General features: G+C 31.5%; 2 protein-coding genes across 8 annotated transcripts; one reads left to right on the forward strand and one right to left on the reverse strand.

Moving 5' to 3' along the window:
- The first annotated feature begins 6,893 nt into the window (after positions 1-6,893).
- LOC134725954 (cytosolic endo-beta-N-acetylglucosaminidase-like) lies at positions 6,894-20,740 on the forward strand. 3 transcript variants are annotated; one of them, XM_063590276.1, is made up of 13 exons: positions 6,894-6,957; positions 8,095-8,210; positions 9,743-9,927; positions 10,446-10,594; positions 10,902-11,056; positions 11,967-12,115; positions 12,648-12,819; positions 13,099-13,202; positions 13,767-13,875; positions 17,046-17,236; positions 17,852-18,163; positions 19,102-19,213; positions 19,921-20,740. In XM_063590276.1, exons 2-13 carry the CDS (start codon positions 8,133-8,135, stop codon positions 20,215-20,217), a joined length of 2,013 nt encoding a protein of 670 aa, XP_063446346.1. In that variant the 5' UTR covers positions 6,894-6,957; positions 8,095-8,132; the 3' UTR covers positions 20,218-20,740. The 3 variants fall into 3 exon arrangements, with proteins under 3 accessions (XP_063446346.1, XP_063446344.1, XP_063446347.1); XM_063590274.1 differs by having other exon boundaries at positions 6,942-6,992; XM_063590277.1 differs by lacking the exon at positions 6,894-6,957 and adding an exon at positions 6,980-7,071.
- Positions 20,741-23,033: 2,293 nt separating this feature from the next.
- LOC134725955 (arf-GAP with dual PH domain-containing protein 1-like) lies at positions 23,034-59,787 on the reverse strand. Of its 5 annotated transcripts, none has more exons than XM_063590280.1 (11): positions 59,686-59,787; positions 45,466-45,599; positions 43,019-43,110; positions 42,244-42,288; positions 37,184-37,388; positions 34,109-34,255; positions 32,876-32,959; positions 32,126-32,260; positions 31,326-31,548; positions 30,874-30,917; positions 23,034-28,602 (listed from the first exon to the last, which is right to left on the reverse strand). In XM_063590280.1, exons 1-10 carry the CDS (start codon positions 59,765-59,767, stop codon positions 30,877-30,879), a joined length of 1,188 nt encoding a protein of 395 aa, XP_063446350.1. In that variant the 5' UTR covers positions 59,768-59,787; the 3' UTR covers positions 23,034-28,602; positions 30,874-30,876. The 5 variants fall into 5 exon arrangements, with proteins under 5 accessions (XP_063446350.1, XP_063446348.1, XP_063446354.1 ...); XM_063590278.1 differs by having other exon boundaries at positions 34,088-34,255; XM_063590284.1 differs by lacking the exon at positions 42,244-42,288.
- Between the last annotated feature and the right edge of the window lie 12,302 nt (positions 59,788-72,089).

Raw genomic sequence — 72,089 nt, forward strand, 5'->3', positions numbered from 1 at the left:
TATATTTATTATGAATTTAGCTACCTATTTCCCAACTGGATCTTCACATATACAGACATGATGCACGCAAACTGCGACCTGTCCGCTTCTACAACCACAATCGTAACTGGTGTTACAAAATCCTCTTCTCTGCTTCACACTGCGAAAAGAATCAAAAGTAAGGGTTAACGACATACTCATTATGAAAAGGCTTTGTTGTTGGTTTTGATAGGTGTAAAGCCAAACCGTGCTGAAAAGATAAGCTTCAATTACTAGTAAGTATATGCTTAGTAAGGGAATAACATGATAATATATTTAAATTTAAGTTTATTTCTGGGATGCATGTACATATAATACCTCTTACAAGCAAATCAGTCGTGTGGTTGGCTAGTGTGGTAATTTGGCCTGCAAATTTAGTTGCAATAAATTGTTTCCTTTGAACGGGACTTTTTTACAATGCAAATTAATATTGTGAAGATTTACCGCAAACTTTTAATAGTCTTATAAATATTGATGCAAAATGTCTGTCATATGTTTACAACGAACTTACTACGACAGAAAAATATTGGGTACAGCATGATTTTGTAGCTAGCTAAACTTCGTTCTAGTATCGCAGTTGTTTATAGCTCCGTTACATTTGGGTAAGAAACACTAATAAACATAATGAGTTCATGTGACAATAATGAGGATCCAGCAGTCAAAACTGTATATATATATATACAACTCGTCTAAACATCAACCCAACAATGTTAGATCTGTAAATTTGCTTTCGCAAATTTTTGGTTCTTCCCTCGCCGGGATTCGAACCCATGCTACTGTGATATCGTGACACCAAATCGCCTGCACTGCAGCCGTCCCGCTAGACCACACGACCACCTGGGCTATATATATATATGTTCCGGACCATATGAGTATTTGGACCATACGCGTATGGTCATGACCATATGCGTATACTCATATGGTCCGACCATACGCGTATGGTCCGACCGTACGCGTATGGTCGGACCATATGAGTATATACTCGTTTGGTTATAAACGGGCCGGACCATATGAGTATTTGGACCATATAGGTTTTTTTTCAAAAATATGCGTGAGAAAACTGTACAAAATAACAATGATTGCTACATGCAATTGTATTATTTACAATTCAAATAACATTTAATATTGGTGGCAAAGCTAGTTTTCTCGCATTATTATGCGTAGGCTGACACTAACGTCAACATGGTAAAGCTTTTCTTGGTCCCGGGTCATTCCGATGTGTCTACGGTGAAAACCATCTAGATCTCCAATATCGCTCCAATATCGTAAAATGACTGAAGTACGTCATATCACTAGACAACAGCTTTAAATAATAAACTAGTGTTCTTGCCGGTGACGTCATTCATTTTTTTAAAAACAAAACACGTATAAGTATAAAAAATTATGAATATTGCACTGCTGATGCTAGTTATATTAGTTTCAAAAGTAAGCAATTTATTAGACTCTCCATCCTGTTGACTTTTACGTCAGGTTATAGTAAAACAGCTCATTAAAATATTTTTGGAAGTTATCTTCCAAGGTCGACATTTTCCCTTTCACTCGCAATAACATATCGGTAATGAAAAAAAATGTGTTTACTATAATTTTGACTAGTGATGAAATTTACTGTGTGAAACTGCTTATTTTATTTTGTTATTCTTGTTATTACTAATTTTTAATGAAAAAATTACCTTTGGTAGTGTCTTTTTAATGACGTAACAACTAAAAGGGTTATATAAAGAGGTAAGCATTTATGTACATGTTAATTACCCCGACCATACGCGTATGGTCCGACCATACGCGTATGGTCGGACCATATAAGTATATACCCATATGGTCATGACCATACGCGTATGGTCCAAATACTCATATGGTCCGGAACATATATATATACAACATAGACGTATACAACACTTCCGACTAAAAAGAATCAATTAAACATACAAATAAATCTAAGAAAAACTCCAACAAAAAGTTTTGAAATGATAGAAAATTTGACAAAGACGCCTACCAAAGATTATTTGTAGAAAGTAAAATACCAAAGATACCGAACTCAGACGCATTTTCGGAAAGACCGTAATCAAATGGCAAAAATCAAAAGTTTAAAAACATCAAACGAATGGATTGTAATTGTCATATTCCTGACTTGTTACGGGCATTTTCCCATGAAGAAATGTTGAAGTAAATCTGTTTTATAGCTAGCTTAATCTCTCACTTGTATGACAGCCGCATGAAGTTCCACTATATTTACAACGATGTGTGAAAAAAAACACAAGACATAATAACAAATAATGTCAAAAATAGGGTGAAATTCTGGTATAATCACTATAAAACCAAACAGATATGTAACATAGAACCACAAAAAAGCATATAGACAAAAGCCGTTTCTATCATAATTAGTTTTAAACCCTCTTACATATTGGCTAAGTAATGATAAAAATTGTACATTAACCATACTGTTTCTTATTAAAGTTGTCACCTTGCTTCTGCGTCTGTGTCTAGTATCTTGTCTTGTATCTTATCTAAATAAAATAATGAAATTATGATGCATTGAAGAATTTTGAATACTTCTTGCAATGTTTTCAATGAAACTGAGTGAAGAATCACTTCACACACTAAACGGTCGCAGTTCTGCAGTAGTTAATTGGCAGATTCGTAACGATATCTTAATTTTTTTTTATTAAATGACAATTCAACGCTACCAAAGATCAACATTAATGCCATGAACAATGTCAGGAATATGACATTTGTTTTTCATTCGTTTGATGAGTTTGAGCTTTTGATTTTGCCATTTGATAAAGAACTTCCCGTTTTGAATACACCTTAAAGTTTGGTATTTTTGCTATTTTACTTTTTAATTATTAGTGTATGTACATTTTTTTGTAAATTCACTGTTTATCAAACGTTGAGGAATTGAAACATTATGGGTTTCTACCTTTAGTTGCAGATTGCATAGTCCGTTTTTTGCACAACTTTTCGGAATTTTCGGTTGTATTTGATTTAACTTTCCAACTCTTTTGATTAGAGCATCAACGATTATGTCGACGAAACGAGCGTTTGGCATACCAGTTTTATCTGATATCTGGTATCGTTGGTGAGATTTTACAACCACTTAGTCGATGACATTGCTGGTGGACGTTTCGTCCCGAGGGTATCACCAGCTCAGAAGTCAACTCCTTTGTGCTGATGTGCTGATTGCAGAAGTCTGTTTACCATCACATGTTATTGTTTATTAGCTAACCAATCGAAAACAGGTAGTCGGCAATTTTTGGTGTTCTGTAAAGGTCCTTTTCGGGTTTAAATGCTCTCATTTTTTGGGGGGGCTTTCAAACATGGTCGTGAGTATACCTGATGAAGGTATTTCCAGATCTACTCGTTCTGTGCACGATTTTTGTATCATTCTTCGCGCGTAGAATTTTAGTTGGTAGTGTGCTGTGACCTCGATAGCGGGGCTACCGCCTGCGATGGGAAAAAAAAATTTTTTTTTTTTCATCGGGCTTACCCGCGGCTGAGAAGGGACGTGGTCGACCTCGATAGCGGGTTACATTAAGCTTCAATATTTGAGTCTCGCACCTGTGCATCTGATCGTGATACGTTGTCTTTTTTTTAATCTACTACACTTCATTTGGGAGTGTAATGGAGACATGGCCGTATGAAAACTTATCAAACAAACTTACTTGGACAGCCGCAGAGTTTCTGACATCCATCTCTGTAGGATTTTATGATGCACCGACTCTTGTCAGAACAATCTTCAGACAAATCAACACAAGCAACTGTTAAGCCTATTACAATAAAAAAAAAAAAAGTAAAAAAAGTAAAATAACAACTATTCATATTTTTGATTTCTACATGTATATGACGAAAAGGTAAATAGCACTTATCAAAATTACTTACTAATACAACAAATTAGAACAAGAGTCGACTGCATTATTCTTTGGTGTTGTCCTTATTTGAGTCGTTCACTTATCAAAGTTTTCATGTCATTTTCGTTATTTCTTATCTTCGAACTTCGGTACAGATATAATTTATAACAAACTTTTCCAAAATTCCCTTCACTAAACTATGAAAATAATTAGAAGCTATAAAGTTTCAACATCCTCAGGCAAATTTGACTTTAGAGAATTAAAAAAAAAAAATTGATCAAGATTGTCATAAAACTCCTAACAAAAGCTTTAAGAAAAAGCATAGCAGTGTCCTAAATTGTGTTATATAAAAAAAGAATGTGATAAGATGGTTAATAAGAAAACTATTTGCCACAGTCCAAAGAAAGTAAACTAGCATGTTTAACCCCGCCACAGTATGTATGTTTGTGCCTGTCCCAAGTCAGGAGCCTGCAATTCGGTGGTTGTCGTTTGTTTATGTGTTACATATTTGTTTTTCATTCTTTTTTAAAATAAATAAGACTGTTAGTTTTCTCGTTTGAATTGTTTTTTATTGTCATTTCGGGGCCTTTTATGGCTGACTCTGCGGTATGGGCTTTGCTCATTGTTGAAGGCCGTACGGTGACCTAAAGTTGTTAACTTTTGTGCTATTTTGGTTTCTTGTGGAGAGTTGTCTCATTGGCAATCTTCTTTTTATATTCAGCAGATATATAGCGTCACCTGCCAGGTGGCATGATGTTGTACCATTTACAATAAGACAACTACCCGCCAAAGTTCAAATGATGTAGATGAAAGCAATTGTATGCAACCGTACAGGCTTCAACAAAAATACCATATAGTTGGCTCAAATACACCATGATGTGAAAAATATGAAACAATGCAATTGAGGAAACTAACAGCCTAATTCATAACAAAACATTTCACTAAAAACAAAGATGAAAGCCATGAACCAACGGCAACAGCTGAACTACAGAATCCTGACAGTCGGTTGTACGGGCTTTCATAAGCTGGTGTTTATTGTTTCATAGGTGTATGTTCCAGACCGTATGAGTATTTGGACCGTACGCGTACGGTCTGGACCGTATGCGTACTTTTCCAAAATACGCATACGGTCGAACCTACGCGTACGGTTTGATTTATATTAAGAAGTTGGTCAAGTTTATTAGATACAAATGTCACATAAGTAACAGATCAACATATTTTATATCTCAAATTAATGTAAAAAGTTCAATAGTTATTGAAATAAAAACGTAATATTTTAACTATTTGAAAACAAAATCACACTGATTTAATCTGTTAATCTCCTGTATTAGCATGTCAGTATATTTCAATAATTGCTGCACATCATGCTCCTTGTAATTGAAGTTATCAGAAGAAAACATAATGTGGGAGGACAATTGTTTTAGAATATTTAGGAACTTTACAAAAAAATGCATATGCATATGAACATGCATGAACAAAACTTGTTAATGTAAAACAAATATGACGTTCGTTGTGGAAGCAAGTCTCACCTTGGGCCAGAGTAACAAAATAGGATTCACGGATATAAAATTAAACAAATATTTAATTTCAACTGTTTGCTTATTTACTGAATCCATCTAATTGTAATAATAAGAATTTGTGTAACTAAAAATACAGATTATGATAATTATTTGTTTAAATTTAACCCATATGCATATGACCCCAAAACATGTATGATCCGCAGGACCGTACACGTATCGATATACTCATACGGTCCGACCATACGCGTATCGTCGGACCGTACTAGTATACGTATACGGTCCGGACCGTACGCGTACGGTCCAAATACTCATATGGTCTGGAACATGTACATATGAATGTGGTAAAAACAAATAAAAGTTACTTAATTGTTACAAGGATTTCTTGTCCATATAAATCATAGTTACTTATAATCTATTAAACTTACCTTTTTATAGATCACAAATTTCTTGATGTACAGTTACCAGACTTTAAAGAAATAATAAAACGTGGTATAATGCCAATGAGACAACTATTCATCCAAGTCACAATTTGTACTTTGACGTGTACAGTACTAGTTGTTAACTTCTTTGGCAATCATACCACAATTTCCTTTGTATATAAAGAAACATTTCTCTGTTCTTACTTAGGCTGTTTGTTTTCCCAATTGAATTGTTTCATAATTACAATGTCAGGGCCTTTCATAGCCCTGTGCGGCAGGTTTTTTTTTTCTTTGTTGAACTGAGGCCACGGTTGCATTTAATTGATCACATATGCTTCATTTGAAATTTGGTGGATAAGTTTGTGGGGACAAATAAGGCGACATCTTTTGTAGGGACGAAATAGGACGACATTTTTACAAATTAGTCGATGCATAAACTTTTGTATTTTTAATCACCACTCAGTAAACAGTTATTTTTCTCAAAATCAATATCCGTAATAAACAGACAAACGATTGCAAAAACGGATATTTTAATTGTGACATTGGCTATATTGAATTGGCACTGTTGTTCCTGCTTCCCACAGTCAGTCACACAGTCGTATAAAAAACAACATATCAACCAGTTCATTATAATTAGGCTAATCTAAAAAGGCACAAGTTATGAAATGAGAAAGTGAGATTTTTTTTAACAAACTGAATTTATGTATAAATTTGATCTATGTTGTGAGGGAGCTACAGTTTGATTATTTAAGGGTAGGGTAGAATGAATAATTTAGTCATTTTTTTTAGTTGTAACCTTTTTAATTTTTCACTCTATTCGGTCCTGTCATTTTTTTAAGTTTATCCACACTTTTACATGCATTGTCATCTTGGTTTTCTTTTTAATTTATTTATTTACTCAAATCTCATGTCCTGCCTTTTTCTTTAATCCTAGCCAGTCCATCATTGAACAACAGTTTTATTCATCCGTGTCAGTTTTTGTCCTTCTCGTTTAAACAATGAGGTAAAATCAGACATCCTTATATAACAATTATCTGACAATAAATATTACCTTTAATCTTATACCAAACAGGTATAAGTTCAAGATTGCATTTCTTTTTTTTTTAGATTTGCCAATTAACTGTAAAATGGGAGATAACTGAAATACGTCAACAACAGGTAAACAAGTTTTTCAGTTTGTCTAGTGTAATCAGGTAATAGGGTTTGTGTCACAGTGATATGACATTGTTGCTATTGTCATTTTTTCAGTGATAGTATTTTCACCATATTTAGGTTCAGTTAATTATATTTTGTTATTATTGTACACTTATGGCAACAAGTGTGTCAACAGAATAGTGAAAGTTGTACAATTTTAGATGCACCCCCTTTTTCGTCTAACACACATATAAGATATTTTGCAAATACTAAATATGATTTACTTATATGGTATTTTACCTATGGAAGTGCTTGGCATTGCAATGGATCACCTTGGCAATCACAATACTGGCTAGTGTGTCTTCATTGTTTTATATAAACATTTCTGATAATAGATTAGTCCAAATAATTATGACCTCTTGAAAGGCTAATATATTTTTTTTCTTTGAAGCCTTACTGGCGAAGTAAGGCATCAAAGAAAAAAATTATAATAGCCTTTCAAGACGTCATAATTATTTGGACAAATGATAGATATAAAATGGTTAATCTAGCATTACATATTTTTGTCTCGCCAAAATAAACACTAATAATGAGAAAGATCATCACTATCATTCTTATATATGCCATGTCCTTACTCCCTTCCTGGTATTATAGAGTCGGTTTTCACAAAAAAAAACTTCCTAGTACTGGTAGGTATAATAAGATTAAAATAAATCATCTTTGTCTAAGAATTTGATCATAATTAAGTCATGAACAATTCAGTATACTTATGATAAATTTTAGTTGTAAGTTTTTTGGTAGATCCAACTCATGGTCTCTGGTCCTTTGAAATCATAACAGTTCATAACACATACATCCTTATTTTTATTAGTTAGAAGAGCAAAAAGTATACATCGACCAGTAAATGATATGTTTATATAAAAAAGAAGATGTGGTATGATTGCCAATGAGACAACTCTCCACAAGAGACCAGAATGACAGAGAAATTAACAACTATAGGTCACTGTACAGTCTTCAACCATGAGCAAAGCCCATACCACATAGTCAGCTATAAAAGGCCCTGAAATGGCAATGTAAAATAATTCAAACAAGAACATGAAGAAAACAAACAGCCTTATTTACACTGTATGTATTTACATTTTTTTAAATTTCTGATTATAGGATAAATGTAGAGGATACCCTACCTAGTTTCCTAGTATATGTATGGTGTATGTATGCTGTATGTTTACAGATTGATAAGCTCCTTGTCTAAGATATTTAAAATGGCAAAACAGCAGGTAAGAACATGTAGAAATATACCATTGAACATGGTACCCAACACCTTCACTAAAATTAATTTGGCTGGTTTAATGTTCATAAAAAGTTTGACAAATATTGACTTTGACCCTTTGACAAAAATATAAAAATTTCTTGACAAAAATATAAAAATTTCTTGACAAAAATATAAAAATTTCTAAAAATTTGAACCAACCAATTTATCAGAAAAAATACTCTGGTTATGTATGTCTGATTGGCAATCTTACCACTTTTCCTTTTATAACGGTAAGTTTAAAAAAAAATTACTACCCTTGACAAAAAGATGAAAAGATGAAAATATAAACTTCTTCATATATGAGCAACACATAAAACTTGAGATGAATAACAAAACAGGAACAAAACCCCACAAATTCAACAAAGAACATGCAATTTTAATCTTCTGAATTAATATGAGGCAGGCATTACCTGTAAATGGGGACGAAGTCTGTATGAATTATTTTTTTGTAATTTAGATATTTGTAAAAAAAAAAGAAACGCAAATACCGTAACGTTTCATATTTTGGTTCTGTTGTTAGGGATTTTAGTTGTGACGTTATTTAAGTTGTGACGTCATATGCAATGTAAACAAAGAAACAACTTCATCAGGTAACGTTTTTTCATATGAAGGAATAAAAAAAATGAAATCGGTATTGCGTTTCTTCCTATTTATACTAGACTGATAAATATATATATTTTACTCAAAGATTTATACAAACAAGACCGGAAAAAGGAAGTACATTGAAGATTTCTGCGCAGGTCCGGGATTTCAAAACATGACATAAAAAAAATTGAACGATTTTGAGTTCATTAGTACAATGAAAAATTCGGGAAATTTTCCCGATTTTTTTTTTTTATTGAATTTTCTACTGTTATTGGGGACTTCGTCCCCATATCAAAATAAGATTTTGTCATACTGCTATATATCCAATGTTTTTTTCCAGATAAAGTTTGTGGTTCAAGTTTTTTCATACTTATGATAACTTTAAAGACTTATGTCATAGGGTCAAATTAAAAAATTTTTAACAATAGAATGTAATTAAAACATTCAGCTAATTTAACAAGGGTTATCACCCTGTACTGTTATATGTACCACCTTAAATTTATTTTGAACAACTGAGGGTGGTTAACAAATTTTGGGAGACAGCAGAAGTTTGAATACAGAAAAGTTATTGTATTTTCACATTTAAAGTCGTTTTATTTTTATTAAAGGATCAAATGCATTCATCGTTTTTATTGTAAGCAGTAATGGAGGTTAAATGAAAATAACAATGAATATGAAAGAATAACAAACCAAAAATTGTATGCTTTAGGGGATGTAATCATTTGCTATTGGGCCCAACAAAATGCAAGATATTGTGGGAAATAGTTGTGTACAAAACATGATTTTGAAAAAGCCATACTTGCAATAAGAAGGAATGAATATTTCTTTTGCAAAGTTCAACTGCCCCACTATTTCCTTCCGAAAATCAATTTGTCTCAATTTAAACGTTAATGATTTTAATATTTTGATTAGGCAATATCTGATATGGAATGTCATCCTCTGAAGACTTTGGAGGAAGTCAGAAAGTGGTCAGATGAGGGTATTCCAAACAAGATGAAGCAGGGAACAGAATGTTTGAGAGAGAGACCCCACACGGATGAAACAGTACCAAAAACACTTGTTTGTCATGATATGAGGGGAGGCTATCTTGAAGACAGGTATATATATTTGTATTTCAAGGTGTACATATCACTGTAGGAAAAAATATAAAAATTTAATCTTTTTCGCCATTCATAAGTAAGTTATTCATACAGGGTTTGTTGTGTACAATACTGATCAGTTTGTATTTGTTAAGAAATAAAACCGTCAGAAAATATTTTATAAGAGAATCTACTAGTTGATGTAATGTTTGCATTCAAGCAGTTAGTTGATCAGAATAACTTAAAGACATGAAATGTTAATGTTGTGTAGACAGTACTTCAAAAAACAAGCCTAATAAGAAAAGTGAACATTTGCAAATGTTATAAAATTTAAAAGTTCAATAAGGGACTTGTTTTGGAAAATTGAAATTGAAAAAAAAATCCTTTAAAATGGTCAATAGCTATGAATATAACTTGAGGTTTTATACAGAAAACTGAAAAAAATATTATTTTAGTGATATTGGATTTTTATTTAAACTAATTAGTCAGGTTTTCATATTTAGTTATTTTTAATAAATAATTGCTATATTTAACAGATTTATCCAGGGTGACAAGAACGAGAAAAGCTATAACTTTTACCACTGGCAGCTGATTGATTCATTTGTTTACTTCAGTCATCATTTCATCACCATCCCACCAGTCACATGGATAAATGTAGCGCATAGAAATGGCGTGAAAATGTTAGGTAATATCTCAGAAATAACAGTTGACAGTACTTTCAATATAAATCTTCAGTTTAAAAGACAAACTATTTTGGACAGTTCATAAGGTTTGAAAATTATAAGCAGTTTTCTGCCTATGACTTTCTGCAAGCATTTCCACAGTGCATACATGATTTTTTTATCAGTAAAAAGTTGTAGACACTACTCAAAAGTATGAAGGTTCCATTCATTGATTAATAGGAAAAAAACTTCGCATTTGAAATTTTATTCACCAGATATTGTGAAATTTCCAATTTTGTTTTCATTTATATACCATATCTTTTCTTACAGGCACTTTGATAACAGAATGGAAGGATGGGTACAAAATATGTGAAGAATTCTTAGAATCAGAATCATCATACAAAGCACTTGCAGATCAAATGGTTAAAATTACACAGTTTTACAGATTTGATGGATGGCTGATCAATATAGAAAATAAAATTGTGGTAATTATCTTTTCCAAAAAAAAGAATATTTTTGTATAGTTATTACAATCTACACAAGTGCAGATGCATTGTTGTAAGTTTATGAAATGTTATGTTTGCAATTTTGTACTGTAGTGTTCATGAATTGAAGATTGCTCTTCAAAATAGTTATGTACTTCGGTACTGGCATGAAAATACAGATTTTTTGTGTTATTTAAATTTGCTGTTACAAAGTATTAGAAATGATTATAAATTAAGGAATGTATCTCCCTCATGCAAAGCTCTGATTCCTTTCACGGATTTGGCTATACTTTTTGGACCTTTTGGATTATAGCTCTTCATTATTTATATAAGCTTTGGATTTCAAATATTTTGGCCACGAGCATCACTGAAGAGACATGTATTGTCGAAATGTGTATCTGGTGCAAGAAAATTGGTACCGTTAATTTTATTATGTCTTAGTTTCATGGAGCCTGTCTCAAATATTTAAGTTCACAGTTAATTTTTGTAAAACTGAGTGTCTTCAATTTTTAAATCACAACTGCACTATTGATTACTTATAAACTAAACAACATCAATTAAGAAAACACTGAAGATAGCAATTTTGCAGAATAGCTTTACTTAAAGTGAGAACTTGATGCAAATGATGTGTTATAAATCAAGGAGAAATAGTAAGCTTAAGCTTTCAATAACTTTCATTGTTATTCAAAATAAACTTCCAAGTAGAGGAAGATGGGGGTCCTGACAACTTTAAATATTCAACTGTATTTTAAGCTGTAAATTAAGACTGTTATTCTACCACAAAGAAACCCTGCTAAAATGAAATTATAATAATTATGAAAGGATTTAATTTCTGGCTTTACAATTTGAAGAGAGTTCCCTCTGGGTATAAGCCTCAATTCTGAGTTGCACATTATTGTTGTATTTCAAGGAAGAAAAAGTTCCCTGTTTATGTAAGTTTGTGGAATACCTAACAGCTAAGCTACATGAGACTGTGCCAGGATCTGAAGTGATATGGTATGATAGTGTCATTAATACGGGAGAACTCACATGGCAGGATGCACTCAATGATAAAAACTGGCAAGTAAAACATTGTCACAGAAAATTAGTCTGTATATAGTCATAAATGTTTAAGCATGGCACATTAGTGGATTGTTTATTTACTCTTATCTAACCCTAAGACATTAAAAAAGATATATAAACCATCTGTCATGTACATTGAGGGGTGATAGGTTCTCTGGAAGGATAAGCAGTAATCTGCTGCACATGAATAAAAGGCAAAATTAAAAATCAGTTGATTTTTTTTTTAGCTCAATATATTAATTTAGTATTTCAGATGATGAAACTCAGGTGAATACAGATGATGCTTTATAGTGTAAAAATCATGTCACAACTTGACTATTAACTGTTAAAATAATCCCAGCAAAAACACCAACTTACACAATTTAATTTTTTTTTTATTTATAATGCATGCAAAATCTTCTTGTATTTTTATTTTGAAATTTAAGGTAATATAAGAATCAACCCTCACATATCAAAATAATTGTAATCATTATTGGGAGTTTGGACCTACTTTGAAGTCCTTAACTGTAAATGGTGTTTGTAATTTTAGTATGTTCTTTGATGTTTGTGATGGTATTTTCCTGAATTACAACTGGAACCCAGAAAAGCTCCTCAGTTCTATGGCTCTAGCTATGTCTAAAGACAGACCAAGGGATGTATATGTTGGATTAGATGTGTTTGGTCGTGGTTGTTTGGGCGGTGGTGGATTTAACTCTATTGAGGTACTGATATCATTACTATTAAGAGGAGAGCAAACATAAATATTAATTTTATTTTCAGTAGAAAGGTATAATATGTAAATTGTAAAGAAGTCTACCATTGATTATTGGACTAGATATAGAAAGAAAAAAAATTAATAATTTGGAGATCTTTAGTATACGGTTTACATTTAACATTACAATCTAAAAGTTGCTTCTGTTTTACTTTAATTATTTCTGAAAAAGTTATGACACAACAAATGTTATCCATGTGATTTAATGCTGCAACTCTTTTTATAATAGGCATTGACAGCAATACGGCAGTATAATATGTCAGTAGCTATATTTGCCTTTGGATGGGTGTATGAGTGTTGCGACGTTGACAACTATATTGATAATGAAAACAGGTATTAGATAAGAAATACTGTGGATTCATTATAATTAGTTGGATACCAAATTTTCCTGGATTTCCTTGGAACAGGTGAACAACAAAATTAAATGTCCAACTCCGACAAAATTTTCCATAGGCTTGTATGTAAAATCACTAAATTAAATATCCACGAACCTGTAAGTTCTTGTCAATCCACGAAAATTGTTACCCATGAAAATAAAAAAATTCACAGTAGTCTTTTTAGAAATTTTGTTTTGACAGGCAAATTTTTAATGTTCTCTGACAGATATGATTTATGGGATATTAGGACTTTATTGTCCAAGACACAAATTGCTATTCAGAAATGTTTATGATTTTAATAGACAACAAATATGATAGAATTTTGAATGTTTTGGTGTTCAGACAAAAGGATACATTGAAATATATTTTGTGAATTCTGTATACATAGAAAATGTTTAGTTTATGACTCAATTCCTAGATCAGCACACTATTTTTATTAAGGAGAGAAGGATGATAAATATGTATGTGTTGTAGATTGAAGTTAATTTATATTTTAATGACTGGATAAATATTTTTTTAGATTTTGGGACTTATTGAGTGATTTGTGTCCAACATCAGTCTGGCCTAATGGTTTTCTGTCGTCATCATTTTGCATTGGAGCAGGGCGCAAGTTTTACCTCCAAGGAAATGTAAGAAATGTTCAATACTTTTCACATTTTATTATTGCAGCTAAAACTCTATTTTATACAGATCGTAATAATGCCTATTGTTCACATGACAAATATACTCCTCCGCACCAGGCACGAGGATGACAGTTATGTGCAACTTCTAATAATATCTTACCATATCATTTATGTCCCGATACACATTTTGATATGCACCCACCATGCCATATAGCACTGTTCCTTGGTGCCTCCTGAAGTTCAGCTAGATATATTTAGCCTACTCACATAATTCTTTTTTGTTACTTTCTAGAAGTGTGCCTGAGACGAAGGTTTTATGTATACTCCTATATATATATATACGAAAACTGTTGTTTCTTATTTGTGTTTGCAACTATGTTTACTGTATTGTTTATTATATTTGTAAAAAAATGATATTATATTATGCTCCTTGTGAGCCCACTTTATGGAAATAAAGAATCTTCTACTTCTTATTCTATACCTACAAAGTTGGCTTTTCTGTAGCGGACTATTTGAGAAATTACGGTGCACTATGTGAACATCATTGTTTAGGTCATTACTGATTGATTGAGCTGTTATTAACAAGAACACTTATATTGTACAAAATTATTCAATGAAGTATTTTTTTTCTTAATTGCTGTATAAATTATAGTTTAACAAAATCTCCATTGAAATATCAGTTTATCATCAAAACATTTTTTAGTGAGACATTGGATTGATATTTTTGATATGCTACATGTATAAATGATCTCAATGAATATTATTTCTTACTTAGTTGACTGATTATATTGTAGGTCTGTAATGAGAGTCCTTGGTATAATTTGAGTGGACTGATTTTATTGTAGGTCTGTAATGAGAGTCCTTGGTATAATTTGAGTTGACTGATTTTATTGTAGGTCTGTAATGAGAGTCCTTGGTATAATTTGAGTTGACTGATTTTATTGTAGGTCTGTAATGAGAGTCCATGGTATAATTTGAGTTGACTGATTTTATTGTAGGTCTGTAATGAGAGTCCTTGGTATAATTTGAGTGGACTGATTTTATTGTAGGTCTGTAATGAGAGTCCTTGGTATAATTTGAGTTGACTGATTTTATTGTAGGTCTGTAATGAGAGTCCATGGTATAATTTGAGTCGACTGATTTTATTGTAGGTCTGTAATGAGAGTCCTTGGTATAATTTGAGTGGACTGATTTTATTGTAGGTCTGTAATGAGAGTCCATGGTATAATTTGAGTTGACTGTTTTTATTGTAGGTCTGTAATGAGAGTCCTTGGTATAATTTGAGTTGACTGTTTTTATTGTAGGTCTGTAATGAGAGTCCTTGGTATAATTTGAGTGGACTGATTTTATTGTAGGTCTGTAGTGAGAGTCCTTGGTATAATTTGAGTCGACTGATTTTATTGTAGGTCTGTAATGAGAGTCCTTGGTATAATTTGAGTCGACTGATTATATTGTAGGTCTGTAATGAGAGTCCTTGGTATAATTTGAGTCGACTGATTTTATTGTAGGTCTGTAATGAGAGTCCTTGGTATATTTTATTGTAGGTCTGTAATGAGAGTCCTTGGTATAATTTGAGTCGACTGATTTTATTGTAGGTCTGTAATGAGAGTCCTTGGTATAATTTGAGTTGACTGATTTTATTGTAGGTCGTTAATGAGAGTCCTTGGTATAATTTGAGTTGACTGATTTTATTGTAGGTCTGTAATGAGAGTCCTTGGTATAATTTGAGTTGACTGATTTTATTGTAGGTCTGTAATGAGAGTCCTTGGTATAATTTGAGTTGACTGATTTTATTGTAGGTCTGTAATGAGAGTCCTTGGTATAATTTGAGTCGACTGATTTTATTGTAGGTCTGTAATGAGAGTCCTTGGTATAATTTGAGTCGACTGATTTTATTGTAGGTCTGTAATGAGAGTCCTTGGTATAATTTGAGTGGACTGGTTTTATTGTAGGTCTGTAATGAGAGTCCTTGGTATAATTTGAGTCGACTGATTTTATTGTAGGTCTGTAATGAGAGTCCTTGGTATAATTTGAGTCGACTGATTTTATTGTAGGTCTGTAATGAGAGTCCTTGGTATAATTTGAGTCGACTGATTTTATTGTAGGTCTGTAATGAGAGTCCTTGGTATAATTTGAGTTGACTGATTTTATTGTAGGTCGTTAATGAGAGTCCTTGGTATAATTTGAGTTGACTGATTTTATTGTAGGTCTGTAATGAGAGTCCTTGGTATAATTTGAGTTGACTGATTTTATTGTAGGTCTGTAATGAGAGTCCTTGGTATAATTTGAGTTGACTGATTTTATTGTAGGTCTGTAATGAGAGTCCATGGTATAATTTGAGTCGACTGATTTTATTGTAGGTCGTTAATGAGAGTCCTTGGTATAATTTGAGTTGACTGATTTTATTGTAGGTCTGTAATGAGAGTCCTTGGTATAATTTGAGTTGACTGATTTTATTGTAGGTCGTTAATGAGAGTCCTTGGTATAATTTGAGTCGACTGATTTTATTGTAGGTCGTTAATGAGAGTCCTTGGTATAATTTGAGTTGACTGATTTTATTGTAGGTCTGTAATGAGAGTCCTTGGTATAATTTGAGTTGACTGATTTTATTGTAGGTCTGTAATGAGAGTCCTTGGTATAATTTGAGTCGACTGATTTTATTGTAGGTCGTTAATGAGAGTCCTTGGTATAATTTGAGTCGACTGATTTTATTGTAGGTCTGTAATGAGAGTCCTTGGTATAATTTGAGTTGACTGATTTTATTGTAGGTCTGTAATGAGAGTCCATGGTATAATTTGAGTCGACTGATTTTATTGTAGGTCTGTAATGAGAGTCCTTGGTATAATTTGAGTCGACTGATTTTATTGTAGGTCTGTAATGAGAGTCCTTGGTATAATTTGAGTCGACTGATTTTATTGTAGGTCTGTAATGAGAGTCCTTGGTATAATTTGAGTTGACTGATTTTATTGTAGGTCGTTAATGAGAGTCCTTGGTATAATTTGAGTTGACTGATTTTATTGTAGGTCTGTAATGAGAGTCCTTGGTATAATTTGAGTTGACTGATTTTATTGTAGGTCTGTAATGAGAGTCCTTGGTATAATTTGAGTTGACTGTTTTTATTGTAGGTCTGTAATGAGAGTCCTTGGTATAATTTGAGTCGACTGATTTTATTGTAGGTCTGTAATGAGAGTCCTTGGTATAATTTGAGTTTACAAGAGGTTCAGGCATATTATAGGAGGAAACAGATTGTGATAGCTCCTCAGGAACTCCCTGCTCTGGAGCCCTGTTTTGAATGTGCATATTTAGGAGGAAGTTGTTTAAGTTACAATGGAGAGTTACCATCTACTGGAATTCCACAGTTATTCAGGTATAACTTGTTTTCATTCCTAGTTTGGGTCCTTCATTTATGGATAATGGTCATTGAATGTAAAATGACCTTTAATAAGACCAGATTGGTCAGTTTCAGATCTAAAATATTTTAATCATTATTTCAGGATACTTACTGATATTAGATCCTTCAAAAATTTAAAATATCTAGTATTATATTAAAATAATGAGTTTTATTTAACAATTAATCAATCTCATGTTAACTTTCAAGCAAGATTAATCAGTATTAATTGTTTCTTATAATGATTTTTTATGCCCCACCTGATAGTAGAGGGGCATTATGTTTTCTGGTCTGTGCGTCCGTTCGCCCATTCGTTTGTCCGTTCGTTCGTTCGTCTGTCTGTTCCGCTTCAGGTTAAAGTTTTTGGTCAAGGTAGTTTTTGATGAAGTTGAAGTCCAATCAACTTGAAACTTAGTATACATGTTCCCTTTGATAAGATCATTCTAATTTTAATGCCAAATTAGAGAATTTATTCCAATTTCACTGTCCACTTAACATAGAAAATGATAGTGCGAGTGGGGCATCCGTGTACTGTGGACACATTCTTGTTTTTTCTTAAATGATATAAATGCATTAAAAAAAATTCTGTTGTAGGTTATTTGACCTTGACTGTAAACCTAAGGAGTCATACATTGTGAGTTATGCTTACAAAACTAAGGGAGACAATCAAGTATTTCTAGAAATAGAAAGTCAAAGACAAAATGACAAGAAAAGTTTTGTATTTTTGTCCGAAACTGAACAGCCACCTAAAAATAGTGACAGTGATGCAACTAATGATTCTATGGAGAAGAAGAAACCAGTACAAAGTAGTAAAGTGATTATAAACTCCAAGCCTGTTGAAACTGTCCTGAAAGAATGTCTTGGTCAGATTTGTCTTCCAGCAAAGGATTCTGATTGGACTACTAGGTATATATGTATACACAGTTTTAGTTGGTTAATTTGGTCGGTTGTATGGTTACTATCGATATTACTAGATAAAATCTCAAGGATTTTTTGCTCTCTGAATAAAAATCTCAGTAAGATGTTGTGACTTCCAATCATCCAAACAATATTTTCTTTGTCCCTTTCCAACTAATATTTGTCATCCTTAAAATCATAGACTGATCATACATGACACTCATTTCTTTCTCTCCTTTAATTAATGATAGGAGCATCTGTTAGCAGTTATAACTTTTTACTTGTTACTTTGTTATATTATACAATTACTGTCTTTTGATGAGGTAAATGTGTGGTTTTATTGACTTTTCATAAAACCATATATTTACTGAAACAAAAGATAGTAATTGTTTTATTCCATATTTCGTGAAAAATGTATGTAATGGAATTTGTTTAACAAAATCAATTGTACATCAAATGATTTTTACCAAAATTATACACGTAAAACACGCGACTTTTTGAGTGGTGAATAATCTTTTTCACAGTTGAATATGCTTATTTGTTCAAAATCTCATTCATATAGAAAAACATGCTAAAGTTTGAGCAATATGGAATAAACTTAGTTATTTTAATTTAAACAAGTATACATGAATCGCTTAAAAACTTGACAGTACATCAAAATATCATGATTGTCAAACTTTACTGGGGGAGGAAGCCAGAGAAACCCTCTCACCATTGACAGGAAAACTCACAATCCTGGCCATAGTCAAACGCACCAATCACATGAGAAGTTTTAGTTTACCTCAATGTTGACAGGCTAGTGATGTACTTCTTAAACAACTTGGCCATCAATGCTAAAGTATCTTCAAAAACATGTCAATTAGTCTAAGCTAATTTAATCAAACATAAATATATATATATATATATATAAAAGTGTATTTTATATAACTTGCTGTTAACCATTACAGGTGGTATATACTGGATAAAGAACAGATAGAAGACTTTGCATTAACCTCATTATTGTGTGGATTATCATCAAAATCAACCCAAAAGGAAATCATCAACATAGGGCAAATACAGGTAAAATCTTATTAGCGATGAGTATGCAATGTCATTAAGCTGCAATATCCTATTTAATGTATACTGTAATTGTATGGGACTATATATGTTTGAGGCAATACATGAGTTAGCTATTGTTGTAAGGTGGTTCAAAAATGCTATGATTAATATAATTTTTATTGATACAACAAAGAAAATGTCAATTTACTTATTATAAAAAAATACCAAGGGGACAGACAATAGGATAAGTCAAGAAACACCATGGGTAAAATAAAAAGAACTAAAAGATAAAAACATGTCAAAGACATGATTTAATTACACAAAACCAGGAAAACCAAAAACATCAGACCTTGCAGTCATAAAAATTTCAAGCACTATTTTTTTTAACTCCGACTCAATAATAAACCAATTAAAATTCTTAATTTGACGTTTTAATCAGGCACAAATTTTGTACTCCTAAAACAAAATAATTTTTTTGTGATCATTAGCCCAGAGGTAAGCAGTTGATGCTCCATCAGTAATACCCATCATGATGTTCATTGCTAGTAAAAATCTGGTGATTTGTCATAAACAAACTTACAAAATAGATGTTCTCACTGCTCACTTATTTGGTTACGATAAGAACTAACGACCTTGAAAATCGTACAGAGAGATAATTCATTAGGATTTGTATTTTTCCCCCATCAGCTAAGTGCATGTATTACAAAAATGTTGTCTTTTTCCCACAGATGTTTCCATTATCTCAACTTAGAATTCCAAGCATTTCCAACATAGAAATCTCAACGCAAGCTGACAGTACCATAGAAGTAGCCTGGGCGTGTAGCAATCCATCAGGTGTCAGTTACTACATTGTGTACCTAGACGATATGTATCTTGGCAGAGCAGCTTCAACATATTATTTTCTTGAAAATCAAAAGGATGACAGATCATCATTTGTTATCAGTGTACAGGCTGTTTTAAATATTGGACTCGTTACAAATCTGGCAAAATCTGAAAAATTTACTGTAAATATAGAACATTCCTAGTAGTTTTGTATCTTATTTAATATATTTTATGTAGAGGGATTAACAAAATTATAATATTTCCTTATGTTTCCTATTGGAATTTTGAAAACCAAAGAAAATTACAATACTCATATAATTTGCTGCTTATTTTAGAATATATTGATTCCTTTGATGTTAGTACTGAAATTTACAAGGTTCCACTGTGAAGGGTAGTGAATATCTCAATGTTAAAATACACTATTTTGTATCATATTTAATATATTTGTTTTGTAGAGGAAATTATTATATACTTATAACTTGTTGATCATATCATTTAAATATGGATTCCTTTTGATATTAGTACTTTCATTAACATAGTTCCAATGTGGAAGATAGAGAATTTCTAAATGTTAAAATTAACTTTTTTGTATCTTTTTTTTGGTAGAGAAAACTATAAAGATTGTAATACTCAAATAACTTGTTGATTATATCATTTGAATATGGATTACTTTGATATAATAACCTTAACTATTATGGTTCAATTGTAGAAAATAGTGAATTTCTAAATGTTAAATAAACTTATCTTGCAATATTGTATGTCAATCTATGGCTATTTTTATTGGTCGTTGTACTCTTTTTGACAATCTACTAAATAAAGTGTTTATCATTAGCAGAATCTGTTAAATTCTTGGTATTATGTCATTACTTGTAGCCATATAAAATTTACTATATGTATATTAAGACAATATGGTTACTTATACAGCCCACTGACTATACATGATGTAGTGGTTTATTGTTGTTAAATACTTTCTATATCTGTATAACCTTCCCCAAAATTTCATTAAATGTCGAACAGGAAGTAAATTTGCAAAACGTACAAAACCTCATCATACAGAGGAAATCAGAGGAAGCAATCGAAAAGCTGCCAAATTTCATAAATTGTGCCAATTTTTGTCTAGCCAACGAGATCTGTTGCAGAAATCTTGACAAAGTGATAGTGATCTGGAGGCCACCACATTAGCTAACTTCTTTAAAACTTTATTCTTCAAAATAATTTATTCTTCAAGTGGTAGACCTGGTTGCTTCAAACTTTGTATATAGATGCCGTATGAAGTTTTTGTCTGCCATATGTTCATTGTATTTAATCTCATTTTCATGGTTTAGTGACAACTTGAAAAACTAAATGTGCCAAAGTGACATGAATGGCTCCGTCTCAAAAAGTTGAAAATTCTGCAATTTCAATAACCCACCAGGACATAAACAAAGCCCTAAATTACAGCAAAAATAAGCAGAGCGGAAAAAAACTTAAATTTGATCTGTTACTCTTCTTGGTTAACTCACATGCCAAAACTCATCCCAATAACTGAAAGCATTTAGAAGAAAAGTTCGTATAACTGTGATTTTCAACAATTTATCGAAGTCCAAAGCCCGTAATTTCGGTAAAAATTAGGGGAGGAGAACAAAACTTAAACTTGATCTGTAACTCATCATGGTTAACTCACATACCAAAAAACAGCCCAATATCAGAAGGCATTTCGAAAAAAATTGGTATTATGGTTTTTTGCGGAATGACGGAATGACAGAATTACAGAATGACGGACAAGGGTAAAACTTTATGGCACTGGTAACTTTTTTGCTGGGCCATAAACATTTTTTTGTACATGTATAATGTTGATTTCTCTTTTATTATCAGTAATAGGGTAACTATATTTGGTATGTGCATACCTTGCAAGGTCCTCCTGCCTTCAAGACAGCCTTCACTTGACCTAGACATAATTTCATGGATAAGTGAATAATGTTAAGTTTTCGTGATGAAGTCCATATATATCAGATACTATAAGCAATAGGTCTACTATATTTGGTATATGTCATGATTGTAAGGTGTACATGTTTAACCTCATTTTCATTGTTCAGTGGTCAAACTTAAGTTGTGTTGTGGTGGGTTTTTTTTCTAATACTATATGCAATATGTCAAGTACATTTGGTGTGTGGAAATGATATTCGGCTGATTTTTGAAGATTTTTGTATAATTTTAATTTCTCTCTTATTATCAGTAATAGGATAAAATTTGGTATGTGCATATCTTACAAGGTTCTTCTGCCTTCAAGACAGTCTTCACTTTACCTAGACGTAATTTCATGGATAAGTGAACAATGTTCAGTTTTCATGCTGAAAGCCATATATCAGATACTATAAGCAATAGGTCTACTATATTTGGTATATGGAATGATTGTAAGGTGTACATGTCTAACCTCATTTTCAAGGCTTAGTGATCAAAGTCAAGTTTTTGTGTTATGGTGGGTTTTTTTTCTAATACTATATGCAATATATCAACTACATTTGGTGTGTGGAAATATTTTATATTGTACATGTCAGTCTCACATTTTTTTCTGACTTGACCTCATTTTCACGGTTCACTGCTCAGATTTGTGTTTTACTCTGTTTTTCTTATAGGCAATAAATCAACTATATTTGTATTCCTGGACTATCAACATAAATCAATGGTTAGTATGGAATGCAAGACATTTAGTGTGTGCACTATTTTTACAACATATAGATAATAATTTATCTCTCAGATCCTAACAGTGTGTCACATGATTGGTCAAGCAGAAGGACCAGGGAATGATGAAAGATTAAGAATCAATTGCCAAGTAACAATAATTATGCCAAATATCAAACAAGGTTCATACAGATAGTTTGGTGTTTTCTATATAAAAACAAGAAGATGTGGTATGATTAACAACCACCAGAGAACAAATGATGTAGTAGTAAGCAACTTTTGGACCTTTAACAAAATACAATGATTATGAATGAGCAAAACCCATATCACATCGGAAGCTATCAAACACAAGACTACAGATAATGAATGTTGTTTATTTACAAAAATGTTCAATAAAATATATAATTTGATCTTTTTATAAATGTATTTATAAAATTGTGTAGATATATATATTGTGTACAGTTTGATCAATTGGTAGCACCTAATTTTAATACATATTAAGAAATTTACATTACAAATTTAACTCTTAAAGAAAAGCAATGCTATCTGCATTAAACAGAAATAACAACAAAATGACTACCTGTATTACTAGCTGACAGCTATACTTTTTACCTGAATATCAAACACAGGTATAAAGTTTTCAAATCCACTACAGCAACTTTTTCCCCTCAATTTCTTGATCTTCATGAAAACTGTTTTAACACATAAGCACAAAAACAAGATTTTCATAAAATGTCATTAAATTTGTATGACTTGCGCAATAATTGACTGGCCCTACAAAATTCTTACTTTGTTTAGTGATCTTGAGCTGTAGGCCTCGTGTTTAATAGTACAGAATGGTTTGTACAATATTAAAAACACATTGCATTATGTAACTTTCAAAATATCAGGAGTGGATCTAGCCATTTTAAAAAGAGTGGTTCCAACCCAGTAGAAAGTGGGCTTCTAAATATACAAAAGAATGTCCTCTTTTAAATGCATTGATCATCAAAAAAATTGGGGTTCCAAGTTGCAACCCCCAAACCCGACATAGATCTGCCAATGCAATATGTATTACATATTTTAGTTTTTTACACCTTTTTTTCAGACGTATATAGAGCCAAGAATTTGTTATTTGTATTTTTTTTTTACAAATATCTATTTGTTGTTAAACGAAACAATAAAAAAATTCTAAGGGAATACCATTAAACAAATTAATTTGATAGAAAAATATTTTTCTTTCAGCTCAGATGTAAATCTGGAGTAAAAAAATAAGTAGTTATCATATAACCTCAACAAGTAAAAAGAAATAATATTAAAAAAAACAAGTGAATGTTGTAAGTATATTCTGTTCATGAGGGATCCATACCTGTAGCCAAGGGTGGGGTGAGGGTTTGGACGAACCCCCCTTGATACCAAATAATCACTGTTAAAGTCAACGTTCTGTTCAAATTTTGACTTAAAAAGTGGAGTTCATGAGTCCAAATAACCCCCCTTGGAAATTCCTGGCTACGGGCCCGAGATCATTATAAATAGCTCACAAAACAAAACAGTAAAAATCTTGGAATGTATCAGCAAAGTGGAAGACAATCAAATATGGCTTTAAAATATAATTTGGTTACAGAGTACAATACAAAATTATAACATTAAAAAATACATTAGCATAAAATGTATTATCTCTTAGTATGGTATGTCATATATGAATAAACTGGTAACTTTATTTGTATGTTTACTCTGCATATGTGAAAAAAAACATGTCAACAATAACTTGAAGGGTTACCAATTTATAAAAAAAACAATTGCATCAAGTATTTTTTGCATAGAGATGACTAGTTTTATTCAAATTTAAATTAATTATTAATTAAAGAACCTTAGTGAGCACGCTCACATACCCCACGTCCCCACATTGTCATTGGAGAAATTAAATAAGTGTAAGAAAAAAAAATTGTATAAGAAAAAAAAATTTCCTGCCAATATGCACATCTAAATAGTATGTCCTTATTATCTACAAAATTTCATGAAATTCTGTTGTGTGGTTTGAGAGGAGTTGCGATGACAAACTGTTGCAGTAGTACATTAAAGTTAATAAGTTCAAAGGGGCGTAACTCCTAGAAAAAAAATTGAATCGCAATTTCCCGTCGATCTGCACAACTACATAGTATGTCCTTATTATCTGAAAAGGTTTTGTGAAATTCTTTTGTGTGGTTTGAGAGAAGTTGCGATGACAAAACTGTTGCAGTAGTACATTAATGTAAATAAGTTCAAAGGGGCGTAACTCCTAGAAAAAAAGTTGAATCGTAATTGCGTACAATGGGAGGCAACTCTCATTGTACATAATTGATAACACCTTGTAAGAATTGCTTCCCTTTGATACTTCATCCGGGTTTATATTACCATGTGGTTTTAAGCAAAAGAGCATGTTCCAGGCCACTTTTATTATGTAATTGATATAAGACATTTTTTTTTTCTTTTTATTGTTCATTTTTTCTAATTACTTTTATTATTACCCACATTGGGGTTCAGGTGCTTCATATTCACATTTTGTTCATTATAGCTTATTGATACCATGCTTGGTATAACTATATATGCATTACTATAATAAAGCACCTTTCGCCAAACACTATTAGTTGTCAATTTCCCGTCGATATGCACAACTACATAGTATGTCCTTATTATCTGAAAAGGTTTCGTGAAATTCTGTTGTGTGGTTTGAGAGGAGTTGTGATGACAAACTGTTGCAGTAGTACATTAAAGTAAATAAGTTCAAAGGGGCGTAACTCCTAGAAAAAAAATTGAATTGCAATTTCCCGTCGATATGCACAACTACATAGTATGTCCTTATTATCTGAAAAGGTTTCATGAAATTCTGTTGTGTGGTTTGAGAGGAGTTGCGATGACAAACTGTTGCAGTAGTACATTAAAGTTAATAAGTTCAAAGGGGCGTAACTCCTAGAAAAAAAATTGAATCGCAATTTCCCGTCGATATGCACAACTACATAGTATGTCCTTATTATCTGAAAAGGTTTCGTGAAATTCTGTTGTGTGGTTTGAGAGGAGTTGTGATGACAAACTGTTGCAGTAGTACATTAAAGTAAATAAGTTCAAAGGGGCGTAACTCCTAGAAAAAAAATTGAATTGCAATTTCCCGTCGATATGCACAACTACATAGTATGTCCTTATTATCTGAAAAGGTTTCATGAAATTCTGTTGTGTGGTTTGAGAGGAGTTGCGATGACAAACTGTTGCAGTAGTACATTAAAGTAAATAAGTTCAAAGGGGCGCAACTCCTAGAAAAAAAATTGAATCGCAATTTCCCGTCGATATGCACAACTACATAGTATGTCCTTATTATCTGAAAAGGTTTCGTGAAATTCTGTTGTGTGGTTTGAGAGGAGTTGCGATGACAAGAAACAGGACTGACGGACGGACGGACGGACTGACGGGTCAAAAACATTATACCCTCCGCAACTCGTTGCGTGGGGTATAATAATCAATTACAGAAATTTACAAAAATTCAGAAACCTTTACTGAGATCATTAATCTCTGGTCCATTTAGCTGTCTTATCTAACAGATCTTTTTTCCACAGATCTTATTTTATTTTGATCATGTGTTTTGATTATTTCGATTCTAAGCAAACTTAAACCATCCGACACAGGTGCTCGGCAGTTCTCTGCCTTTCTCAGTATTGACAGGTTTTAATGACTTTCAAATAAAAAGTTCAACATTTACAGTACAAAAATGAACTTTAAAGTTTGACAACATTTAAAACAAAATTAATACATTCATTTCCTATTCATGAACAACACATTTTCGTATAGTAATTGCAAATGAATGTTTAGAAAATGTTTGCTATCACAAAAAACAAAGGTAAACAGTTTAAATTTTTGATTTATTTTGCGTATATAAGATATGAATTAATTCCATATGGCATGGTTCAAAATTTCCAACAATCTCTGACTTGCTATTGATTAATTGCTAACCTTACTCCAGTTTTAAAATTATCAAAAAAGATATAAATACTCAAATGTTTACATTCAGAAGGGACAATACACATTTAACAGATATTAATTGCAAATTTGTCAATGCCCTTTTATTCTAAATAAAAGATTTCATGCCTTGGAAAAATGACAAATTACACAGTTTTCCACAATCTATAAACATACATAATACACAGATAAAAACTTAAGCATAACAGTTCTCCATTTGATAACATGTGAAAACATTTGAGAGTAGATAGTCTTTCTATCATTCTCATTTCGGTAATAAGATTTAAATTTATATATAAAAATTGACCATTTAAAGATGAAACTTGTAGTTTTAATGTCTGTTAATTGTTTTGATAGTTTCTGCAGCTTTTTATATTTTTTACCATAATTTTTTTTTAATCAGTACCTTGCAGTTTGAAAGGGGAGATAACAAAATTGTATATTTATATAAATAAAGTTTTTATTATGTAACAAACTATCACATTAAAATGAGGTGTTTAGGTCTTAAAGCTTAAGAACTCAGTCTGGAAAATAAAAAAGTATGCATTTGATGTTTATAAAAATAGTAAAAATTGTCTTCAAGAACTTTCATGATTATGTACTCTTAAATATGTAATCAATGAATTTATTCACATACTTCATTAATTTTTTCAGATGAAACAGTTATCAAATTTCAATCTCTCATAAATAGTTTTACAAGTATACAATATATTGTATAAATTTAATATTATCAACAATTTTTCATACAGAAAGTTCTCAGCCAATTTACAGATTTTTCCTGTTAAAAGGCTGTAATCAAAGAAATGGATTGGTTTTTTTTGCAAAATATATTTGATATTGATCTTGCACCTACCAATTAAACTGCATTATAAAATACCATTTTTTGAAGATTGATTATCTGTTTAAGGATTGTCACAATCAGAACTTATTCCTAGCCACTTGTTTCTGTGGTAAGATTGGACAGTTTAATTAGTCCGACTGTCAGATGTTCTTTGACACCATTTGAAATCTAGTGCTACAGAACACATTTAAATCAAATACATGCAATAAGAACTTATTTGAAATAACCATGCAAACAATGCAAAAGCTTGTATTGAAATTAAATATTTTCAAAGTTTCAAATTGAAGTCTTCTTTTCAGGAAGTTGGTCATAGTTGCTGTCAACAAGGCAGTTTTCTGCATTTAAAATCAACTTGTGGATAACATAACCTCCACACAGGTTTTCAGTAAAATGTAAATTTTGTCAAAGTTCAACATGGACATCTTATAATTTATTTTACTGTCACTCTCCTGGAAGTCTGCTACTGTGGATTAATTTATTGTCATGGATACCAATTTTCATGGATTGATGAAAACTTACATGTTCTTGGATATTTAATTTCCTGGTTCTGCCAAAGTCTGGATACAAACCAATGAAAAATTTGCAATTTTGTTGAACATTTAAATTCATGGTAATTCTGTACCCACGAAAATTGGTATCCAGCGAAAATTAATGAATCCACAGTATATTTAGTCAGATAATGTCCATCAAATGATATTTTTAAAAGCAGAATAAAACTACTTACTAATGCATCTGGAAAAGCTACATAATTTATACTTGAACTAAGTATAAGACTAATCAGTCATACATATGAAGTTGTTATGAGGGATGGAACATAATTATGTTTTGGTTGAGATTTCATATGATGAAGGGGAGACAATTCAATTTAAACCACGTTCCTTCATCCATTATAAATATATTATAGGTTCAATATTGAGGTTAAGTATAAAGTATGTGTTTTCCAGACATCTTTTATAACAACAAAACAAACATAAAATAAATATACTGTTTACAAAAAGATGACACTTTGTACAAATGGACTTATATAATATGAACACATTAAAATACATAAAGGTTTATCTCAATTATCTTTTGTAAAGCTGATCTCTCTTTCATGAGTTATTGTTCAGCATTCGTAACACTGCAAAACAAAACAAAATTAATTAGATACATGCAGTTATTTTAAATTAATAAAGTTATGGAACAGTACAAAACACATATAGGTTTAATATTTTAATAACGGCAAACGTTTATTGTTAATACTAGGAATAATGTTCAAGTGCAACAAACAAAACTGATATTTAGTCAGCTAAAGCAGACTTTAGTTTATCACATTAAATTTACAATGCTTAAAACAAGAAAGGATTGCTGGGATAGCTATTTGATGGAACATCACTGTTAGTTCACAAATTATTGCATGCAATTGTTAACATGAAAAACTAAAAAACATATTCTTAGTGGTACTAAAGTTATGAATGTTGTTACCTTGTTATTAACGTTAAATGTGTTAAAAAAAACATGCGCGCTGGTTTTAGCAGGAATATTTTATTTGGAAGTATTCAAAATTTTTGTAAAGTGCTGTTTTAACAAAAATTGTTTAACTACACATAACAGAGGGCACTTGTAACACAGATACAGTAAAAACATTTCAATCATTGGAGAAGCATGTACGGTTTTGTTTCAGTCTCTTTAAATACTGTGACAGGAGGCTAAGGCATTTACATAACAGTTTAGGCTTAATTCGAGATACCAGTTAGTGCAAGTAACATATCACAACATTTCAATAGCAGTAACATAAAAAAAAACAAAAAAACATTAAGCTTATTCAGCATTTGCAAGTAACATATCACATCATCCATTACTTCTATTTAGTGAAAATGCATGGACAAATTAAAACATAAATGACGAACACCTGTACCTTTGATGATAAGACCTGCAGCCTTATATAATCAGCAAAATAAAAGTCACATCCAGAAAAAATATCTGTGATTTTTTTAAATTTTATACATATAAAAATATAATGGTACAAAAAAATTGGGTAAGCTTCACTTTAATCTGTGTTTAGCAATAGCTCAAATTACAGAATCCCTGATTCATCTAACGTTATGTTTAAATTAATTCTAATTTATTAAGAAGCTTATATTTGTGTTAGTATTCACAATAACATAGCAATTTTTAGCAAGAGTGGTGTTAGAGAGTGAAGTGTGATGGTTATTTTTTTTGCATACCTATATACATCAAACAAACTGTTTTAACATGTAAGTATAGTATAGTATTTTCATGCATATTCAATTAAAATCTTATCATTGACATTCACTGTATGGATACATTCAATCAAATTCTGTTTCACTATTTCATATTTTCATAGTAAAACACTACGTCTCGGCAATTTTCTAACACTTACCTGTATCTTTTGATTATATGTTAAAACAAGCTGGTCTATCAGTTAATATCTTATTTTGTTAGTTCTATCATGTTTTTGATTTTGGTTAATTGCATTATGTTTATACCACATCTTCTTTTCTAATCAAATGTGACACTCCGGTTACAGATATGAGGCTCCCTGAACCCAGTCCAGCAGCAATACTCATGTGGCAGCATTATCAGTTTAGTTGTGTTGGATGATAATCTCCAGACCCCCCTGTACAGAATCCTGTGTCTGCATGTTATAGGAACCTTGTAATAACTCTGAGGGGTTTAATGTGACCAATAATCCAATTTTCAAGAAGTATGTAGGAAATTATGCTTCCTTTTCCAATGGCAGTCAAAACATAAAGTCCTCTTACCTACTTGACCTACTTTTAGTACCAATAACTCATGTATTGTTTATTTATTTTTTTCCTGAACATGCATGAAATATTAGCCACTGGACTTGACATCAAGTTAGCAAACAATCAATCAATATATTTGTATAAAATGTCATGGATTTAATCTGTGAAACATTTTCTAAAAGGATTTTTTTCTTATGTTTTCTTAAGATTTTTTAAGAACTATTAATCTTTAACAAAGACTGCATTATCAAATTTGGAATGAGCAAACCAAATGCAATTGAGATAAATAGAAGTGTATAGGCTATTAAAATGATACAATTTCCCATTGGTTCTATATTTGAAATTTGAGCAGTTCCTTAAAAGCATGGCAAATTACTATCCTCAAATTTCAAAATTGTAATCTTTTATTGGTGATTAATCATTGCCAACAGTCTTTATGGTTTTTTTTTAAATAAGGGGATTTACTATCATATTAACCTAATCAGCATGTGAATGATAAAAGCAAATACATTAACAATGCGAAAACCAAGTGATCTGCCAAGCAAACATAAATTGTGTCGTGTCGTATGTGAAGATCTATAAATAAATGCATTAAATAGGGGAATGCATAATTAGCTATATATTGAGTATGGGTATTATACCTCCTATTTTCTCATGGCTAAAGTTTGATCATACATCTTTTTCTCTGTAATTAATCAACTAATTTATTAACTTATTCACTTCACTTTCACTATTGAAGATCAACACCTTACATTAAAATTAACTTAAGATTTACATACAGAAGGTTAAAAACATCTTTTTCTAATTTTTTTTTTTCGTGTGTTTGTTTGAGAAATGCAATTTAACTGTTGAAATCTTAAAATTTTCATAAATGGTCTATAAAATTACAAAAGTCAGATTTTTCAGCTAAATATACTGAGGTATTTATACAAATAATTGAAACACTATAGCAAGCAAAACATCTTATTACTACATATACAATAACACAGTGAGATATAAGTGGTGATATTAATTCACAAATCACAAACTATATACAATTCTTCCGTTATACAAAGCAGTGACAAAAACAAAATTGTAGAATCTATAAACTTACGTCTTAAATCCTGGGATGTTGGTTCTGTTGTTTGTATTTGTTTGAAAGCCTCTGCCCATTGGTCCATATCTTCTCTGGTGTCAGCACTAAGTATAAAGTCTCTTTCTGGAGTATTGAGAGTAAACACATACACCATACTTGACCTCACATCCTTTGCCCCCATCGTCACCCCATACCCTCCATCAGCATGGCCAATATACACTTCTCCTTTTGGAAAAGGGCTCTACAAATACATTGTCAAAAATAAAGATCATTAAAAAATAAAGAGTCGCTCATAAAAATACAGAATAACACTGATTATTTGTTTAACAAATAGTAACATCAGTAAATCAGAAAACATTTATGTAAAATTCTGGCGAAACAACTTTTCTTGTATTTTATAACATATTAAATTTGTGATATATAATTCTTATTCATTAAAAGGAAAATAACCTGCCAATCAAATGATTCTTGAAAACGCAAGAAACAGTTTGTTTCATGAAAAGACATAAAAATATTTTCATTTCACAAACTAATAAATTTCAGTTGTGAAAGAAAGGAGGTGGTTTGAACAGATAACCATTTGTTATATAATGCAGCAGTTAATACATTGGAATATATAAATTGTACTTTTTTTATGAAATAAATGGATTTCATTTTTTCAATGTATCTCTGGAATTTGGAATTACAAAATTACTGTGGAGCAATGTATTTGAGTGTTGTACTATTATACTGTCCACAAAGTAAAACAGAACGTCCAGTTGTTGCTGGTCAAAGGGCATAAATAGTCACTAAAGACAACCAGAGTTTTCATAACTTACCAAAGGGTCTTCAGAATACATTAGTTTTCTGTTATCTAATGTGAACCATCGCTTTTTAAAACCATCTTTCTTTTTTGGTCCCATTTTCTGTAACCATCCTTCTAACGTAAAATCAGTAGTCAAGCCTTCAGCTAACTGTTAAATAAAATCAATTTATAAAATTGGTCAAAATATGTCCATAACATGTACAAGTGTTTTTTTTTAACAATGTTTGGTTGTTTTTTGTGGGTTTTTTTTTAATATTTTTTTTTTGGGGGGGGGACTCTGACCAAACCAATGTGGCCATTTGTTTATCTTATTCAACTCCACTTAAGTTTGGCATATAGTTTTCCTTGTTCCACTACTGTTGTCAGGAACATGTGGTCAAAGTTTGTTTCAATCTGTTCTATGGTTTTAAAGAAAAAACACAACAATTTTGTCAAAGTGCTTGTGAGCACTTGAGGGTTGATATAATGTTGATGCAATTTCGTACTATTGTATTAATTAAGCTTTATAGGCATATTGTAAAGTTGAATTGGTGTATTCTTCCTTTATTTATGACTGTACATTCAAAAGTTGAACCTTTTTTTATAACAGATTCATACTTATATATTGTAACTGCATGACTGATAGGATATACAGAAAGATGACTTCATTGCACTATTTAGTTTAAAATATCAACGGTAGTCAAAAACCATGGTAGTTAAAGATATAATGTCAGTATTATCAAGGTTTTGAAAAACATTTTAACTTTTTGGGATAAAATAATACCTCTTTTTCTTCTTGTTGGGGGTGAGCTATTCGTCGCCACTCAAACTTAGCAGCTCTGATAGCATAATACCAATCAACAATTTCCTGAAAGAGAAAACAAAATAATGCTATATAAAGTCTGTTTTCGTCAGATCTGATTATGAGGATCATAAAGAGCACATATTTTTTAATTTTCATTTTCTAATTGCTGGTTATATAGAAATTCTTTTAAAATCAATACCCATCTGACACCTCTTTTGCCCTCTCCAACCAAACTTGCCATTTTTTTAATCTGGACCCATTAAAAAGTAAATATGTAATTTTTTAAGAATTTTTTTTCATTTTGTTTCAAATACTGTTCCAAATTAGACATGGTTTTCATAATAACAGCCCATAACTAACAAAATCTCAAAAAAAGTTAATATTTCAGGGGCAATTACTCCTAAAATAGTTGGTTCTGACCAGGTATTGCTTCCAAATAGTATCTACCTGCAACAACAGGACATACACTTTCAATTTATACACAGCTACTTTTGCATAGGTACTAATTCTGTACTTAAAATCTGTAGTACTGGAAATTTATGTGTAATATTTAGTTCTATTTCTTTACTTTAAAATTGAAGTAATATTTGGGTACTTGTATATTCCAGTACTTGATTGGTACTCAAAATATTGGTACAAAAATGATACCAACAATGATCACAGTATTCCATGTTTGAAAATCATAACTTCATGAGATTTGAAAAAGACAAACGCTCAAAATGCTGAAAATATAACCATGCAACCAAAAAATGTAGTACTTAAATTTCAAGTATAAATCAAGTACTGTAAAATACAGGTACTTAAATATTACAATAATTTGTAAGTAACAAAATAGTACTGAATATTAAAAGTAGATTTCCAGTACTACAGATTTGTGGTACATAAATAGTACATAAATAGTACCTATGCAAAAATAGCTGACTTACCTTTAAGGAGCAATATTTCATTGGATTTATGAAAATGTTTTTAAAATATAAACTATGCAAACCTGATTATTAAAAAAAAAATCCCATTGCACTATTTTCAAATAGCTAAATTTTCTTTATATTAGCCAAAAACTGCAGTTAAACTATATGGTCAAATCTTAGTGACATTGCCATTTCATTTTTAGTGACAGCAGCATGTTAATATCTTGAAGGTCAAATCTGTTAGTATCATTATTATTTCAATTCTATCTGTATATAAGAACACCTTGTTTTCTTTTTTCATCACCTTTGGATCATCAGCATACACAAACAAACTTCGAGTCTGACCATTTACAAAATATGTGATCTGCAAGCCATTTGGATTTACACCAATTTTGTCTTTAGCAAACACAACATTAACACTGTCTAAATCTATCTCACTTTTTGGTGCTGTCTGGAGAAAAAAAAAGATTAAAATGAATATTGTAATAGATTATATAGACGCGAGTTGATTTAAATTGAATACCACTTACATTTGTGGTAAGATAAATATATAAAGTAGTATGGGTATATAAAACTATAAAGTGCTAACGAGATCATAAGGACAGATGGCTGGTATTTCTATGTCTCCCGCACAGAATTGCTCTGGAGAAAACAACCAGAAAACAATCTTCAATAATACACAGATGTATATATACTGCAGTTTCAATCATTCTTTGTTTAAAAAAAAAATAGGTCATTCCTTACATAAAAAGAAAACTATCAAATATCTACAATTAACACTAAATATCCAAATAAAAAAAACAATAACATATGACATAAGCCAATCACTAACCAGGGTCCTGAATTCGGGGAGGCATTTGAACAAAAGACTGGGTTAAACTATTTTTTTCATATGTTAAACCTCTTCATTTTAATATAAACCAGTAGCCTAGCAAATGGCACATTCAACAACACACACAGGAAAAACACTAACAGGTAATTCTAAAATATATTGATATATAATAGGTTAAAAACTAGATGTGTCAAAGCGACACGAATGGTCCCGTCCCAAAAAGTTGAAAAATCTGCAATTTCAATATAAACACATGTGGCCTCAAACAGGATGGTAGTCTTACATATCAAAAATCAGCTCAAAATCTGGTGGGGAATAGAGAAAAAATCCATATCACTGTGATTTTCAATAATTCATCAAAGTTAAAAGCCCGTAATTTCAGCAAAAATAAGTGGAGCAGAACAAAACTTAAGCTTGATCTATAACTCATCATGGTTAACTCACATAACCAAAAATCAGCCCAATATCTGAAGGCGTTTAGAAAAAAACTCTGTATTTATCAGGTTTGTTGCGGAATGACAGAAAGACAGAGAGATGCAATTTCAGAATTTCGGACAAGGGTAAAACTATATGGCACAAACAACTTCATTGTGGGGCCATAAAAAATTAGCTAGAAAGAAATGAAAACAAAGCAAAATATATGTTTTCAGAGGAGTTACGATGACAAGAACATGACAAACAGATGGACTGACGGACAGACTATTTAGACAGAAGGACAGGTTAAAAAAATTATAACCTTGTGCAAATCAAGCTGTTGTCAATTTCTTATGTTGTATCAAACAACAAACATTATAAATTAAAGAGCAATGAATGATTAATTTTCTTTTCTCTGAACCTGTAAAAATATAGAAGATCATATCACATAGCTATCTTTGCTAATACTGTGAAAAGTTAGGCATTTCAGAAAAAAATAATCTTACATAGGTGGATCTAGAGTATAAGACAGTACTAACAACTGCATGAAATCTTGAGTATAAGACAAGGCTGTCAACTGCCTGAAATCTTGAGTATAAGACAAGGCTGTCAACTGTCTGAAATCTTGAGTATAAGACAAGGCTGTCAACTGTCTGAAATCTTGAGTATAAGACAAGGCTGTCAACTGCCTGAAATCTTGAGTATAAGACAAGGCTGTCAACTGCCTGTTATCTTGAGTATAAGACAAGGCTGTCAACTGCCTGTAATCTTGAGTATAAGACAAGGCTTTCAACTGCCTGTAATCTTGAGTATAAGACAAGGCTGTCAACTGCCTGTAATCTTGAGTATAAGACAAGGCTGTCAACTGCCTGTAATCTTGAGTATAAGACAAGGCGGTCAACTGTCTGAAATCTTGAGTATAAGACAAGGCGGTCAACTGCCTGAAATCTTGAGTATAAGACAAGGCTTTCAACTGCCTGTAATCTTGAGTATAAGACAAGGCTGTCAACTGCCTGTAATCTTGAGTATAAGACAAGGCTGTCAACTGCCTGAAATCTTGAGTATAAGACAAGGCTGTCAACTGCCTGAAATCTTGAGTATAAGACAAGGCTGTCAACTGCCTGAAATCTTGAGTATAAGACAAGGCTGTCAACTGTCTGAAATCTTGAGTATAAGACAAGGCTGTCAACTGTCTGAAATCTTGAGTATAAGACAAGGCTGTCAACTGTCTGAAATCTTGAGTATAAGACAAGGCTTTCAACTGCCTGTAATCTTGAGTATAAGACAAGGCTGTCAACTGCCTGTAATCTTGAGTATAAGACAAAGCTGTCAACTGTCTGAAATCTTGAGTATAAGACAAGGCTGTCAACTGCCTGTAATCTTGAGTATAAGACAAGGCTGTCAACTGCCTGAAATCTTGAGTATAAGACAAGGCTGTCAACTGTCTGAAATCTTGAGTATAAGACAAGGCTTTCAACTGCCTGTAATCTTGAGTATAAGACAAGGCTGTCAACTGCCTGTAATCTTGAGTATAAGACAAAGCTGTCAACTGCCTGTAATCTTGAGTATAAGACAAGGCTGTCAACTGCCTGAAATCTTGAGTATAAGACAAGGCTGTCAACTGCCTGTAATCTTGAGTATAAGACAAGGCTGTCAACTGTCTGAAATCTTGAGTATAAGACAAGGCTTTCAACTGCCTGTAATCTTGAGTATAAGACAAGGCTGTCAACTGCCTGTAATCTTGAGTATAAGACAAAGCTGTCAACTGCCTGTAATCTTGAGTATAAGACAAGGCTGTCAACTGCCTGAAAAAAACACTGACTGTAGAGTTGAGAAATAAGTCAGTTTTATATATGATTTAACTTTTAAAATCCTAAAATTTTCTGCATTCCCACATACATGTATATCTATTCCTGTTCCTAACTGTATAAACAAATCTAAAACAGAACATATACCATGAAGACATGGCAGCTAAATATTCAACAAAAACTATAATTGGTGCTGAACCATTACAATAGACCACACAAAAAAACACTGACTCTCAACTTAGCATAATGAAATGTTGCTTCACCCGATTATATATCAGTACCTTCAGTCATAAAACAAAATATAAGCTATTCAAACTTTACTTACATCTTTTTCTTTAATAAAATATAATAAAGTATGTCCATTGAGTTTTCTTGTTAAACAAAATCGTCTTTTTTTAAAGCCTTTATCATCTCGCCCACGTTTATATAAATATCCTTCTTTAATGCCTGAGCAGTAAGCAGATTGTCTGTCAGGGTACATAAACTCTTGCCTTGAATATTTAGCTTTCACAAATTCAGATCTAAGGAGCCTGAAATAGATAAAAAAAAAATAGTTTCTATATTATATATTTCTAACATGAATGTTTCCAATTATCTATCCTGATTTCAAAACGTCTCCTTTAATTTCTAAGGTTTCTGCTGAAGGATAAGTCTCTTCTCCTGGCAATGAGCTTGTCAATAAAAGCTGATTGTCATGATAAAGCAAATACTGCTCAAAGTGGCATTATACACCAGAAATCTCCAAATCAATTAATTTCTAAAGTCTTTTGGAGGAACAGGTCATTGTTTACATGATGGACTATTATTTTCCCTTCATAGAACTAAATAGCATGAAATCAACATTTTTCATATAATCAAAATATGTCTTAGATATAGATTTATTTATTTATTTTTATTTAACAAGTTTGATCGTTTATATCAATATACAATGTTATTTCCATTGTTTTATGCAATGAAGGTCTACATATAATAGTAATGCTGCAGCTGATTTAATAAGTTTATGTAAATAAATCGAAATAAAAACTTCGGTTTCTTTATAGTACAATCTGAATAAAATTTGGATCTATTATAATTTTCATTCGTATAGTTCTGGACATAATATTCAATTTCATGATGCTTGATGTATAGGGAAAACGGAAGTAATACATTTTCCCAGCATAAGGTTGGCCTTTTGTGTACCCAAGACAGGTCGAAGGAAGTCAACTTAAGAACGCTGTGATTGGATGTATTAAAGGGTACAAGTTATTTTTTTATTTATCTATTGATAACTGCAGTGTGTATATTTACAATATAAATTTTAGAATCTATTGAAATATTTTCTAGTGAATTATTCGAAAATGTTGCATAATTAGTAAAGGTTGAATCAAGTGCATTTGGTTACTATGCAATTATTCTAAAAATAGTAAAATCACATGAAGGCCGCGTGGAGTCTGCATGCACAAAGCGTGATAGATATTGTTCGGAACCAAATTGCGTTCTGAAATTCTCTTGACTTTTTATTACTTTAACATATTCCCAATCATTTATTTATTTAGTATATTGATATATAATAAAGCCTGACGAAAGTTCATTCTGTTGTTTCCAGATTGTTCTTAAATACTCGGATACATCGGGATTTTTCAATCTCTAAATTCTGAAAATCAAGTGAAGGCTGCTTGGAGTTTGCATGCAGCAGAAAAAGTGAAACCTTTGGGGGAACAAAGTAAAAGTAGCATGATCTGACAGAATATTAGACTTAAGTGAAATGTTTTTGACATCTCTTTTGAAAAAGGTCAAAATGGCTGCCGTTGATATGGACACAGCAAAATTTGAAAAGTGAACCATTTACGGCCTTCAACAATGAGAAAATCAAATGCATTATATTTAGTTAGAATTTGTTGAAAAAATATGAAAGTGAAGCATTTACGGGCTTCAACAATGAGCGAAACCAAATGCATTATATTTAGAAGTTGCTTTAAAAAATATGTAAAATGAAGCATTTTCGACCTTCACCAATGAGCTAATAGCAACTGTTGCCTAAAGAGTGTTTCAATGGAAGTCGCGAATTTCTGTATTCTTCCCATTATGATGTCATTGGTCTGTATTCTTTATTTTTGTTTAATTATTTTGTTAAAATTTCTTTATACTTTACCACCCTATTAGCCTTTATTTTTTATATTGGGGTATAAAAGCGTATAGTATGCATTTACAGTTTAAGATGCCATAAATAAATTAATATAATTTCTGACACTATAAATTCTGTTAATAAGATATTTATTTAGGCGCTCCATATAAATAACATGATAAGAATCAATCAAGTTCATATGGACAGGTTACTCGGACATTTTTCTATAAATAGAGAATCAGGTGGAAGCTGCATGGGTTCTTATTATAGGACATTAATCACGACCAGGTCAAAAATGTTGCATAATTAGTAAAGGTTGAATCAAGTGCATTTGGTTACTATGCAATTATTCTAAAAATAGTAAAATCACGTGAAGGCCGCCTGGAGTCTGCATGCACAAAGCGTGATAGATATTGTTCGGAACCAAATTGCGTTCTGAAATTCTCTTGACTTTTTATTACTTTAACATATTCCCAATCATTTATTTATTTAGTATATTGATATATAATTTAGTTTGTAGAATTTATCAATTTTGAAGGTCTTTATATATATGGATAAATTTTTGCCAGGATGGATGTTAAAGTCATAAGAAACCTCAAATCAAAAAAAAATAATGCATATGTTTTTTATAACTCAATGGATAGTTTTCTTTGTAAAACTTATGTACATATACTTTTTTTCTGAAGAAAATTCTTTAATTTATTCATATTTAGAAGAAGTTTACTTTATTTGAATTGCTTCCTTCCAGCAAGCAATTCCCCCGATATATTTTCCGTATGCAAGGTGACCTCAGTGTGACCCATCTCGTAAAAATCTGATGACCACAATACGCATGGATGCCCTTAAAATAAACTATTATCTGAATTTACATGTTAAACACGTGCTCAAATTCCATGCTTTTTTGTTTATTTTTCGTCAATTGTTGACAAACAGGTGACAATCGTTAAACTTCGGCTTAAAAACACAAACTTTAATTACCTGCCATATTTTCACAACACTGACCGATTGACGATTATACGAAATTTACACGAAAAAAATGATAAATTCGAGCACAGAAGACTAAGTTTATGATGTTTGTATGCATTGGTTTAAGAATTGGAAGAACATTATTTTTCACCGGTCACTCGTTTCTTATGACTTTAATGTTCAAATATACATCATCCCATTCCTGTAATGACATAATTAGTGCGAGGGTGAGAAAAGGTACATTTGAAATGGAAACATCTGACTTGTTTAACACAACTCATTCATTTAGTATCCTCAAACCAAAGTTTCTGGTGTATATTATACAATTTTAACTGAATACAATAATTATATCTGGTCTTGTTGTCTCTGCACTGAAAAGGATGTAAATGGTGTAAATCAAAAATACAAATGAGCTTTCAATTTTTAGTCAATTGCCAACATTCCACACCTGATAAGTCCTGTAAGTAATTTATTTTAAGCAAAATGTTTTATTCAGTTTATCGACAACAGCAAATTCTCTCAAGATTTCCAGTAAAAGTTGTATATGAAAACTTGTTTTCAAACTTGATATCATTGTTATTCCCTTTTCAAACTTCTAACACAGAAAAAAAACTTGTATGATAGACACTGATTACATAATTATATAGATTTAAGTTAACTTCTACTACTTATTACATAATATACATGTTTATGGTATTCTGAATATATAACTAAAATTAAAGCATATTGTTTTGTTAATTTGCTTACCTTTTTAAAACAAATAGTATATTTTTACTGTTAATGAACATTATTTTCAAAACAGAGGACACATTTGTTTTTGGATAAATTTGCAAAATATGTACTAGAATCTAATTCTAATGAGTCAAAATACATCCTTACAAAAAACTCAAGTGGTGAAATTAAAGTGATCTCAATATAATTGTGATGTGTGTTATGACAATCTTGTTAAGCATGCATGTTGTTAGGATATTCTATGTGTATGGATTTCTTTCAATAATCACACAAGCCACACATGTGACTGAGGGGTGATTGTGGGGTTAGAATAAAGCCTGGTGAGCCACACATTACAGCTGATTGCATTGAGTGTGTATGTAAAGGTAAAATCTTTGGTTAGCTTGCTTGCTAGCTTAAGGGCATACAATACAGTTACAGGGGAGGTAATGACGCTGCTAACGTAAATTTTAATTTTCAAGACGTCAAACTATGACTTAGCGGGAAACAATTCAGTTTTCGACTGATTTTTATCATTCAAACTCATTTAACTTGAAAACCTGTTCATGGACCCCTATGTTTTAAAATGCCGTTTGGTTTCATTACGTAAGAAGATCATGTGTGTCAATTTTCATGAAAACATAAATAGTGCAATTTTTTTTATCAATAAATATAGAGCAAACAAGAATGTGTCCACAGTACACGGATGCCCAACTCGCCCTATCAATTTCTATGTTTACTGGACCGTGAAATTGGAATAAATTCTCTAATTTGGCATTGAAATTAGAATGATCTTATCAAAGGGAACATGTATACTAAGTTTCAAGTTGATTGGACTTCAACTTCATCAAAAACTACCTTGACCAAAAACTTTAACCTGAAGTAAAACAGACAGATGGACAAACGAACAGACGGACGGATGGACGAACAGAAGAACGAACAGACGAACGGACGCACAGACCAGAAAACATAATGCCCCTCTACTATTGTAGGTGGCGCATAAAAATTATGTTTTTTTTCTACATTCATGAAAATATGATAAATATGAGTTATTTCTGAATAAAAAATGTATAAGTTTTTATGATACTTATAAAATACAGATATAACAAATTATTTAACAACAAACAATTTGTGTTTATCTTTTAAAACAAAAAAGTTATGTCTTTCTTTCTAAAAGGAAAATTGACCACAAATCTGAATTTAGCAAATACACACAATTTTAACCTCATTTTACTCAAAAAGTAACACATGAATGTATACTTTTTTATTACATATTTGATTTAATCAGATAAAAAAAAGTGTATGCGGAATTTTTTATCAAAATGTAAATATGGGAACAAAACTGTATCGTATAACCATGAAGTCATTGTTATGCAAGGTATACTACCCTCCTTACGAAGTAGTCTAGTCCTACAGACAGATAGATTGGTTATGTTGGTCAAGTCTACTCTTACAGGAGGATAGCTGACCTGACCTAATAATGACTTCATGGTTCAGCTAGCAAGCAAGCTAACCAAAGATATTACTTTTAACTACACACTCAATGCAATCAGCTGTAAAATCTATCTGAAGTATCTGGTAGAACATCATCACAATCAACTTACTTGAATCTTTTGTCTGTAGGTAAATCTTTTTGTGCATAATACCAACTGTGTTTTTGTTAATAAAAGTATGAAGTTTAATTAGTTTTAAGATATTAGTAGTTACAGGTCAATACATTAACTAGATTCCTTTGATAACGAATGGTCTTTGCATACTACTATGGGTTTTAAAAAATTAGGTACAAATAAGATATAATATATCTTTTCTTCAGAGACTCTGTACACATTGTAAACTTTTTACAAACAAAGATAAAAACAGTCACTAAGACATTGTCAATATAGTAAAAAGTTTGTTCACAAAGATATTGACAGTCACTCAGACACTGTTAACATTATAAACTTTTGACTAACAAAGAAAGAGACACTGTCAACATTTTAAACGTTTGACCAACAAAGATAGAGATAGTCACTAAGAACTTGGACACTGTCAACATTATAAACTAGTGACTTTAATACAAAGATTGAGATCCTCCCTCAGACATGGGGAACATTATGAATGTTTGACTAACACAGATAGAGACAATTATAAAATTTGAAGAAAAAAAGATGGAGAAAGTTACTCAGACAGGGTCTATATTTTTAACGTATGACTAACAAAGAAAGAGACACTGTCAACATTTTAAACTAGTGACTAACAGAGATAGAGATAGTCACTTAGAACTATCAACATTAAAAATGTTTGATTAACAAAGATTTTTGATACTAACACAAGTCTAGTTTTGTTTAAGTATTTAGTTGTTCTATATTGCTTGCATAACAGCAGTAAAAATATACTAACTCTGGATCATCTTTGGTTGGATGTTTGTAGTATGCTGGTATAAACTGTTCATATTTCTGATTCACAACCTCATTACCTAGTTCTGCAACAGCCTGAAAATAGATAGAATGTTGACAATATATCTAATCAAAGAGCTGAAAGCTCTGAGGAAAAATGACGCCACTGTCTCTTATATTGGGATATTTTTTATGCAAGTCTTGATTTTCACATACCGTAATTAGTTTAACAATGCAGCATGTCTCGTTAGCATATAATTGATAGTCGTATATGTGTGTGTGTGAAGTGAAGGTGACAACTGGCTGTTTTTTTTTAAGACAAATGAATAGGTCAAGACTACCTGAATTGTACAAATAAATACCGTAGAAAGGCTTGTATATTTCTCACTGGTACATAGTCTGAACCCCCTTCACCCAAAAACATTTAAGTAAATAATCTTTTTGTTACTGTTATCAAAGGTCTAATGACACTCAGGTAATTTCAAACATTTGTCAAAGAATTCTAGTCAAACCGGCACCTGGTTAAATTGGCACCTTGACAAATCGGCACCTGTTTAAATGGACACCTGATCTAGTCAATTCATCACCCATGTTAAATACATATTTTAACAGTATTTTAAGCAAAAAGAGTAAAAATAGTTAAATACTAAGTTTCACATTTTTGGGTGTTCATGTACATTTTGTGTATATTTATTTTTCTTAAATGACTTTTTTTTGTGTACTTTTAATCATATATATCAGTAGTCCAAATAATTATTACGCCTGGCAAGGCTTTTTAAATTTTATTCTGGGACACCTTCCTATGACCGCAAGGCTATGTTAATTTTTTCTGGGATGCCTTCCTACAAACGTCGCAGGAAGGCATCCCAGAAAAAAATTAAATAGCCTTGCCAGACGTCATAATTATTTGGACTAATATATGAGATATTGGATATTTTTTATGCATTATTTTAACTAGTTGAGCATTTTACAGGATTATTTGTTTAATGCTGTTTAAACTTTACTGAAAAAAACACCTTAAATTTGCTAATTATTTGGCATGAAAGTTTGATTTATTGAAAGGGGCTCATAGTTTTCCATTTTATTTTTCTAATTGTCCAATTGTAAGAACAACAACTTGGGTAAGGGCTTCATTGTTTATACACTTTATGCACAACAACATATGCACTATGTACTTGGTAACAGTTATTAATTAATTGAATAGAAAATTTGATAACAAATATTATTGGATGCCGAATTGACTTCAAATAGGTGCCGATTTAACCAGGTGCCGACTTGACTTGAACATTTCTAAGCCTTTGCAATCGTTTGCGGTATTTTCTTGAGAAAATCTGTTTTTCATCATCAAATAGAAGTAGAAACTGCATGAAAATGATTCTGAAACGCTTCATGATTGTTAAAAGAAGTTTCATTCAATCAAAACACAATTTGGTAACTTGCGATGTTTAAACAGGAAGTTTCAAAAGCACGTTTAAAAGAAGAAATTAACCGGTGAGAGTGGAAATCCGTACATGACAGATATCACTATAGTACGACGTTGAAAGTAAAAGAGTTCCATCCTTTTGTAAAACAGTCTTTAATATACATATCACATTAATGTTTGAAGGGTCTTAAGCTTATTCAAACCATATAAGTCAGGATGAAACACCAAAACGGAATGAAAAATAACCGATTACGTTTTGTAGTTATCAAATTCTAAACTGGTTCCCGTCAGACTACAACACTTTGTTTGAATGGGTAGTGGAATACAAGCATAAACCAGTAAGTTTGTTAAATAGTAAATATGAAACCGAGTGCGGTAGGCGGAGGCAATAATCAACTTTCTGTTGGTCTGGTCAATGGTATTGGAACAATGCCGCTGACGCATCATTTTCCAAAAAGTCACTATACTCTGCTTAAGCATTGACAATGAAAAGTTCAACAAATGTATATCTAAATTTCATGTTGACATACAGATTTTGCTTTGTGCTTGATGTCAGGCATGCTGAACAATAATATCCAGTGAGCCTTCAAGCAGTATGGTAATTTTATGGAGTTTTTTTCTTAAATGAGAAAATTGTTTTTCTGATAGATTGTGTTATGGACTTGATTCTTGAGTTCAAGGAATAAGACAAGCATGTAAAAAACTGAGGTTGCGAGTTCAAACTATGCATGTAGCAGGTTAGTTTGAATAAAATCTTAATAAACTAGGATTATCAGACAGATTTTTTACCAGAATGCAGTATAAAATATGTGAGGATAACCTTTATATATCAGAAACAGTAATTCAAAACTGATTTTACCCTTTTGAAAGGTTTCTACACATATCATATAAAAGTGTGATTATCAGAGCCACTGGTCTCTTACACTCAATACCATGTGAGCTAGCACAAATCAGACACAATGTAATGAGGGCTTTATATAACATATAATATTAACAAGTTACATTTGTAACATCCAAAAGATACACACCTGAACTTGGTCATCTTCCCAGTTGTCTAACTTTATAGATCTGACTCTACTGATATGTGTTCCTAAATTTCTATGACATCCTGCACATTCTGGACATAAAAAGGCTCCTAAGTTCACAGACACCCATTCTGGATCTGTAATATAAAAAATATATTGTTTTTAAAAATTTGAGTGAATGTGTATAAAAATTATGTAAATTAAAATAACTCATGACCATCCAATTATTCTGCCACTTTTCTTTGTTTTGATAACTTTTGAGTCAAGCTTTTGATCCATTCATTGCTGTTAATGTAAAAGAGGACGGGTATGAAAACAAATTACTGTAAATTCAGAAATTATTGCGTGCATTTATTATTGCGATTTTGTCATTTTACACTTGAAAGCGATTTTAATTTTTACGATTTTGAGAAAAGTCATGCTTAATTCAGTTAAAATATTACAAAATGCGAGTTTTAATTATTGCGTTTACAACTCGGTCGCATTATTCGCAATAATAAAAAACTCGCAATAATTTGTGAATTTACAGTATGTGGACTTAATTCATTCAAAGTGGGAAACAAGAATGTGTCCGAAGTACACAGATGCCACATCCACATTTTCTATGTTCAGTGGACTGTGAAAGTTAGGTAAAATCTTTAATTTGGCATTAAAATTAGAATGATCATATTATAAAGAACATGTATACTAAGTTTCAAGTTGATTGGACTTCAACCTCATCAAAAACTACCCCGACCAAAAACTTTAACCTGAATCGATACAGACAGACAGACAGACGGAAGAACAGACCAACCAACGAATGAACGGATGGACAGAGCCATTGACCAGGAAACATAATGCCCATAAATGAGGCATAAAAAAAATGTTAAAATCTGTTTAGTTTTATAGTAATTTAATAGTAAGAACTTGCTACACAGAAACTCAGAAAATTTACATCTCAAAATTTTCAAGCATTTAACTTAACATTAAATTCTTCAAATAACATAAAAAAAAATCTTGGACAAAAAAATCTCAGTGGGTGGTGTATGATTCAAAGTAAAACTTAAGGAAGTAGCCGTCAGGCAAACCTTTTAAATAGTTTACACTGTGTAACTAAACATTGTAACAAAACCGACTAAATATGGAATTATACCTATCAAATTAAAGCCAAAAATATCTTATAATATAATCTAATTTTATTCAAAAATAAACACAATGGACAAGCTGGATGTTGCAAAAATAAAATCTCACATTTTAAATTGGGATGACATTAGTATACCAGCATTTTCTTAATAAGCAATAAGGGACCGTTCAATATTTATAAGATGGATGGGCTGGTGCAAAATGGGGCAGGGCAAGCACTTTTTTTGTGGAAATATTTGGATGGGCGAGAACTTTTTTTTAATATATATAGTGGATGGGCCGTACTTTAACCTATAATGGTTTACTTTTTAAATTGTTACTTGGATGGAGAGTTGTCTCATTGGCACTCACACCACATCTTCCTATATCTAGAACTTATTTTAATGGAAAAAAATTGCTCTCAATTTTATCGGTGTATAGGAAATTTCTTTTGCAGGCACAAAAAATATAAGAGACATGGTCTCAACAATAATTTTCACTTTATTATTATTTCATTTATATATTGATCTTACAGAATACCAGGTTGTTTGGTAGTTTGGTGAATTGCAGTCATTCTACTGATTTAATAAATAGGTTAAAAAAAGCTAAATTTTTCAGTTTGATTTAATCCAGATAGTCATCTTTAATTTTTTTCATAACTTTTTCAAATCAACTGGCATTTTCATTAAACTCTACAATTATTTCATTTATATATTGATCTTACAGAATACCAGGTTGTTTGGTAGTTTGGTGAATTGCTGTCATTCTATGGATTAAATAAATAGGTTAAAAAAAGCTAAAATTTTCAGTTTTGGCTAAATCCAGATTGTCATCTTTAATTTTTTTCTTAACTTTTTCAAATCAACATGGATTTTCTTAAAACTCTACAATTATTTCATTTATATATCGATCTTACGGAATACCAGGTTGTTTGGTAGTTTGGTGAATTGCTGTCAATTTACGGATTAAATAAATTGGTTAAAAAAAAGCTAAATTTTTCAGTTTTGGCTAAATCCAGATAGTCATCTTTAATTTTTTTCATAACTTTTTAAAATCTACATGGATTTTCATTAAACTCTACAATTATTTCATTTATATATTGAATTGATCTTACAGAATACTATGTTGTTTGATAGTTTGGTGAATTGCTGTCATTCTATGGATTTAATAAAAAACTAGAGGCTCTAAAGAGCCTGTGTCGCTCACCTTGGTACATTTGTATATGTGAATATTCAACAAAGGACACAGATGGATTCGTGACAAAATTGTGTTTTGGTGATGGTGATATGTTTGTAGATCTAACTTTACTGAACATTCTTGCTGCGTACATATATCCCCATCTATAATGATTGGCCCAGTAGTTTCAGTTAAAAGTGTTAGTAAAAATTTACAAATTTTATGAAAATTGTTAAAAATTGACTATCGATTCGTCTGAAATTTTCAGGGCAGATAGATCTTGACCTGATAAACAATTTAACCCATGCCAGTTTTGCTCTTAATGCTTTTGTTTTTGAGTTATAAGCCAAAAACTGCATTTTATCCCATGTTCTATTTTTAGCCATGGCAGCCATCTTGGTAGGTTGACCAGGTCAACGGACACAATTTTTAAACTAGATACCCCAATGATGATTGTGGCCAAGTTTGGTTTAATATGGCGCAGTCGTTTCAGAGGAGAAGATTTTTGTAAAAGATAACTAAGATTTACGAAAAATGGTTAAAAATTGACTATAAAGGGCAATAACTCCTAAAGGGGTCATTTGACCATTTTGGTAATGTTGACTTATTTGTAAATCTTATTTTGCTGAACATTATTGCTGTTTACAGTTTATCTCTATCTATAATATTTTTCAAGATAATAACCAAAAACAGCAAAATTTCCTTAAAATTACCAATTTAGGGGTACATGTAGCAACCCAACAACAGGTTGTTCGATTCATCTGAAATTTTCAGGGCAGATAGATCTTGACCTGATAAACAAATTTACCCCATGTCAGAATTGCTCTAAATGCTTTGGTTTTTGAGTTATAAGCCAAAAACTGCATTTTACCCCTATGTTCTATTTTTAGCCATGGCAGCCATCATGGTAGGTTGACCGGGTCACCGGACACAATTTTTAAACTAGATACCCCAATGATGATTGTGGCCAAGTTTGGTTTAATATGGCGCAGTAGTTTCAGAGGAGAAGATTTTTGTAAAAGATAACTAAGATTTACGAAAAATGGTTAAAAATTGACTATAAAGGGCAATAACTCCTAAAGGGGTCATTTGACCATTTCGGTAATGTTGACTTATTTGTAAATCTTATTTTGCTGAACATTATTGCTGTTTACAGTTTATCTCTATCTATTATATTTTTCAAGATAATAACCAAAAACAGCAAAATTTCCTTAAAATTACCAATTTAGGGGTAGCAACCCAACAACAGGTTGTTCGATTCATCTGAAATTTTCAGGGCAGATAGATCTTGACCTGATAAACAATTTTACCCCATGTCAGAATTGCTCTAAATGCTTTGGTTTTTGAGTTATAAGCCAAAAACTGCATTTTACCCCTATGTTCTATTTTTAGCCATGGCGGCCATCTTGGTTGGTTGACCGGGTCACCGGACACAATTTTTAAACTAGATACCCCAATGATGATTGTGGCCAAGTTTGGTTTAATTTGGCCTAGTAGTTTCAGAGGAGAAGATTTTTGTAAAAGTTAACGCCGGACGACGACGACGGACGACGACGGACGACGACAGACGCCGGACGCAAAGTGATGAGAAAAGCTCACTTGGCCCTTCGGGCCAGGTGAGCTAAAAAAGAGCTTAAATTTTCAGTTTACATGTTTTAGGCTAAATCATTGGAAAGTCATCTTTAAACTTTTTTAGAATTTTTTTTAATCAATTTAGATCTTCATATAACTCTACAGCTAACTCATTAATATTTGAATCTTACAGAATGCCGGGTTGTTTGGTGTTTTACTGTCAAATGTACGGAATTAATTAATTGGTGAAAAAGGGTACATCAAAGTCAAAAATATGTCTACCTAAATTGCTTAAAAAGACCATAATTTCTTTTTTGAAAATAGATTAGATAAAGGAACATTGGTATTTGAACTATATTTAACATGCTGTGTTATTAAGACAATAATTAGTAATTCAGCATATGACTTCACACTTTTAGCTTATGTACATGGTGTACACTGTAAATAAATACCAATATTCAAAATATATGTAAAGTGTCAAATTATAATTTGCTATTTCAATTTATGAAACCTATTCATCCCTTTTCTTAAAATAAGATAAATGTATTGAAGGAAGAAATAATTTTGTAATCAAACTTCAAATCAAATATGGATATTTTAAATATATCATTTACTTTCATTTTCATATAGTTATAAAAATAAATAGTGAAAACTTCCCCTTAAACAGGAAAAGCAATACTGATTCCAACATTCTTTTTCAAATAGCTTAATTACATACATTAAGCTTTTACACTGCCGCTTTTTTTACGCCTGTCCCAAGTCAGGAACCTCTGGCCTTAGTTAGTCTTGTATTATTTTAATTTTAGTTTCTTGTGTACAGTTTGGAGTTTAGTATGGCGTTCATTATCACTGAACTAGTATAAATATTTGTTTGGGGGCCAGCTGAAGGACGCCTCCTGGTGCAGGGAATTTCTCGCCACATTTAAGACCTGTTGGTGACCTTCTGCTGTTGTTTGTTCTATGGTCGGGTTGTTGTCTCTTTGACACATTCCCCATTTCCATTCTCAATTTTATTTATCTAAGTTGCAGTATTTTATGAACCCAGACTTTTGGCCTAGATTGAACAAACATCCATAGGCTATTTTCCATTGTCTATATCTTCCCTCTGAACAAGTCTCATCTCAATCAAGCATGTGAAACTAAAGCAATCATCCTAAAATGTTTTTAGCAAATTTTTAAAATTTTATCATTTCATTATTTAGTGACCTTGACCTTTGACCCCAAATTAATATAAGACTTTTTCCACTTTTTTATATCTCCCATCTGTATAAGTTTTATTCCAATCAAGCAAGGAAAACTCAGTTACCATCCATACCCATGTTTCCCATTTTTTCTTAATCATCATATCAGTGAAGGTGACATTGACCTTTTTCCTATAGACGTATTTACACTTGTATGCAAATTTGTCCGCCATTACGTAAAATCACACAGGTTCCCGTAAACTTTGACATCATAATTTAAAATATTTGACGTCACAATTTAAAAGTGATTGTTGCTTGGCGTCAAAAGGTGATTCGGAGTAGATCTAAGGTCATTCGGAGGCAAGATTCAGCTGAATACCAAAAGTGTAAATACGTTTATTGATCCTTCAATTAATAGGCTTCTTCTTCTCTATTTATTCCATATGTCAAAAAAAATCATATGCAAGCAAGAGATTAGTTACCATTGAAAAACCATCCGTGTCAGACACCAGTGGCAGTATCACCCGGACTTTTCTGTTTTTTTGTGCATAAAATCGTCATAAATGATTTTGCCTTGTTCCACATAGCTTATTAAATTTAAATTTCATCAATTATCCCCCCCCCCCACTCCTTTTAAAAATCCAGGATCCAGCCCTGGCATGCCTGTACATTCAAACAATGAAAGGAAAGAATTAAGATTAAATTTTTACATTTATATCTTGATGTTAAACCACAAACAGAAAGCGGAAATTACAATGACTTCATCAGTACAATAAAAGATCGTTGGACAATAGGTTGACATTAAAGATCCTACTTCCTATTCAATTACATTTCTTCCTCTTCCTAGACAAAAAAACAATATTTATCATATAAAAGTCAAATTAACCGCATGTATACCAAATAAGTACAAGTTACTGTTATAAAAATACACACTACTTTTAAGTGTTTTGTTAACCTAGAAAAACCTCTTATTTACATATTATATGTATTAGAAATTCAAATGTATTTGGGTTATCATATTGATAGTCAATCAACATCATCATACATGTTAATAATTATATAATTATTTAATAGGTAATTATTAGGTTCAACCTCACAAATCACAATTTCACAAAACCAAACAACATGAACATGATTGATGAATGTAGTATTTTGTGTTGAGAGAGAGTAGCTGAATAAGAGATTCTCCTCAGACTCTGATACATGTACATGGGTCAATCTAAAGTTTCTAGAAAACTTTCCAGCTAGTTCTAATGCACTATCATGAAATACAGTACATGTCTTAGCAACTGTTTCTGAAGACCAATTAAATCATCTGGGGCCATCTAAGGAATTATTCTTTTTAAAAAAGATAACAATATGTTCAATGAATGAAAAAACAGGAAATAACTGAAAAAAGTTATAAGTGATACATGTATATCAAAAGATGATACACATTGTTCTGTGACAAGGAAATTACATGTACTCTATACACATTTTTTCAAAGTTTATTAATGAATTACACGTAGTTAAAATGATTTTATCAAAAAGTTTAACAGGAAATAAACAGAGAGTAAATCTTATGCATATTAGTCTCTTTTTTTCACAAACTAATCAACATTTATATCAGTCATGTGATTGGTCCTTCTTTCTGTCTTTATATTTCATGTAGGGAAATGAAACACAAATGAATTTTGCCAACTCAGAAATTAATTATATTTAAATTTGTCAAGAGTATTATTAAAAATACAACTACATTGTACCAGTAACTCAAAAGCAGATCACAATTAATAACCAGATGCTTCGCAGGGCGTAGCTTTATACGACCGCAGAGGTTGAACCCTGAACGGTTGGGGCAAGTATGGACACAACATTCAAGCTGGATTCAGCTCTAAATTTGGATTGTGATTAAATACTTGACACAGCATAGGTTTCTGACACAGAATGAATGTGTTCTAATGGACTTAAAATTTTTGTTTTCTCTTAGAGCAATTCACTATGCTGTTCAATATTAATCCTCTCAAAATAATGTTTGAAGAAATTTTCTTTTTATTTATGAAATTTCAAATGAGAAAAATTGAACTCAATTTTTTAATCACATCCCCCTTTCCCTTATTCCAAAACTAATCTCAATTAAAATATTCTAATGGAGTTTGCAACAATAACTACTCATTTAAATACATCATAAAATAAACTGTAAATAAAATGTAAAAAAACTGCTTGTTATCACTGAATGGTAAAGATTATTTAAATTTATCAGTTGGTAGTAAAAAGTGAATATACATTGTATATTGTATATAACAAAGATTTAAGTTGATTCTGGACAAATAAAGATAACTCCAATTAAAAAAAAAACTTGCAATAAGATATTTCTTGCTTACTATTTTGGACAAAGAAAGATAACTCTAATTAAAAAAAAATTTGCTATTTCACAATATTGTGAAATTAGATATTTCTTGCCATTGCACAATACTGTGCAATTGAAAAGACTTGCTATTCCACAACACTTAATATAATAATTTTAGATCCTGATTTGGACCAACTTGAAAACTGGGCCCATAATCAAAAATCTAAGTACATGTTTAGATTCAGCATACTAAAGAGGCCCAAGAATTAAATTTTTGTTAAAATCAAACTCAGTTTAATTTTGGACTCTTTGGACCTTAATGTAGGCCAATTTGAAAACGGGACCAAAAATGAAGAATCTACATACACAGTTAGATTTGGCATATCAAAGAACCCCATTTATTCAATTTTTGATGAAATCAAAAAAGTTTAATTTTGGACCCCGATTTGGGCCAACTTGAAAACTGGGCCAATAATAAAAAATCTAAGTTCATTTTTAGATTCAGCATATCAAAGAACCCCAAGGATTCAATTTTTGTTAAAATCAAGCTAAGTTTAATTTTGGACCCTTTGGACCTTAATGTAGACCAATTTGAAAACGGGACCAAAAGTTAAGAATCTACATACACAGTTAGATTCGGCATATCAAAGAACCCCAATTATTCAATTTTGATGAAATCAAACAAAGTTTAATTTTGGACCCTTTGGGCCCCTTATTCCTAAACTGTTGGGACCAAAACTCCCAAAATCAATACCAACTTTCCTTTTATGGTCATTAACCTTGTGTTTAAATTTCATAGATTTCTATTTACTTATACTAACTTTATGGTGCGAAAACCAAGAAAAATGCTTATTTGGGTCCCTTTTTGGCCCCTAATTCCTAAACTGTTAAGACCTAAACTCCCAAAATCAATACCAATCTTCCTTTTGTGGTCATAAACATTATGTTTAAGTTTCATTGATTTCTATTTACTTAAACTAAAGTTATTGTGCGAAAACCCAGAATAATGCTTATTTGGGCCCTTTTTTGGCCCCTTATTCCTAAACTGTTAAAACCAAAACTCCCAAAATCAATCCCAACCTTTCTTTTGTGGTCATCAACCTTGTGTCAAAATTTCATAGATTTCTATTAACTTAAACTAAAGTTATAGTGCGAAAACCAAGAAAATGCTTATTTGGGCCCTTTTTGGCCCCTAATTCCTAAAATATTGGGACCAAAACTCCCAAAATCAATACCAACCTTCCTTTTATGGTCATAAACCTTGTGTTAAAATTTCATAGATTTCTATTCACTTTTACTAAAGTAAGAGTGCAAAAACTAAAAGTATTCGGACGACGACGACGACGACGACGACGCCGCCAACGTGATAGCAATATACGACGAAAATTTTTTCAAAATTTGCGGTCGTATAAAAATCTTCCAAAATACAAAGATACTATTTTGAACGATTCCATATCAACATGACATTTATTATTTTCAAGATAAATGCAACCTACTTTCACTTTCACTTTTTAAACAATGATTTCAAATGACACTTTCAAAAATTCTTAAATAAAAAAAGATATTGATCATAAGCTTTTTGATTTTATAAAGTAAGAATATGTTGTTTTTCTTTATATTCAATAACTGTAAGTTACATTTGCCTTTCCATATCTTGAAAATAATAAAAGATCAGGTTGACATGGAGTCTTTAAAATAATATAAACTGCAGCTGTGCTATTTGAGCAGTCAAATTGCATTAACCGTATATTCATATGTTATATACAGTTACTGACCAAGTATCACTTTGTTTAAGTCGTTGACAATGTGTTTCTGTAGAGTTTTCAGGGGCGTAGCTAGATATCCAGCGAACTGTAGGCACCAATCGGTAGGGGGCCGCTCAAGGCCCCCAGTAGGTCCAGGGCAGAGCCCTGGTAGGGGGTTCAGGGGGGCGAAGCCCCCCGACGGAAAACGGTTTTCAGCATTTTAGCTGCATAATTTTATGAACAAAAATATTAAATTAACTGGTTATTTATTCATGATAATTATAATATACATGAAGAAAAGTTCGAAGAATTATGATTTATCTGACTAGTGAATTAGATAACGCAGCACAGTCGGAAATATGGGAAAAAAATACAATATGCACAGCCCAGCGTAGATCAGCGTATCCCTTTGATTAAGCAGTACACCCTGTTTGGTATTTTCATATCTATTCGGTTCTGATTGATATATATGTATAACTTATTTAAAAGTAAATATTGTGACGATCCTTCATTAAAAAAAATAAGGCTCCCACGTAAACACTGATATTACTATATAATAAAACTATCCTTTTGGCTAGACAAAAAACCATCAATATTTTTTTATTCTTAAACCTTTACCATAGCCCCACAAACACATACACACAGTTCTGTTCTGTTCATTCTATCGTAACAAAATTCAAGAAATTCATATTTCTTTACATCCTCTTCTGTAAAATCCTTACCTGCTTAGGAATTTTGACAATTTTTTTTTTACAATAAATACAACAAGGAGCTAGGTCCTGTAATAGGTGTCGTCCAGGACGAAGGTCTGGAATTTGAAAATGCCATGCATTGGAAAATGAGGGATTATTGGATAGGAGCATAAATTTTGCCTTTCAGTAGAACAACTATGAATTCCACAAAGAGTGGCATTCTCTCTACAACTAGTCATCGGATTTAATGTCCATATTCTGGCCTGACGTGACTGCGTAGTTATACATCCTGCACAGTCAAACGGACAACCAACATTGGCAAGTCGGGTTAAGGCAAAGTGGAAAGCTAATTGAAAACTAACAATAACTAATTAAAATAAAACCCTCATGTGTCTAAGTTTAGGTTCATTCAAGTTTTTGTTAATAGAAGTGAAATGATCTGAACCAACTAAAGTTCTAGCTTATAGATTCTATATAAAGTAAATTCATACTAACATTCATTTCTATCTAATATTTCATTCACTATAAGAACGAGAGGCTAGTGTACAGATGACATTCGATAATCAAAGAGTTTTGACAGATAACGTTGTTAATCATTTTTTTTTACCAAAAAAAAAATATTTGTGAAAAATTATGTGTAGGCACGTGCCTATAGTGCCTTACGGCAGCTACGCCCTTGGTTTTATTTATGAAGTCAATAAAACATACAGGTTCATGGAAAATTTACGTTGTCCACTATATATTAAAAGATTATGGTTTTTGCCCTAAATACTTCAATTAGGACAGTTATAAGAGTTGCAATATATAAAGAATAACCATACGTTGTCTTGAAATATCAATGTTATTTGTACTCGGCTCGAAACAGGTAGAAAAGCTCGGCACAGCCTCGCTTTCTACCTGTTTCTAAGCCTTGTACAAATAACATTGATATTTCGAGACAATGTATGGTTATTCTATATATCTTTGAATATTGCTTATTGCATATACATATATTTATGTCACCCCTTTGAAAAAGGGGGGATATATTGTTATTCTACGAATTTTTTCTTCCACACTTTTTGTCCAGCCGATTTCTCGGAGATGCCTTGACATGTATTTATAAAATTGCACCATAATGACAATCCCCATGTGTAAAGTTGCAGGAAGCATGGAATGGTTCAAGATGGCCGCCGTTACCATGGAAACGGCAAAAATGTAAAAAACCGAAAAATGGTCCAAATTGCATAAAACTTTCAGAACTAATAACTCATCGATAGAAGGCGTGACATCCATCTTGAGAACTTTCAAAATGGCTACCGTTGTCATGGAAACCGTCCAAACGTGAAAAAAACGAAAATAAATCCTTAATTAATTCATAGAAAATAAACCGCTACAGATACGACCAAAAAACCCCGAAGTAGAAAACAGTAGTATAAACTGTAGAATTCATTGCCGTTGGAATTTTTAAGATAGCTGCTGTTACCATGGAGATAACGCTTACAGTGCACATTGGACCCATATGGTAAAAAACGTCAAAGTAACATTTTTGTACAGATTTTAACCTCATTCCCGTTAAAATTATACTGTATTGTCATCTGTCTTTGAAATTTTCAAAATGGCCGCCGTTGCCATGGAAACAGCTAAAAAAAAAAAAAAAAAAAAACTCGAAAATTTGAGACAAAATTCTGTGATTAAAAGACTATGTGCAAAACGTCTTCTAGAATATGCAAGAAGAAAACTAATACATAATTCAAAGTGCTTCTATTCTATACGAAAATCGTGCTGAAGAGAGAAAATCGCCACTGAGAGAGAGAGAAACACGAAGAGTACACATAATTGACATTTCTGCACTTGCATTAAAGTACACATCCGTTAATTGAACACCTGCAAAAATATACACATTAGCTGAAATCAATCGATAAGCGTGTAATTAAATTGTACAAGATAAAATACATGTATCGTGTGATACGCGAGATACGGAAGAATAAAATGAACAGTTAGTATGCCGCTCCGTCAATATATACACATGTTGTCTGTCCAAGGTCCCCTCTAAAAAGAATAGTAATGTACTAACTCCACGATAATATACTTCAGTATCACGTGACACCACCTTTCTTCTTCGCGCGTGTGTCTAATTTAAGATTTCAAAGAGTTCCCCAACTATATATAGACATCACTCTTAGTCTACGAGAAGAGAAAGGGGGGGAGGGGTTCAAAGGCATGTATACTATACGTGCCATGTGACTTTGGTACACTCAAACTGGTTGCTGCTACTGTGACAAAGTCTAGAACGGGGTGACATCCTCCGCTATTGCTTGCAATGGCAAATCTAGTCTTATTTCCTCTTGTAAAGAGATGTGTAATATGTGACAATTATACAGTTATAAGATCAAATAATTCATAAATAATTATTGTTTTTTACAAGTTAAAGAAACAATTTCATTGTCTTGAAAGAAAAACACAAGAATGTAATGCATGTTCAAAAACCTATTCAAATCAACTTCCATATCTTGCTCACATTTATAAGGTTACGGTTAATAAGATACAAGTAGATACTTGAACCAAATCTCTTTGTTAAATTAACAGTGTCTTATGTTTTTCCAATAATCATATGTAGGCAGGCCAGACTGATACCAGGATGTTAAAAAATTATATTTTGACAATAAAAACATTCTTATCTTTTTATGAGAAACAGTTTCTTAAGGTCAAGAATTGATATAAAGTGTGTGATTTAGTCTGCAAAATGGTAAGGTTAACCTCTGTTGCAGACAAAAGATTTTTCATTTAATATAATAGAAAAACAAAGGACATAAGCCTGCCTCAACCTTGATTCACTTGTAATTTTTTTATTCAGGATTTTAACTTTTGTCAAAAATAAAAAATAAAGGGGGAGAGGGAGGTGTTAGAGTAAGGGTCTCAGATTCAGCACCTCAAATTTTACTATTAGAATTTCACTTAATCAGTACAGTATCTTGTGATTACATGTACATCAAAATTCAACCCTACATATATATATGTCATAAGAAATTCAATTGGATTTTGATTTTGCTAAAGGCAGATAACTCCCACCTGTGCTTTAACTGGGTAATACAACACATTAAGGACAGCCTATCTTGACTAAATGTAGTAATACTGACACACTCCATAAAAAACTTACAGTCTAGCATTATTAATACATATAAGTACTATCAGGGCCACTAAACCAAAGATGAAAATAAAAGACCACCAATAATTTGGTAAGCAGAGTTAAAATGTACTAATTTCATGGCTGCCAGTTTTTATTGCTGGAAGAAGCAAGAGTGTCCGAAGAAAACCATCATAACCTTGTAAAGGAAAACTAACAATCTAACTCAAATAAGATTGGAGTCTAGTGCACCCTTACAAGCAGGGTTTAAACTCACAACCTGTGTTGACCGACTAGATATAACAGTAGTAACTACTTAGACAACTCAGCCACCTAGGCCCCTAGATCATGAGAAGAAACAATCATTTTACTGAAATTATTATCACACCTGACTTTTTAAAGATGTTATAACTTTTCTATACCTTAAACCTTACTCAGATATGAATTTTGCAGACTATCACCTAGTTGGAAACACATTATAAATTACAATAACTGTTCTGCAGAACTTTTTACAAATTACAATGTTTGTTATATATTTTGCAAGAAACTGCAGTGTTTGAACTAACTTTTAAATTTCAATGTCATCAACACTAGAGACAGTATTGAAATTTCAAATAACTGCCATCTGCTTTGCAAAAATTATAGTGTTAGAACAATTATAAATTTCAATGTCATCTTGTATTGCAAGAAAACTACAGTGAAGTGATAGAACTTTTAAATTACAATGTCATATGTTTTGCAAGAATAGTACAGGGTAAGACCAATTATAAATTTCATTGTAATCTGTATTGCAAGTAAACTACAGTCATGACAGTGTAGTGATAGAACTTTTAAATTACAATGTCATATGTTTTGCAAGAATATTACAGTTCTGGAACAATTATAAATTGCCATGTCATCTGTTCTGCAAGACAACTAAGTGTTGAAAAGAAAATATAAATCACAATGTCATCTATTATGCCAGACTCCTTTTGTAGAGCACTGATTAGTCATAATTACAAATTGATGTCACTTTATCCTTTAACAGCTTAAAACTTTTCAAATGACTCACTCGACTAGACAGGGTTATATATTGCCATTGTTGTTTCAAATCAAAAAGTTATCGACCAAAAATACAAAATGGATAGAAAATTATAAACGTAGATATGCAAATATCTTTATATTGTTTATCAATCTGTTAGTACTTGTTGTGCCATGCTCAGTGTAGTGTCATCCTGGTTTATACTTACGACTTAACGTGTGTGGTAAATCAATGTTATATTATAATATCGTGTGTATAAATGATCAGATGCTATATTAGTAATATATTCTTTCAATAAATACAAACCAGGACTTTTACAATCTGCACAAACATTATTTCCCGGTTTTGTTAATAACTCCAGAAGTGTGGCTCTATTCCGATCCGCCATCTTGGCAGGATAATATTGTTCTAAATATAGTATCAGGTGATTTTTACGCCCAATATAGTTCATTGGCGGGAGTGTTTAAAATGATAAACTAATCATCAAGGAAAATTTGACTTTTCAATTCAATGTAACCTTACTTTTTATTTTAAATTGTGATTTATGATTGATGTCTCATTATTTGCCATTCGAGTGCATCTGTCTAGATCAAAGGTCAAGGTCAACTTTCTGCATTTTAGCATATGCTAGTCACAGCTACTGCTAGAGTGATGTTACTATTTGCCGCCCGGTCCGGGTTTACGTAACTATCCATGGGGAACCCTTAAAAATGTATGCCTTGGAAATAGTAACTGGTAGTTTTTATTTTTCTTCAACTGTAAATCTTCTTGGTTGACTGATATGTTCTACATGAAATGGAAGATATAGTTTCGTATTAACAGCATGTAGTCAAAGGCACTTGTCTCATGTCTCAGCCTGTGCATGTAGTACTTTTAAGAAGGGACAACGGATGGACTATGGAATCCAATATGACCAATACTACTCAATTCAATTCAATTCATTTCAATGTGCGTGTAATATATTTTCTAGATCACTAACTATTTTAAGATCTTTTAATAATCCGAGATAATTATTTATACGAACCATATTAGATGTATACTTTATTGTTTCACTAATCACATAGTTTCCATGAATTGTTTCTTGGTTCTTAGTCTATGGTATGAGGGCATTAACTGTTTAAAATTAATGGATCCCCCATTGAAATGTTCCCAGTAATAACCAATAACATAATCATTTTGGAAATTGACGGCAAAAAGTTTCACTACTTCGTCAGATGCGGTCTTATCTCTTGATTATCCTTGAAGGCTATACCCAGGAATATTAACACCGGCTAGCTTTACACTACAGTTAACATAAACAGTACAATGTTGTTGTTCCTGACTATAGACTGTTTCGCAGCTTTGTAATTTTAGTCAAGAATGGTATAAAATTCATTGCATGAAAAGGGTGCTTTGGCGATATTTCAAATGTTGAAGGTTTTTTTTTTTGCATTTTGAACTATTTGAACTAAATTTGACAAATCTATCGACCTATGACTACAGGTTCGTACTATCTCAAGTTCACCTGCTTATAATTTGTCAACCTGTTTAGAAATAACCCAACAATATTGTTGGAACCTTATATAAAAAATAAGATGTGGTATGATTGTCAATGAGACAACTATCCACAAAAGACCAAAATGACACAAACATTAACAACTATAGGTCACCGTACGGCCTTCAACAATGAGCAAAGCCCATACCGCATAGTCAGCTATAAAACTTGTGGCCCCGATAAGACAATGTAAAACAATTCAAACGAGAAAACTAACGGCCTTATTTATGTAAAAAAAATGAACGAAAAACAAATATGTAACACATAAACAAACGACAACCACTGAATCACAGGCTCCTGACTTGGAACAGGCACATACATAAATAATGTGGCGGGGTTAAACATGTTAGCGGGATCCCAACCCTCCCCTAACATGGGACAGTGGTATAACAGTACAACATAAGAACAAACTATAAAAATCAGTTGAAAAAGGCTTAGCTCAACAGATAGACAACAAATACAAGTGGACGTGGCCGAGTACTTATACATCCCGACACAAAAATACACAATGAACAGATCTGAGAGTACTCGCAGTTATCTGACAGCTAGTTCAAAGCCACTAACAACTAATAAAAAAAATCATGCCTCTAAGACTAAACAATGAACCCGTACACATCCAACATACAATGGATTTAGTGTAAAGACTTCATAGACAGCCAGAGAAAAACAAGACCTTGTGCAATGCCAAGTTACAGGTATCGACAAAGTCAGGAGGAATTGACCCTTCTTCTTTCTTGCTCCACAATTTATATGTTCGTTATCAAATCGTTTATGATGATAAAATTACGGAATTCCTACGGGTGTTATTATCGCACCTGCAATTGTAGATCTTTTCTCTCGTATTATGAATTTTCTTTCTTGGACAATCTTTACCATTCTGGAAAAAAGTAAATAAACAGCTTATTCGACATATTTACCTTTATGAATAAGTCTTCGATTTGTAATACTATATACGGTATTGTTTTTGCTCGTTTTATGGCCGTACGACTGATCCGTAACTGTTCTCATCTTTGCCCTCAGGTTTATGAACTGTTTGTTGTCTAATTGGCAATAACAGTTACGCCATGTGGCTTCTCTTTTCTTATATATGTTAGCGGCAATAAGTGAAATTAGGCATTAAGCTTAAATCCTAGGCAATAAGCTAACGCCTAGGCATTAAGTTATTGCCTGAAATTTTCAGGTATTAAGCTTATTACCAGAAAAATTTTATGATGATTATTCATCCTATTGCCGAACATAATTTTAGGCAATAAGTGAAATCTGGAATGAATGCATATTTGGTGATTTATTCTTGATATAACGGAGTTACTTTATTTATTTCTTATATAACATGTGAAAATATACATTCATTTGACAGATCTTCAAATTTAGTAATTTATTTAGTAACTTTAGCAGTTAAAAAACAGAATTTTACACATTTTTTTTCATTTTTTGTGATATTACAAAATTTTCAGTAAAAAAAAAATAAAAAAGTGATTGTTATAATCCAATAGACCACTTTCGAGTTCATCCGTCACCGGCAAAAACTCGTCAATTATGCACGCCTTTATGACGTCATTTACCAGATAGAGGGGCTCGCCTGTATCCCTGCACTATTTACGTTCATCAAGCGTCTTAGTGATCGTTTTTGTGCAGGATAAACTAGAAATAATGGTTGCTCTGTAGGTACTTACTGACAATTCCCTAATGACAGCAGTGTTGATTGTCTATTTTCAGAATTCAATTTGCCGAATAATTCGTACAATATTGAATTATAATTTTCCAACCACTCGCTCAACATTGTAAGGAAGTGACGACGCCCCTAAACGCACAGATGACGGTGATAAAGGCGCGTATAATTGACGAGTTTTTTCCGGTGACGGATGAACTCGAAAGTGGTCTATTAAACAAGGAGGAGATTATATAAAATAATTTTAATATCTATTTGAATTTTTTTTAACTGCACTAGTAGAACTGATTTAAACTGGTCAAAAGTAGACAAAATCAAAATGTGATTTTTTTGCTCACACCATTTTCAATGTTTTTTTATAGGATAAGTAAATTATCTTTATTAACAGTTTCACAACTCGTGATAACAAAATTATTTGAACACAAATTTTTATCAAGCTTTCATATTTTTAGATTATTATTTTAATATAGATAACATATCTTATTAGAAATTTTATTTCCAGTCTCTTGTGGAGTGATGAGACACTTCCATTTCAGCTCCCTCAAAACATGATTTTACTGATTATATGTAAAATTTTAACTATTTGCAGTTAGTTCGTTCAATTCTAATATAAAACGTAGTTGTATTGTTTACTTATGTTTTGTTTCATAGAGTTTACCATGTACAACTATTATAATTCAAAACTAATATTTATTTTCTAATAATTAGTCGGTTTTTATATAAAAGTTGTTGGCTAATTAAAGTAAATTTGATACAATATTATTTTTTTTCATTCAAAATTTTGCTATTTGTTTTACGTCAATACGCGGTTCAGACATCCTAGCTAAGATAATCCTCAGATAGCTTTAATGTGCATGCTGAGACTTGTCGTAAGTCGGTCCTAACTTTATCATAATTTCTGTCCTAAGAATATCTTATAGGATCATTCTTAGAACAGTTTCGTTAAACAGGCCCCAGTTCTCATAATGTTTTTATTTTACAAATATATTGTTATTTAAACGAATAAATGTCTTTTATTTACTCGTATTTATATTTTAGGCATTAAGCTTAATGCCTGCACACATTTTTCAGGATTTAAGCTTAAATCCTAGGATTTAAGACTAATGCCTAACATCATTTAGGCAATAGACTTACTGCCTAGGCGTTAGCTTATTGCCTAGGATTTAAGCTTAATGCCTAATTTCACTTATTGCCGCTAACATATATACCGTTGATAATCCTGAGGTAATTAAACCTGATTATGTCTTTATCCAAAGAGTATTTCAGTTTGATAAAGCTAAGAATAACAGTCAATATCGTCCATTTTTTTAGACAGAGACCATAAACCAGAGACATTATTGTTGAGTTCAATATTGAATTGTATAGTGGAGGAAATAAAATACAATACAATACAATACAATATATGTGTTATGATACCGTCAAAACTATGAGGTCTTCTGACAGAGTGACATCTGATGTCCCAAAAAAATGTCAAAGTTTCAGTCAGTTAACTGTTGGTGTAACCTTGACCTTTGACCTTGTGGCATAACATCAATGGTGTTTGTTTTACAGTCTATATTGTGTATGTCTGTGATATCTTGATGCTTCTAAGACAAAGTATTATACATGGGCATATGACATATTTCCCGAAGTTGCTGTTCAAAGGGAATTAACCGAGGTTTTTTTTATCACATTTTACCCAAGAATTCAATCACACTTTTTCTAGCATTGTTCTACTCTCTGGCAAATCAGTACTGAACGGTAGCATAATACTGCTCATTATTATACTTATATTTGTACAATTACTTATTTAAATTTTATGGGTTCAATATCGATTTTTCTATACCATTTTAGTGTTGATTTTTTTTTCATTTATGTCCCAGTACTGATTATTTTAGTTATGTTACAGAACTGATTTGTTGAGATTTTTTTAGATATATGTTGCAGTACTAAATATTTTTTTTGTCATGTTCTCGTTTCAAATACTATTTTTTTTGCACTTTTTCCGTATTGATTGTTTTCAGTAATGTTTTACAGTGGGTTTTTTAAAGTATTGTTTCGAGAATTAATTACAGACCTTATTCGTTACTGTTTATTTAGATACTGTTTAATAATAATTATTTCTGACTTTAGTAAATGTTTCTGTCTATTTCTTTAAAATATTATGTCCAATCATTTTCTTACTAAATGTACATGTTAGTGCAGAATTTAGCACTCTTTCGTACATCTTCAGTTTAATCTTATTTTACAATCATGGATTGCATTCAGTGAAATTAAAGTTTTCGTTTACATAATATGCATATCAGGGCAAATTATTTATAAACGTGTTATCCTCACCTCATAACAAATCAATGGCTCTGTTTATTAGCTCCCAGTATCAATTAAAATGCATAATACCTTGTGGTGTTACGAAATTATATAAATAATATATTCTATATATTTCTTAACATAATATACTTTTCAAATACTTACTGAGAATAACATGTCTTTTATAATATGTCAAACATTCTAGTTTCAATGGATGAGCTTACTTTCAAAATCAATTAATCTTCAAGAATTATTTTTGATCAATATATGTTCATTTTAAATTGCAGGTTATCTATAACCATTTGATGAATTAAGCCTTTTTCAACTGGTTTTCATAGTTCGTACTTATGTTGTTCTGGTACTCCACTGTCCGTGATAGGTTAGGGGAGGGTTGGAATCCCGCAAACATGTGTTACCCCGCCACATTCTGTATATGTGCATGTGTCTTTCCAAAGTCAGGAGCCTGTCATTCAGTGGTTGTCGTTTGTTGTTGGGTTACATATTTGTTTTTCAATTTGTTTTTCGTTCATTTTTTTGTACATAAATAAGGCCTTTGGTTTGCTCGTTTGAACTGTTTTCATTTGTCATTTCGGGGTCTTTGATAGCTGACTATGCGGTATGAGCTTTGCTTATTGTTGAAGGCCGTACGGTGACCTATAGCTGGTAATTTCTGTGCCATTTGGTCTCATGTGGAGAGTTGTCTCATTGGCAACATACCACATCTTCTTTTTTTATATAGAAAGCGGGATCCTGGATCTGCATGGTACAATATCAGATGTATATCGATGAACTTTATAATGTACACAGCCATGTATCACCATCATTGCTGGTGATATGATGGATAAATCTGTTGTAGAGTTGTCACTGACTAAAACGTACTTATAAATATAATTATTTTCTGTGACTGTATCTTGCATTCATTTTTAGGATTTGTATAGATAATTGAGCTGATCCGTAACAATAACATCTCCATGCCTTATATATCATGTACTGTAGTACGCCGCTAGATTAAAACTGACGAGGAAAGGTAACATACGGCCACCGAAATCCACGTGTCACGACATCTCAGTAGCACGAGTTCGAATCCCGGCGAGGGAAGAACAAAAAAATTGCGAAAGCAAATTTACAGATCTAACATCGTTGGGTTGATGTTTAGACAACATGAACTTTATATGTATATAGTGATTTTTTATATACATATCATACTATTATCCGAGCTTTATGTCCCTTGTGCATTGATACTCTGAAATTATATTAATGATTATGTCGGCTTTCAGGAACATGTGTGCGTAATACATGTAACAATACATGTTATATAATTTTGAGACATGGTTCAAACGATTAAAATAATTAATCCTACAATGGGAATTGGTGATTCTATATAAATAGTTTTTTTAAGGTTAGAAAAGCATTATATACTATAAACAGATAATCAGAATATATATATATATATATAATATCTGATCTTAACTTAATATAATTATACCACAAGGTAACGGACTTAACAATTTACTCATTCCACGAAATAAAATTGACAACGGAAATGGAAAATATGTCAAAGATGCAACAACCCGACCATAGAACAGACAACAGCAGAAGGTCACCAATAGCCTATAGGTCTTCAATGCAGCGATAAACTCCCGCACCCGGAGACGTCCTTTAGCTGGCCCCTAAACAAATATATATCACTAGTTCAGTGATAATGGACGTGATATTAAACTCCAAGTTATATACTAGTACAAGAAACTAAAATCACAAAAGCCTATTCTAATAAAGGTTAGATGCTCCTGACTTGGGACAGGCGCAAAAATGCGGCGGGGTTGAACATGTTTTGAGATGTCAAACCTCCCCCTATACCTCTAAACAATGTAGAAAAGTAAACGCATAACAATACGCACAGTAAATTCAGTTCAAGAGAAGTCCGAGTCCGATGCCAAAAGGGGTAACAAAAGGAAATAAACTAAATGACAATAATACATAAATAAAACAGACTACTAGCAGTTACTTACATGCCAGCTCCAGACCTCAATTAAACTGATTGAAAGATTATGTCTTCATTATATGAATATCAGGCAGAATCCCTCCCGTTAGGGGTTTAGTATTAGACCATCATAAAATATATGAGAAGAACATAACCCGCGTCATGCCATCAACAGGTTTTTAAATGACTGTTTAATTCCGATGCAAATAGATATAGGAAGATGTGGTGTGAGTGCCAATAAAACAACTCTCCATCTAAATAACAATTTAAAAAAGTAAACCATTACAAATGTAGTAAGAAGAAGTGAAATTAGAAGATATTCGAAATAATCAAAGCTGGTATATAGACAAAATCCATATTAATATAAAATAACAAAAAAAGCATTATAAACAGTATCAACATGTCGAATTAACAAGAAAATACGATGTGAGAGTACTCACAGTTACTGACAGCTAGTTAAAAGCCAAAAAAAAAATCAAATAAAAAAAAAATCATGCAACAGAGACTATAAATTAAAGACCCTATAAGTGAATCAATATTAAAGCCAAAATATGCAATCTTTAATGACCTGACACCAGTATTATATCTGTATCCCTTCTTAATAAGTCTGTTCAAACGTGTTGTTAGCTTCTGAGTTGAATACTGACATTTTTTGTGCTTTGTAAAGAATATTACCATAAAAGATTGGATGTGAAATATCTGAACGTATAAAAAGTCTGCGCATGCGTGTTGAATTATATTTTCGAATGATGTCCTTGTACCGATGAAAAAATTAAGTAAATGCATGAATAATCGATCGGAGTCGTGATTCTACATCTGACAGTAAAAAAAAATGAAACAATATATAAATTTTTAATTGTGTTCATCACCCCAAGAATGATTGGAATTTGTCAGTTCTAAATATTCCATGCACATGTAGCTTTCAAAATGTAGTCCATACATTTGATCTTACCGTATTGTCGGATTCGTGAACATGACTCCCCTTCAAACACATAATTTTTGTGAAGAAAATCATAAAATACCTTATCTAATTATAACAATTGTCTTTTATAATATACTATGTATTTGTGTTTCGTTTGTCCTATCTCGCTTTGTATTATCTTAATATGTTTGTATATATTTTCTTCTTGTAAACAAGTATGTGTCTGAGGTAATGAATAAATAATGAATCTCATAAAACACACTTGTATTGCTTAGTTTTTAGATTTGTATGCTGTGTTTTGTGTACTATAGTTTGTCTGTTGTTCTGTTTTCTTTTTTAGCCATGGGGTGATGGATATAGTTATATATTTCAAGTAAAATTTGATTCAGGTAGAATTTGACTCCGATCGATTTTACGTTCATCATTTGCAATAAATGTCAGTTTATTTTCGACTCGTGGGTTTGAATGTCCCTCTGGTATCTTTCTCTTCTCTTCCACACTTCCTATCAGTGTGAAATCTCCAGTAATAATAAAAGTTATCAAAGGTACCATGATTATAATTTAGTACGCCAGACGCGCGTTTCGTCGACATAAGACTCATCTGTGACGCTCAACAAGTACAAAGTTGAAGAGCATTACAAATTACTTTTGTACGTCTTTTCGTTGTTTTTTTGTCATGGCTTTGTCTGTTTTTAATCGATTTCAAAATCTTAAAAGCTCCATGGTTTCACTTTATTTTTCACAATGTTTTAACAATTCCTGCATGGCTTTCAAATGTTAAACTGCTTTTCTGATGAAGCTCATTATTACAGCCTGTAAATTACCAGGCTATGGCATACAAGATATAATTGACTAAAATGATCAATAACGTGAAGGTAACTTTTACACATCAGAATCCCAATAGAAAAGCATAGTTAAAAGTTTCAGACACGACAACAAACACAGACTGCTGTTGTCAAATGGAAGTGAATTCCCCATACATTCAATTTCGGACACGTAGAATTCCACGAATGAATTTGAAAAGAACTTAATCTAGTTTTGTTTGTTGGTGTTAATTAAGGTAGATCACAAGTATATATTTTTTGAGACAGATTTTTTTTTTATAATTTGCCAATCTAATTAAAATGAAGATCTCGGAGATCTATATTTTTATTAGATTGTATAATTTGCCAAAATGAAGAATTTTTTATGCTCTTTTCTAAAATTTATAAAAAGTATGGGTCACCGTGCTATTTTTCAAGCTATGAGTCTTTGAAAATTTGGTTAGTTTGTTCATAAAAAAACACATTATTGTGCATAAAAAAAAATCTATGAGATAGAATTTTGAAATAAATTGTGAGATGAAAGGTTTCATATTTTTTTTTTAAATAAAAATAAAACATGGTGTCACCGAACTTTTTTTCTTGCTACAAGTAAAAATAAAAAATTCCCTATAAGCCCAGTATAAATTATGTACTTAAAGAGTTAACTCCCCTTAAATAGCTCATTTGAAAAAAAATGATTTTAAAACCAAAATCAAATATATTTGTTACAATATTTTTTATAATAAGATTAGTTAACAAGTTTTCCTCAAATAGAAAAAACAGTTTACCCATTGAATTGCAAATTTGTCTCCAAATTTGCAGATTTAGGCAAATAACTAGACCGATTTTGTACTGTGATTGTAAATCCAAGATGGCGGTATACCATGACAAGACTGTAAATGACGTTCATGGAGAGTATAATGACAGTAAGAACTCTTCACCAAATCTATAAAGGCATATTCAATTTTAAAGGCTAAACAAAACTTTATTCGAAACAAAACCTAGAGTTTCCTTTACCTCGATAATGCCAACAATCTTATTCTATGAACCTAGTTTGACGATTCATATCAGGACTATGGCAAGCCGTTTTAGTATTTATTCCAATTTCAAGATATCTCCTATTATATATAAGATATCTCCTTTAATATATAAGATATCTTATATAATTTCATTTTTATAAGATATCTCCTTAAGTTTATAAGATATCTCCTAAATGTTATAAGATATCTTATATCGTTTATAAGATATCTTATATACTTTAAAAGATATCTCCTAAAGTTTATAAGATATCTTATAAAGTATATGCGATATCTTGAAAACAACTTTCATATAAGATATCTTATATAATTAATAAGATATTTTATATAGTTTATAAGATATCTTATATAGTTTATAAGATATCTTATATAGTTTATAAGCTATCTTATATAGTTTATGAGATATCTTATAAAGACAATTATATAAGATATCATAAACTATATAAGATATCTTATAAACTATATAAGATATATAAACTATATAAGATATCTTATACACTATATAAGATATATTATAAACTTTAGGAGATATCTTATAAACTAAATAAGATATCTCCTATAATATATAAGATATCTTAATATTTTTATGAGATATCTTATATATTATATGAGATATCTTATATATTATATAAGATATCTCCTAAAATTTATAAGATATCGTATATACTTTATAAGATATCTTCTAAAGTTTATAAGATATCTTATAAAGTATACGAAATATCTTATAATAGATATAGGAAGATGTGGTGTGAGTGCCAATGAGACAACTCTCCATCCAAATAACAATTTAAAAATTAAACCATTATAGCAATTTTTATATAAGATATCTTATAAAGTTTATAAGATATCTTATAAACTATATAAGATAGTTTATAAGATATCGTATATAGTTTATAAGATATCTTATAAAGTTTGTAAGATATCTTATAAAGTTTATAAGATATCTTATATAGTTTATGAGATATCTTGAAGTAAGAATAAATAGCAAAACGGCTTGCCATACAGGACTCTTTTCCAACACTGGTGATCACAAGTTGTTTTCCTTGTTGTACTTTCCTCCAGCAACGAATCACATCCTGTTATACACTGTCTAGATCTAAACGTGTTTAGGATTGTGTTTTATTTCTAAACACATTTCTCAGTAAGCACAATATATTTAAACGTGACTTAAATTTAAACACGTTTAAAAATGAAAGTGTTTAGAAATTAAACACATATTTCTAAGCTAACCACGATTCTAAACACGATCCTAAACAAAATTCTAAACACAATCCTAAACACACGTTTAGCCTAGACTTGCTACAATTCCCTTTCTAATATTTCTCTCTTACTAATTTATATGTTTACTGATAAGTGCCAGCTTACTGATTGCCCTTGCCTCCTGCAGATGTCAGTATAATTGTAATCTCCTAGTTATAGTAGTAAAATTATTAAAGGGGCAAAATAATAATAATTAGGAAGGGACATGTAGCAAGTCTAACGTTTAGCCCGAAACATGTAAAATTAAAGTGCGCAAAATATGTCACGGCTTAGAATGATCTAAACACCATTTTTACAGTATAGAAGAGACTATTCTTCTCATTGGAATAGAAAATGATATTCATCCTCCACATTGTTCTCTTCCAAAAAATAGATTTAAATGTATTATAAGTTAACCATCTGAATGCTTTATCAGTTCATTGTAACATAAATTGGATTTTTTCGTTTGATTTTTTTATGAAATAATTTGCTTAAAAAGTGTGGTCAGGGAAAACCATGGTATATTATATGCAAATTAATGTTGTACCATACTTTGCTAATTAAATATGCAACTCAACTAGAATTCAAAGGAAAAAAGGCGGAGCTTCAGCCATGGTATAACATATTCATGTTCATGTTATTCCATGGCTGAAGCTCCACCTTTTTTTTAAATGTATCCGCCTCTTAAATATTTAGGAAACTGTTAAACGTACTAAAAGGTCAAGATCTTCATTTGTTTTCATTTCATAACAAAAAGCAATAAATTATGTGTACCCAAATCTTAGAAACCTTTTTCAAACTATATAGGATTGTTACGAATTCCCCTTATTTTTGAAACAATTACTTAATGTTTCTTCTTCAAGTTGTGAAAAAAATGAAATGTGAAACTATCATTTCCTTTGCGAAGATCCAATTAAATTTCGATTTAAAAAGGGGGTACCTATAGAAAAGGAATAAATATCAGCTACAAATATCTGTGAAAAAAACGATTTTTTGCGATCAATTAGGGGAACGTACAGTATCTACACACCCTGGATCCGCTACTGTTTAAATACAGTGTTTTATCATTAAAATTGTGTTTTAATAATTATTCTAATAATCGAATTAATAAAATAACGGAAGAAAGTAGTTTGTACGACGAAAACTAGAAATGTATAAATATGCATTTTTCAATGAGATGAAAATTCTGTAAAATATGATTAATTTGTATGATACTTGAAAACAAAAAAAAACAATTCT

Source organism: Mytilus trossulus, chromosome 7 (genome assembly GCF_036588685.1).
Source record: "Mytilus trossulus isolate FHL-02 chromosome 7, PNRI_Mtr1.1.1.hap1, whole genome shotgun sequence".
In the NCBI taxonomy this organism is placed as follows: Eukaryota; Metazoa; Mollusca; class Bivalvia; order Mytilida; family Mytilidae; genus Mytilus; species Mytilus trossulus.

Bases quoted from the DNA above. Each gene is read 5' to 3' on its own strand.
- LOC134725954 (XM_063590276.1), top strand. From the start codon at position 8,133: ATGTATGGTGTATGTATGCTGTATGTTTACAGATTGATAAGCTCCTTG. The intron at 9,928-10,445 runs GTATATATATTT...TATATTTAACAG, and splicing joins GGAGGCTATCTTGAAGACAG to ATTTATCCAGGGTGACAAGA. The intron at 19,214-19,920 runs GTAAAATCTTAT...TTTTTCCCACAG, and splicing joins TCAACATAGGGCAAATACAG to ATGTTTCCATTATCTCAACT.
- LOC134725955 (XM_063590278.1), bottom strand. From the start codon at position 59,767: ATGGCGGATCGGAATAGAGCCACACTTCTGGAGTTATTAACAAAACCG. The intron at 37,389-42,243 runs GTAAGTTGATTG...TATCTATTTCAG, and splicing joins CCTACAGACAAAAGATTCAA to GCTCCTTAGATCTGAATTTG. The intron at 31,549-32,125 runs GTAAGTTATGAA...ATGTATTTGTAG, and splicing joins TGTATTCTGAAGACCCTTTG to AGCCCTTTTCCAAAAGGAGA.